Genomic DNA, 72,089 nt, shown 5'->3' with positions numbered 1-72,089 from the left:
TAAATGCATTTAATCCAGTGCACGCCCCTCAGGCATTGCAAAGGGACCCTGAGCTCCCAGCACCTGGCCCTGCTGAGGAACAGGGCACAGAACAAGGCGCTGCCCATACACTGAGTGTAAATCCCACTTGGGGAAACCATGGGAAGCAATGGTCACTTACTCATGGAAGAATAAAATCTAATTCTATGGAGCCAGCCATTTCTCAGGCTCAGGAGCTTTCCGTGGGATTTCTGAATGTCACCCCAAACATTGTAACCAGAGAGGACCATCATTTAAAAGCATGTTTTCAGCTTGTTGCGAGTGGTGATCATGCAAGTCCTTCATGCCTCCTGCTGAAAGTGCACTTCAGAAGCTTCCTAACAATTAAATGTAATGCAGCAGGACAACAGGACCTCTGGACATACACCTGATTTCTGTACTGAGAATGGGCATGTTGCTTATTGTGGATATATAATCTAATAAACTCAGCGTCTTTTCTATTCTAGAAAAAGTGTTCCTCAGCTTATTTGATCCTGTGAGCAGGTTGTGATCTTTTGTAAGCTTTTGCGAACGCTGTTAACCAAAATACGTCACAACAACTACTGGCACACTGTTATTTCTGCTGCTTCCTCATCTACTTCTCTCTATGCTGCATGACTGCTGACTCAGGTTTGACAATACCATGACAAGACCAGCTGAAGCCCTCACTCCACCCATTCACACCACCTCAACACCCATTAAAAAATGCTCTTTTTAGCTCCTTATATTTTTTATTTTTTCCCCTAGCTGCTTCTTTCAAGCTCTGACCTGGTGGCACAGCCCCATCCCCAGGGACGAGGGAATTCTGTCACCACTGCAGAATTCACTGCTTCATCAGATGACAGCCTACTTGTTAATCCAATTAAATCACATGAAAAAGTGTTCTGGCTGAGGTGAAAGGATTGGGAATAAATAATCTATCTTGCTCCAAAGTGTTATTTCTACTAAAATGCAGCACATTTCAGCATACAACAGTTTGATGAATAAGCCTTCCGTCATCGACCTATCAAGCAAATGAAACGGTCAGATGCATGCCAGGGCTGAAGATTTATGGCTCTCCAATACCCTGCCGACAGCTTTATCCGCGTGCCTGCTCCACCATTCATCCCTCCTCTCAGCACCTTCCCCATCTCCTATAGCTGGAGAGCCCTTCAGCAACTCCAGCCTCTTCAAACCCTCCCTTAGACCCGGCTCCTTTTGCACTGCCTGTTAAACTGCACAACTACAGCCCCGGGGTGGGCACGGCACGGCTTCTGCGTGCTGCGCCAAGGGCAGCTCTTCCACCCTTAGTTCAGCCTGCCTTTCCCTTCTTCTGCTACCTGCAGGTCCGTGTACCTCTCTGGCTCTGGGCTCTGAGGAGCTGGAAGGATGAACACGCAGCAAAACAAACCTTGTTTCTTCTTTTTTAAATTACGACACATGGATTGGTTTTATTTGTTTTAACTGTTTACCTTTGGGTAGAGAGTTGTGATTTACTGCTGGTGCCATCCCAATGGTATAAGCCTTTGTGTGGGTCATGGCTGTATCAGCTTGGAGTTGTCCATGTCCACATAACCTTCTCTGCTAGACATGTGGGAAGCAGGTCCTGTCAGCGTAACTGCATCCAAGGCCAGAGAGCTGTCCTGATTTAATTGTAATTGTAAACCATTTAGGTAAGCCCTTGTGCATCAAGTGGAGGTACAGCAGGACTCTCCCTGCTGAACAAGGATGCTCTGTGGTACTTTCCACCCCACAATAACTCATGAGTGAGGCTTGGGCATCACCATTCATCAGCACTTGACCTGGTGTTCACCTCACCTACAGAAATCCTTAATACAGCAGTTTTCTTTCATGTCGGTGACTCTTTCCATTCTCTCTCCAACTTTCAGAGTCATCTTCCCCTCCTGGCCTCACACCTGCAAGCTTTCTGAAAAAGCAATCGCACATGCTGCAGGTTTACCTTGATTTCCATTGCACAAGTCTAGATTTGATGCTAAAGCTTTGAGTTGTGGTTCAGATTAGGGACTCACAGCCTAAGATGCAGCTGCGCTGATCTCAAGAAGCAGGTTTCCTTGTTTTGCTAAGGATCTGAGAAGGTACAGGATGTAACCCTGAGGTAACCCTCAGGGGCCACCTGAAATACTAATCACCAGAGGGCACAACACAGGGCAAGGATCTGCTAACATTTGCTGTTCCATTTTCCAGACATATGGCTCATTCCTTTTCCTGATGGAAAATATTTCTCTTAATGCTTGATTTCTCCTTCTAGCTACCCAACACCGTCTCCTTGTCTCTATACAGGATAATAGGTATTCATTCACGGCCCCAGAGTTTGAGCCTGCGAATATATGGCATTGCTAGCAGAGGTGCATAAGATTTCATGACTTGCTTGCACAGGAGAGGAGCTCTCTGGTTTCAGGGGACGGTGTGGAGAAACGCATCAGGCTCACTAGCTGGCAGGGATCACAACTCATAAGTAGACCTGCTGGGGCTGACAGCTCCTGTCTACCAGCATGCTCCACCTCAAAAAGGCCCAAACTGCTGCACGGCCAACTTACCTATGGGCAGAGGGTGATTTTGGTGTATGTTCAACAATAAGCCACTCGTGTCATGTGCTACCAGTCCTCCAACATGGACATGGTGGCTACTGTTCTGAAGCAGATGGGTGCTGAGGTTTCCGTACACGTCCTGGGGATGGATGCCCCAGCCTTCCCAGCATTACAGCACAAGAGGAAATGGTAAACTCGATCTAGGGGCCCCTGGTTTGACTCCTGTGCCTTGAACACATTTGAACACATTGTACCAGGAGCTACAGAAAAAAATCTCTCCTAACATGGGAAGCCTTTTATTTTATTATTATAAGTTACTTTCCAGCATGGACACACAGAGTTGAAGAGGAGGGAAAAGGAAATTGCTTTCAGGATTCAGAGGGTGGGAATCCATGGCTTGCTCCAGCTGATGGGTGGGAGACACCACATGAAAACAAACACGTGGTCTTCCTCTCAGCTCCTTTGGCAGGAACAGCAAGAGCCGGATGCAAAAGAACAGGGAGCTGGTTTGACCCTTCTGTTCTGCCCAGATGGATGCCAGGGGAGAGTCTTCGAGAAGGGGGTGGGAAACAGTGCTTGGCCTGCACCAGAACACAGAGGAAGATACGTGGTGTCTGGAGTCCATGTTACCATTATTTCATCACGCAGGCATACCAGCCCACATGGATTAGTGGACAAATGCACCCCTTTCACAAGGATGTCATCTGGTCTTCCATCCTCCCTGTGATTAATCACAGACACAACAGTGATACCTGGCATAGGATTTTTTTTTTTTTTTTAATGAGAGGAACAACCATACTTAGTGCTCACAAACACACTGGCAACACATGGCTCTGTTAATAATCTTTAATTGCGCTATGCATAGCTTGAGAAACTAAAAAATAGTCAAAAGGAACACAGACCTTAAAAGTAAAAGTGAGTCACTTGATAGCTGGAAGGAAGGCTAAAAATTGTCAACATTTCAGCACCGGAATAACCCAGTTATCCCTTGAATAGTCCAGTTTAGGATAGGGTTAAAGTTAAAATTCTGGTTACAGTAACGTTAATAGTTGGGAACAGGACAAAACCCGAAGTTCCAGTTGGCAGTGGACTGCCAAAGAAATGTGTAGGCTGCAAAAAAACGTATCGCCTGACAACTTTTTAATCTGGGCCTTTGGATGTAGGTAAGCTGAGGTAAGAGTCTGGGGTACAGTTAGGGTTGGGACAGGAACAGGGAGAGGGTTGGGAGAGAAGCTCTGGTTGGCATGGGGCTGCTGAGGGGCTTCCAAAAGAAGGAGCATGCAACAAAAATGTTTCCCCCTAGCCATTATTTAAATGAAAAAGTTGTCAGGGGACTTGTCCCAGTGTTCATGCCATGCTTAGTGTTAGGGTTAAGGTATGGGTTACCTGAAAGATTGTTTCTCCAACATCTTCATCAAGACCATAGCAGGTTGTCCCTAGATGTAACTCAAGGTCAGGCTTTTGCTCTAGGAGGAAGAGAAACCCTAAAGTTTTAGTTGATGTTGCATTTCCCACAGGCTGCCAAAAGAAGTAGCAGTCTCCTAAAAGATCATTCCTTTGGCAACTGCTTGATTTGGGCTCTGGGTCCTTGGCAAAGGGTTCATCCCATGCACTGTGTTAAATGTTAGGTTTAGTGTTGGGAAAGGGACAAAGCCTAAAGCTCCAGTTAAGCATGGCACTGGTGAGGGACTTCTGAAGGAAAGTGTGGGCCACAGAAAGATTTCTCCTCTGACTGCTTTTTCATCTGGACCATTGTTCTGGGTGCCTGGCTAAGGATCAGCTGTGCTCAGGCTTTAGGGCTTGTGATGGAAGACAGACAATCATAGGATCACAGAATCACAGAATCATTAAGGTTGGAAAAGACCTCTAAGATCATCAAGTCCAACTGTCAACCCAACACCAGCATGCCCACTAAGCCATGTCCCAAAGTGCCACGTCTACATGGTTTTGAACACCTCCAGTAATGGTGACTCCACCACTTCCCTGGGCAGCCCATTCCAATGCTTGACCACTCTTTCAGTAAAGAAATTTTTCCTAATATCCAAAGTATTAGGAACACATACTAGGCAATAAAGCTTAGAGCTCCAGCTGGCACAGGTCTGCAAAGGGTTTGGAAAAGGCTGGAGTGAACAGCAAAAAACTTACCCCCCTCCTATATTTTTCATCTCAGCCGTGGCTGAGTATTCTTATCTACGGAGCAGTCCACACCTTGGCTTAGCGTTACAGCCATAGTCCTTGTAACGCTAAGGACACTTACAGGTCCTATAGCTCCAGCTGGCATGGGGTCGTCAGTGCACTGCCAAAGGAAGGGAGAGGCTGCAAAGTCCTTTCTCCCCTCACAACTTCTTTTCTTAGCCATGGCTTGGTCTCTTTGGCAAATGCTCAGCTCACACACAGGGTTTAGGGCTAGGTTTGGGTGAACGTCTAGAGTTCCATGTGGTGCAGGGCTGCCAAGGAGCTCCCTCAGAGGGAACGGAATCCTTCATTAAGATTTTGCCTTTAACAACTTTACCATTGGTGCGGCTTGTGCTACTTGGTGACAGTCCAGCCAAGGCCAGCATTTAAGGTTAAGGTTAGGAGAGAGAAAATCCTTGAACTCCAGTTGGGTTGTGGCTGAAAAGGGAGGCTGCAGAAATATTTCTCCCCTGATAGCTTCTTGGTTTCTGCTATAGCTTGTGGTCCTTGGAAAATGCCCATGCCCAGGGTTAGGGTTTGGGTTAGGAGAGGAGCAAAGCTTAGAGCTTCCATCAACCTGAGGATGCCAAAAGAAAGGACAAATGCAAAAAGACTTCTCTGGGAACTTCTTCATCTGGGCCCACAGCTTAGAGTTCTTGGTTAAGCCTCAGTCAAGTCCATTTCTCAAGGGATGTCAGTAGATATTTTTCTAAGTCAGTAGGAGTTGGATAATGCCCATTTGTTATTTTTTCCTCTTCAGTGTTCTAATCAAATCTTATTTAGAAGTTATGTAGAAGTCATTTGAACTAAAACGCCCACCCAAATCTCACAAACTTGGCTGTACCCAATGAATGGTCACAGTGCTCCAAAGGAGGGAAGTATCATTGATGAGGTAGACACCATAAATAACTCCACAGGACTGATGCTTCTTGGCTGTGTAAACCAGAAGATAGGATATTCAGGCAAATCCATCATTTTCTTAACGTGGAGAGAAGTCTACCAGAACTTGCTCATGAGCATATTCTGGTCATAACTTCTTACTTGCAAGCCTGTTGACATTTCCACTTAAGTAGCACCAAGTCCTTCCTGGGATGTGGCCAATTCAACACTGTATTGCCACACAATTGAGCTCTTCAGTGGGCAGTCATATGTGCAAGAGGTTCAGCTAAATGGGTCACAGTACGCATGCTTGGGCATGCGATCAAGAAAATGTCTAGCTTTCAGTTTTTCTCTTGTGCTCAACAGGATCGGGGGGGCTTCACTAGCCCCGAAACCTGAACAATACCTACTAATGTGTTCTTCAACCAGGGAGTGGAAGGAAGTAAAGTAATGGTATACTCTTACAACCTGGTTCTGCTGAGAAGGTGAGGGGGAGGGGCAGGGCTTACTTTGAGGCACTGCAATTCAAGTACAGCAAGAAATCAAAAAAAGCGCTTGAAGCTAAATAAATTCCTTCTGGCAGAAAGATTTGGATTAAGGAGAAATGGGGGAATAATAGGAAGGGTGAAATTATGAGGAAAGGAATCAGTGGGGAAAGAGAAGGCCAAGGACCCCTGTTAAGGGGAAAGGGCAGTGATTGGAGTGGGCATGAGATATAGAAGACCCTTCAGACCTACTTCTTACCTACATCTGCAGCAGTAAAAGGGCCAAGGAGCAAGACTCTCAAGCTAATAGTCAACAGGCCAGGAGTGTGAGTGGCCTAGCGGGATGAGAAAGGATGCTCATGTACTGGCACTCATCCCTGGGACTTATCTGAGGCAGGATGGAGGCAGAAATAGACTTGATGTCTCACATAGGTTTGCAGGTATTGAAGCCACCAGCTAATAGCCATGCCTAGGTAACAGGAAAAAATGAGATTCATAGGAAACCCTGTGGAAAAATGTTCACCATCCTCTAGGGTTTCATGGATGGCAATCACCAGGATATCACCACCTGCGCCTGCCACCAACTTGCACAACACGGATCGCTGATGGTGCAAGTGTTGCGGGTGGCCTTGCGTGTCCAGCCAACCTGTGCTCAGACAACTGCGTTCATGGAGCAACGAGACCTGGGAACAGCCTGCCATGCTGCCCAGCTGCCACATCGAGCACCCAGCAAAACTGCTCTCATGGATAAGGCAAAAGTGCCGCAGGTAGTACCCAGCAGCTATACCCATCTTTGGAGGTCAGAGAGACTAACGTAGGGATTTGTACCTTAGTTTGGTGTTTCCAGGTTTGCCCCCCTGAGCTTGGTGCTCTGGAAAGATGTTCGTATTTGGCACTAACAAAGGCTGGGACTGGCAGGGCGGCGCAGAGGTTGTCTCATAGTTTGTTTTTTCATTGAAAATACAATTTAGGGCACAGTGAGACATGCTAGTAGGTCCCATCACGTGCTTACACCTGCACACAGTTGAATGGCTTGTTGGATCAAGGCCACAAGGAAAATATTTGCTGGGATGGAAGAAGAAAAGAACAAAAAATACAAGATCAAAACAATGCACTTGGCACTAGTATCAAGAACCTGTTTTGGTGCCACAAGGATCCCAGCTCGTTCCAAAAGCGTACCTGGCTCAGGGCACAACCTGTTTCAGGTCGCGCTGCAATCTCAGCTACGTTACAGGTCTGCAAGCGCCAGGCCAAGCATCAGCGTTTAGAAGCACGGATGCAAAGCTAACGTGAACTGGAAGTTGTTTGTGCCCTCGCTCAAAAACATGACACTGAAATCCTATTCAGAATTAGTTCTGAAGAAAATCAAGCAAACTTAATAGCTCATATCAAAGTTGGCCTCACTTCAGGAAAATTTCTGTTGCCTTTGTAAACACAGCTGAGTCTCCATTTTTCTCCTTCCTATTGGCAAAGTACTTCACTTGCTAAATAAAGACATCCAAACAATTTCTCTTTATAAAATAATTTTTATGCTTTCCCTATCAGTCTATTTCAGTCAGCTGCCCCTGCTCTGTGCAGTACAGTGCAGAGCAGCATTCAGAGCATGCATAAAAATGTTTGGGGTTTTGGTTGAAATACTAACAGGAAAAACCAAAATTTTCTGTGTGTAAATGCAGGGTGAGAGAAAGCCCCTCTTTCATTGTGTCTTTCTACAAGACAATGTCCTGCTACTGTTTCCATTACAAAAATTTCATTTTTCTGGACAGAACTAATGGTACAAGTTTACTCCAGCTTAAATTCAGTATTCAGAATCTACCAAAAATCTTTTCCATGCATAGAATATTTAATTTCTCTATTTTATATGCTAAAATCACTATTGCTGAAACCCCATTGGTTATTTCTGCAACGTAAACACTTACCTTATGATTAAATGGCTTTTATTTTTGCCTTCCCTTGGAACTCCCTATAACTAATTTCCATTCATCCCCACACCCAGAGAGGAGTTCTCCTGGGCAGAAACATCTGCTCAAAGAGAACTGGAAACCAATAGCTTTTTCTGTCCAGTTGTTTCAGACTTTATGCCAATGACCAGAAATCACTGTTCAGCAGACTACCACTGACTTTAACAGGCTTTGGGGTTGAGGGCAATCCCAGTAGCAGTTACTGAAAAATACCCCACCCAGGCAGTTATCTGAAGGTATTTTGCCATCTTCTCCAGCGACGGTGCATAACGGAGCAGCAAACGTCTCCCTGCACCTCCAGCTGCAAATTGCAGCATTGCTGCACCCAGCCTGAATTTCTGCCATATATTCATCCTAAAAAGCAAGTGTTAGCTCTGAATGCAGATGGCCTAGGCCAGACTCTCCATGCACTCCAGCCTTACTCTAGTGATTTCCCATGTGTCAATCCAACCCCAGATTTTTTCTAAAGATCATCCTTAGATGATGAGAAACCCCTGTGAAACAAATTGTTATGCTGCTGGTGTAGCCTGGTCCCTATTAAAATAAAATGGGGGCTGATGATGAGAGGGCACACATGTTACTAGGTCAAGAGGGAAGAAAACTGCGTGCTTACCAGTGGTGTCATCTGAACAGCAGCACGGGCTCTGTAACAGATACATGACATTTTAAGCACGCCTGAGTCCTCCTCACATGCTGCGGGGAAAAAGCAACTCCCCTGAGACTTGGGAAGAAGGATTTAATTGCCTCCCTATGCCTCTGCTTACGAATGCGCTCCATTAATTTGGTTTTAAATGACTCTGAAGACAGCGCACAGTTACCATCTAATCTACTCAAATAAATGATTTGGTTAAAAAAAAAAAAAAAAAAAAAGGCTGTTGTCGTTTCCATCTGAGAGCGAGTGCTCCTCATTTCACCAGCGGCACAGGCAGACCTTTGTTCAACCACCGCCACGCGCACTTCCAGCGGCCGGCACAAAGGGGCGGATTGTGCCGGGCAGGGAGGGGCGGGCTGTGGAGAGCATCCCAGCGGCGTGCCGGCTCGGTGGCGGACCGCGGCCGGGACGGGGGGCAGAGAAACTGTGTCGGTCTGTTCGAGCTGCCAGCTTTCCTTACAGGAGACTGTTTTTTCCTTCTCCTCCTCCGGGCTAGACCACGTTTTGGCCCCTTGTGAATATGCCCCGCTGCCAGTCGTTACCCAGCTGCTGCAGGGCTTGTAATTCAGCTCCATGCCTCAGTCGGTGAAAGAGGTGAGAGAGAAGAGCCGCGTACAGAGGAACATTGATTTCTAAATGGCATTTTGTTTCGATGTAATACTCAATTAGAAGAGATTGAAACATCTCCCATTAGGCTTCTGGAAAAGAAACCTCCCCCAGGTTTTGATAGCAACAGGCGCAGGCAAAGGCCATTTGCATCTTGTCCCCGTGCGAGGGGCAGCCCTCACCTTCCCCAGCCGGGGAGCGGTGTGAGATGGGGGTCCAGCCCTGCCGTGGGGCTGGGATGAGCCCCTTCTCCGTGCCCTGCACAGAGAGACGGCTGTGGGCTGCCTCTCGATCCACGTGCTAGGCACATGCCACTGCCCCCATGTTTCGACAGAGAAGATGGTGAGCATCAGGATAGGAAGATAAAAGGTCTGCCTGATTTTTTGCATTATGCTCAGCTTCGAACAGGCACCAGAAAGGCTTTTTTTCCTCCACGAGAAGACAGAACGAGCCTAGAAATGAGCACTGTTTATTGGCTCCATCTGCACTCATATTGCTGGAAATAATTTTGAGTTAGAAACGTACCAAGGGCACCTTGTGCTTCTACAGAAGCAGCACCACCCACGGAGTGGTTCAAAAGGAAAACGTTTGGGTTAGCCTCCAAGTTGCACTCACTGCTTAAATAGCCTCTCTGTTAGCGTCCAAGCTTCCCCCCTGCTCCTTTTCTTTTTTTTTTTAAATGCAAATGACAAGAAAATACATAATATGCACACAACTTAAGAATTACACAACAGGAATTTTTCTCAGCAAACATATTACTGAAGCCCAGCAGATCCAGAAAGCAGGAAACTTGCTATTAACAGGGGTAAAGAGGCAGCATTTTATAACCAGCAAGTGAGGACAGGGATGGAAGAGCAGAAATACCACCAAGTTCATTTCAGTCAGCTGTGTAACTTCTGCATCATAAAAGTTCATGTTTGTACTGAAAACACAATTGCTAACTTCCTCTACTGGCATGAAGGCTTCTTCAGATCAGATCAGAGGTGCTGAAGCGAAATTAAACTGGCAGTTTAATTCTGCTACTGTACAGCGCCTGCTTTATGAACAGGCAGCATCTACATCTGGAACTGTCAATCTGAAACCTTTAATTTACTTCAGAACTGAGAGCATAAAATTTTATAAAGAAGGAAAAAAAAAGGGGGTGCAAGAATCCCACATGGCAATGCCTCACGTTACAAACATGTTATCTCCAAAATTATAATAAGAATGCCTCAATCACAATGCTGATTTTCTGATTTTCCACAAAAGTAGAATGCTCCAGAAATGAAACACAACCACCTCCTTTTTTTGGTCTTTTTCTGGCTCTTCTAGTTGCATTAGACATGCAAACTACATATATTTGCTTTTTCAAATGAACACATGGGAGACAATGCAGCAATCTTGTCCGTGGCAGGTGCTGGCTGCCTGCTTAGCACGTTTTACTAAACTTCCCAAGTCAGCCTTTCAGCTCAGCCAGAAGAGAAAACATGGTATCAAGCCCAGGTTCAGAAACCGGCTGATGCCACCTCACCAGATGTTCTGTGACACCGGAACCTCGGTGCCTGCTGTTCACAGAATCATTAAGGTTGGAAAAGACCTCTAAGGTTGTCAAGTCCAACCATCAACCCACCACCACCATGCCCACTAATCCATGTCCTGAAGAGCCATGTCTACATGTTTTTTTGAACACCTCCAGTGATGGTGACTCCACCACTTCCCTGGGCAGCCTGTGCCAATGCTTGACCACTCTCTCAGCAAAGAAATTTTTCCTGGTATCTAGTCTAAACCTCCCCGGCGCAACTTGCGGCCATTTCCTCTCGTTCTATTGCTACCTCTCCTCTCAGCCAGAGCTGGGACGATATGGAGCACCAACAACTGCCTGCTCAGGTGGAAAGCCCTGGAAGAAGTGGGTGGGCTGCCCGCAGAGACAGTTCCTCCGGTTCTTGCCATGCACGCCTCCGGTACAGACACTTGGGGCCCACGGAGCGAGAGGTGCTTCCGCAGCACCCTGAGAAGGGGCAGTTTAGCCGCAGTGTTGGTTGAAGGTTTAAAGACTTTAGAGCAGGCTGAGAGACAGAGGGATGGAGGCTGAGTTTGTAGCCTCGGGAGGAGCTGGAGTCAGGGAAGGGTGGGAGGAAGATCCCAGACTTCCCAAGGCATCTCAGACCCCAGACCGAAGAAAGAAGACACAACCATCGAAAGGAAACTGATAGAAGCACATCTGCAATTTCTGCCTTAGGCTGTATGCTTCGAGTGCTCGCCAAGTAACAAAACAAGAACTGTTTTTAGAAGCCCTTCCCAAGAGGCTGGTTACTAACTCGAACAACCCTGCGTTCGTTAGGTCACCCCCCGTCGTGCACGGAGCGGCTCCACGCACGGCTACTTTCAAGAAAGCCCCGTGCTTTTGGCAAATAGGCCCTCAAAGGGGATGCTCTCCCTTGCCTCCCTCTCCAAGAGCTTCTCTGAGACTCTCCACAGTCATCACATACCGGCCCGCTCAGGAACGCTGAACTGATTACGCGTGTTTGTACTTCCTAAACGCGCTCGCAGAATGACTTGGTTCCTGCTATCAGCACTTGAGACGACGGGGGGGTTTCTCGGCAGGACTGCAGCCCCACTCGGCGCCCAGGCAATCCCCTGAAGAGCAATCCCGAGACATCCCCGTGTCTCGGCCACACCTGGGCAAGTGGCTCTCACCTCTGGAAGGGTCAATACTGGTGACTGAAAGGTGTACAGTGCTCTCAGCTGCGCGAGTACCGTGTAGCATCCCTGACACCAGCCAGCACCCAAAATAGTTGGTGTTTATCTGCTCGCCCATCACTTGCATTAGCCCTCTCACTGCTGACTGCTGGGATCCAGTTCCAAAAGGCTCCGCTGCTGCATCTTAAATTACACATACGGTGCTCCGCCATAGGAGAAGAGCAATCAAACTGATTTATTTCTGGGTGAACAGAAAGCATCCCTGTTGTCTCAAAACAGTAATTACCGTGGCCACATTCCAACGCTAGCCTTAGTCATGGCAGAAGTTACTAGAACAGAGATTATTTGTGGAGCAAGGTATTTCTCAGCAGGTATCAGGAAGTTGGTTTTCAGCCCTAAAGCATCTACGTTAAATACCACATCTTCAATTATTTCAATTTATCTTTAATCAAAAGATGTGTAACTGCACTGCTTCCCTTTCTCTTTGCTGATAGTTGCTCCCATAGATACACAGAAAAGCAATTAATTAGTGCAAATTTTAGAACAGAAATAGCTATGCAGAGATCTGTGAAGATGCTATAAATGTCAGGAGAAAAGCAAGATAAATGTCAATGTTATTAAAAATAAATGTCTCCTTAATGCAACATTTACCTAAATGTTTGCCAGGAAAACAGTAAATAGAGAAATTAAATCCTGATGTAGCACAATTACATACAGAGCCTCAAAGGGTAAACTCCACCCCTGCACTGAAAGGCAGCCCAAGATGAAAATCTCATTCCAAGCCTTGATATCATCTGTGCTAGCCCTCTGCACAAAAGTGGATTTTATCCAACATAGAGTGACTTTGGAAACAACCCACTTCCTTTTACCAATACTGAGTTTAGTTTTCTAATGTTTCCTTCCACATCCATGACGGTGCCTTATCACAGCCCACGCCCTGACAGCGTGTCGGGATTTACACTCCCTTCTCCGTCCGTCGGGGCCTCAGTAGCTGCTCTGCAGGACCAAAGCCTCAGGCTCCCGCAGGACCTGCTGCCTTGAGCTCTAAATACGAGCCCCTGTACCGGGCAAATAATAAATGAGCATTTCTTATGTTCTCCCAGTTTATCAAATAACGGAGATGGCTCTTCCAGTGAGCGGACTTGAATATTCATCACCTCAGCAGTCGCTAGTCTGCGTGCGCATCTGCAAACATTATCAGTAATTATTTTATTTTTTCTAGCGAGCTACTGATAGAAGTGTTAAATAGCGAAAGGCCAGCAAAAGATCCCCGAGGAACCCAGCTTACACACACACCAGCTCAGAGACGATTCCCTCTGTCCATCTCCATTTGGAGATCTGTCAGTGTCAAAACCATTTTCTGTTGGACATTGTTCATTTTGTCTCTGGATCAAGATGTGAAGGAGACCTGCTCAGAAGACTACTGCATCTTTTATCAGGCAAGCTTGTAATCTTGCTAAAGTAAAATACATCAAGCTGATTTGACAAGATCCGTTTTCCTTAGGCTCAGGTAGATAGACGCTAACAAAGTGGTCCTCCCTTAATTCGTTTTTAAAGGAGTCCTATTTCAGTTGTTCCATTATTTTGCTCTGAATCAATGTCAAGCGGACAGACCTATACTTACCACCAGCACTTGATTTGCATAGCATGTCAGCAATATGCATTTTTCCACTCACTGACTAAAAAACAACATGCAGAGATCAACAAAGCTTCTCTCTAGGTCTTTTAAAATTCTCGGATACAAATTTCTTGGATTTAGTGATTCTAAAATGTTCAGAGTCAGCAGCTATCCTGCATAACCTTCTCTAGCTGCTGTCTCAATGGAAAATACTTCAATTTCATCTTCTGTGATAGAGCTACACCTTCTATTTTCTAGGCCATGCACAACTCTGTGCATTAGCACTGGCCTGAACACCCATCCTCAACAGAAAACATCAAACCCAAGCCAGTCTTCAGGTTGAACATTCAAAGCTTCCACCTGAAAAGCTCCTGGAAGCCAGTTTCAGCTCTGCACAAACTCGTCCTCTCAGCTCCGTGAGAGTAACTTCTTTTCTAGAGCGTCTTAAGCATTTCTGGCTCAGCTATAACAATTTCTCTGATGCCTGCGTGACGGACTAGGAGGGAGTAGAGAGGGCTTCACGCCAAAGCGCGCAAAACCTCTTCTAAACTAGAGTAAAATAAAATCTCTGTTCTGCTTAATTTGGGCAAGACCCTGAATCGCTTCCTAATTTGACCAGACTGATTTATTCCCCCCAAAAAGCCGTGCTGGAAGCGCCTCACCGTAGCACCAGGGTAACGCTCAGCTTCATACGCAAGAACAGTGACAGAAACCAGCAAATGTCCTTACACGCACCGGCAGCTCCTCGGCCAGGAACCTTGACACTGGTCAGACTCGCGAGCACAGGCTCGGCTAGGACTTGAACAGCAGTTGTAACCACCACCTGCGCGATTTGCCTCTGCCGCGGACAAACAGGGGCAGGCCCACGTTTCTGGAATATTCAAGCTGTTAACAAGTGGCTCCCCTACACGGGCTGAGGGTCAGGGTACACAGCTTATCCTGTTGGGGTTTTTTTTCATACACAGCCCCCCGCCCTGCTGGATCACTTCTGACAGTGTAATGCTGCACCTTGATCTTCCGTGAAGTTCTGAGCAAGCTGTAAAAGTTCATCTTCCTTGTGGAGGGCAGAAGGAGATATTTGCAGACCATAAAGATTGCATTTGCATAGCCTAGATATTATCAGCTAGTATAGAAACATTATACCTCTCCTTAATATTCCAGTAATATCTAATCCATCCTAATTTCCTGCTGTTTCTTTCAGGAGACGGCACCTCAGGACAGCTGCGGCAGGAACCGCACCCTTCAACAAGCTGGAGGCGTCGCAGGGAATGCCCCTGCACCCACGTCACGGGAGCTGTCGCGGAACGGCCCCCACGAGACGCCCCTCGGCAACCCTCCCCTTTCCCGTTGCTCCAGCTTACTCCAGCTGCTCGACGCACGGGAACAGCAATGGTCTGTAGCCAGACTCGAGGGAAGAACGTAGTGCTGCTTAAGGAGAAGTCTGCGTCGCCACAGATCCAGCTCTTCAATTCCTCTCAAGAGAAAAACCACCCCGCTCCCCCGTAACATTTTAAAAATCCTTTGCAGAATTTACTGGAACCGCTTCCAATGACGGAAACCACGCAGTCAGTACGAAAGATGAAACTGCAGCGTAACAAGCAATGAATGCCCACTTTTGTGCAGAAACGCAGAGAGGACTGCACCCTTGTGCGATCCTAGAAAGCTACAAAAGCGTTCGGAAACAACAGCTCTTTTATTTGGCCATAATATTGCCCTCGTCTTCAATCCAGTTCACCAAATAAGACAACTCCGGATCCTTAAAGATGATCTCATCGGAAAGCAGCTCCTAGGACGTTCTCTTGCACCGGAGGCTTTGACCGCCCTGATGCAGCCCGACTAGGAGCGGTGTTTGCTCAGCACATTCTGGTGGTTTCTGAGACAAAGCCAGCGCTCCCAGGGCTCAAGATAATCAAACAAATGAAGTCATGCACTCCGGATGCTCCAGAAAGAGAAATGGATTTGGGGGGGGGATGGACAGGGAACCACATTTAGCATTACCACATGGAAAAGGGGGGGGGGGGGGGGAAGTGCTCTCCTTGTAATGATTCTCTACATGAATGCACACTGGCATGACCAATAAAACAGTATTTGAAGGGATGAACCATTTAACCCCAGGAGAAGTCAGATTCACAGGCAACCTGTCTAAATATCAAGCACTACAATGGAGCATCCAGGTCTACGTGCTCTCCCCAAGGACCAAGATCTTTGGTGGCTACAGAGGGAGCCTAAAGCCAGTGGCTTCTTAATTTAGGGATCTCAATTAAGCGTCACCTTGTTACCATCCTCATCTCTTTTGAAGAAGGTACTGCTAATACCAGGTGACAACGTGTAGAAATAAAAGGTGAATCACATATTTACAACAAACCCTTCCCTTTTGGAGCCTGCTTCGGGAGCAGGCTTAGGCAGAGGAGGAGCACAGAGAAGCTCTCGGTAGTGATACTTCAAAGGCAGCCCAAGGTTGGGAAGCAGACCAGGGTTAGATATTGATAACCACAAACATTTTTGAAAGCAACCGGGGTTTTAAGAGGCCTTGGGTTTCAGAGTGCAACTCCAACCACTTAAGGGAAATAGATTTTTCATCCCGTTCTAGAAAATCCTGTACTAGTTGCTTAAAAACTGAAATCACTGTATTGACCTACCCCTGAACTCCTGTATTCATCTCTGCCTGCAAGCCCTCCAGGGAGGGATCTGGCCTCACACTGCAGCATATTTCTGGGGCTTACATTGCAATTATTATAATGGACAGCTTTCTTTACAGATTGGGGGAGAATTGGTGAAAATCCTTTCCATTCACATGTGTGTTTTCAATCATTTTTTCCTCCTTCTTATACACACATTTCTTTCCAATTCAAAAATACATCATTTCCCTGCAGATAGCACAGCTGGATGGGTACAGCTCATTACTTTCTTGGAAGCTTTTTTTTTTTCCAAATTCCTTATTTTTATTTTAACTCTTGCTTTACGCTTTCTTCCACCTGGGTATGAATTATGGGCATGGTGTCTGCTGCTGGATGGAAGTCTACTATATTCCAGTTATCCGCTGCACATTAAGTACAGCCACCACTGGATAAACTGGAAAATTCCCAAGGCAGCATTTCTGGAAAGAAAGCCCATGCCAGGTGCCATGCCAGAATTTCTCTCTGTACAAGACAGGCAGCTGTGGTCGGGCTCAGTTCACTCCTATTGCCACTGAAATGGCAGCATGAAACTTTAACAGCTAAAATAGTTTACGCTTAGGCATTCCAGCCATGGATAAAACAGTTAGCATCCCTGTTGTCAAACATCCCACCGTCTCTCACCACATTGATTTCACTTCATGCTGAGTCTAGTGGCAAAATCCCAGCGCTAATGAAGTTAATGGGAGTTTCACCATTGAATTCAAGAGGGTTGGGATTTTACACAGACTATTCAGTCATAAAATTCCTTCCGCTCACCTCTGAGCTTAAAGGCTGTGCCCGTTACACCCAGCACGGAGGATCTGGGGCTGATCCAACATCCTTTTAAGTTAATGGAAAGGCTCCCACTAACTTTAATGAGGACTGAGATAGATGGTTAGTGGATGAAAGCATTTTATTTGAGAGGAAGATATTGTTCTACAGCCATTTACATTGTCTTTTTAACCCCTCACATGCTTTTTTCCCCTACTTCTGTTATCTCCCATATTCATTTCAGTTTTTGCCAATAACAATTTTGCAAGAGTGGTGGAAAGGAGCCTCCTATCATAATCATTCAGGTTTTTACTATTCCCTCTTCCTACCATCTAATGTGAGCAGTAACTACTGAGGAAGTCTGAATATCAACAGAAGCATTCAAGAGAAAAAAAATTTATGAAGATGTAAAAATACACTAGGAAAAAAAAAAAAATCAGAGTAACCGTGGTTGAGAATATGGCACAGCCTCAGTTATGCCCGCAGCTTATAGCAACCTCTCTGCATTAAGGTAATGTCTTTTGTTGGGAGAAGACATTAGTGAGCAAACAGCTGTGACAGCAGAGTTGTGCTATTACTTTGTACAGATGCCAATCAATAGATCTGAGCTAATGCTCTTCCCTTTCTGTGTGAGTATCGGTAAGACTCATTTCTCCTCCTGATCTTTCCTGTCACCACCCATTCTTCTTGCCGCATCAAACACTCACACTTGGGTACCTCGGCTTCCTCTTGTTCTACCCCACGCTCAGTTCTTCTTCAAACACCATTCTACAGGCACCTCCTTAAGAAGGGCTCACTTACATCTCTTACTACTGCCCATTTGTCTTAAATCCCAGTCCTACAACCTGGGAGGCAGTTTCTTTTATCCTGGATGAAGCAAGACAGGAGAAAAGAGGGAGCGCTGATAGTCCCAGTAAACTAGGTCTGACCCGAGTCTCTGAGCCTGTTGGAGGACTCTGGATGTCAGCGAGAGCTGGATGACACCGAAGCCCACGTGAACATTATGCAAACCTTTACTGTGTTTCCCCACCACCACTGGCATGAAATACATCCTTTCTCAATATTTCACACCTTCATTTTTACTGCTCTCCTTAAGCCCTATTCACAGTATTATGGCATGCTTGAAAACTGAGCAGAAAGTCGCAGGGCCACGTGCAGGGCTGAAACGACAGTCACAGTTACCTGAAGCATCAGCCACGGGGTTTTAATTCTGTGCCACTGGAGGGAAACACATTTCAGTCCTGGCCTTCCTGCTGTCAAGCCCTCACATCCCCATTTGAAAATCTTTTTAGGTCCGAAGTGTATTCTCGAAGTGTATTCAAATGGAAATGAATAATCACCAATTAACAAAAGTCATTAATCCCCTGTAAGCATGCTTCTGCATGAATCTATTAATTCTCATTTCCAAGTTTTCAGAATTAAAGTATTTGATATAGTATCTGCTACCTAGTCTCTTTAATTAAACAACCTCCCACTGTTGAAGTGGGTGAAGTATTTAATCAGTCAGTAGTATGCACAGCCCTCATGGAGAAAGTTTCTGGGCCTGCCTGACACACAATAAAACACTGAACATCAGCTGAAGTTTCTCAGCTCACATTAAATCCCACTGTGGCAGAAGCAGCGAGGGAATTAATTCCCTGCCTTCTTTACGACATGTACCTTAAGAGAGAATTGCAGATTTCAGGTTTGTATTGTATATCCTCTGCACCCCTCTTCACAGACCAAAGTGCGGCTCAGATCAACAGCAAAAATAAATGATTACTAACATCGCTAATCACCTGGATGACAGCAAATCAGTGGCCTACAGGAAACAGTTTTGCAGCACCAACGCCATTTCAAGCGAAGCAACGTCCTTTCACTAGTGCGATTTGCCACTTGGCAACTCTGGCAAAGAACGAGAGTAGCAGAGGGACCCGCTGCCTCAGCAGTGCTGGAAAAGGAAGAGACTAGTTGTGTTTATGCTTCTCAGTGCTGCAAAGGATGTGGCAGCAACGGGAGCTCTAACAAGCCAGTGACAGAAAATACACAGTACCATTTGTTTTTCTAATTCCCTTTTTAATTCCCTCTATTTTTTCTGGGGTGTCTACAAAGAGTGCGTACAGAAGTAATCTTTCGCTATTTTGTGATTTGTTCTTGTTCTCATACATAGAGGACGGAAACACACCGGTCTGTCAAGAAGGTGGGCTTTCATATATCCGACACAAGCAAAAGTCTGTAGAGGTGTTTTAGTAAGCAGGCCCCGAGGTGGTGCTTTTAGTTCCATGCGTGACGGAGGAAGCTCGCACGCCAAGCACACAGATACACGGGAAGGCGACGGCAGTGAAAGCACTGGGCAGTACAGACATCGGGGGTCGTTCCACACGGGTGCCCCGCGCACACACGGGATCGCGACCCTGCTTCCGCAGCGGAGCGCAGGACTAGAGGAGAGGCAAGCAGGAGAGCAAAGCACGGAGTGAGGAGGCTCACCCTAAGGAGCTGGGGCACTTCAGTAATTCACGTTTTGGAGCCCAGAACCGAAAACTGGTGATTGCTTTGAGACTTTTAAGCTTTTGGGTCATTTTGAACAAGCTTCCCTTAAGTGTGTGCAATTCAGGCCATTCCCGAAAGTCCCAGAGGCCTGACACCATCCCCTTGATGGAATCAGATTACAAGGAAAACTTGGGTCATCCAAGAAACATCATCTAATAACAAAGTCATCTCTGGAAGTCCCAGCGGACCGCAGTGTAGGAGGCTGTGAATCACTGAAGACGTGGGAAAATGGCAGCAAGAAAAAAAGATGAGCTTGCAGCAGATAAACAGGTGTAACCTCGCTAAATCCTTCTGCAAGCAGTTGTCAGAACCTGATCCCTGCCTAGAAACTCGCTGCTCTTTTCCTTAAGTAGCCAAGCTCTGATACTAAACACCTTATAATGAATTCCAGAGTAATTACTGCAATATTAAGCTTGTGAATCCAGCCAGCTCCAGCCAGTAGAGAAGAAAGCATCACTAAGCAGCAAGGACTGCGAAGCTGAAACAGAGAACCCAAGAGGAACAAACTGCCAAACTTTAGCTAAGCTTTGCATTGTATCTCTTACACCTTCGCAAAGATGAACATCAAAACCCATGAGATCAACAAACTGAAAACAATCATTCCCTGATCTACCCTTTGAGCTCATTCACGTATTGATAAAGTTTTCATTACAATGATGCAACAAGTGACTACTGTGAAAACAACTCCTGAAACCGGGAATATGCCCGGGGACCGTCTGCTCTGTAATTCCAGAAGACTGAGAGAAAGTAGGTTTCTATACCAAGAGTTTATTTTTTAATGCTGGCTTATTACAGATGAACAAAACGTGCAAAATCCCTATGGGATGGGAATGTAAGGTCCAAGAGCACAGATACAGTAATACTGCAGTGTTCCTTGGAGACCTGAAACATTATTTGGGAGGTGAAATAAAATAAATAAAACAAGAAAGCAATAGCATCCTTTTCTTCTCCAGCCTGGGGTTTTTAAGTCCAAAAGAAGTCCAAATATTCTTTAAATTCTTAATAGTGAGAAAGTTTTGTCCATTAAAAATATATCTATGACTTAAACCACTTTCTCTAGCTAGGATAAAATAACATTAGGAAAGGGAGCTCTGGAGTCAGAAGGCTGAATTTTAATAACCAGAAAATCTGGGAGAAGCCATAGCAATTCTATAGCAGAAAACCTAGGAAGTAAGGTTCAGTTAGAGAACAGTGCAATAGCTGATACCAAAGAAAGGACAAAATCCTCTTCCATATGACATTTTCTTTGCAGATTTGACACCATCTCCACTTTTTATCCTTTTTGCAAGACTGGTAAAGTAAATATGCTTTGCCTATGATGGTTTAGAAAACACAGATATGTAATTCAGTCAGCTGCTCTGGAACAGAAGTTGAGATTCCCTCTATGCTCTAAAATTAGGCCTCTTAACATCATAAGGGTAAGTGCCTTATTACTTTCTGATATCAAACAAAAGTCAGTAAGAAATGAATTGTATTACAGTTTGATCCAAAGCCAAGTCTAGTCACTTTGATCTTTCCATTAAATTTCAGTCTGCCTTGGTATAAGCCCACGGAAAACATGCAAAGTAAATGCTGATACTCTTTGTGGTTATTGCATAATGTTGCGAGGCTCTTTGCAAATGATTTTTTCTTTCTGCGTCTCAGTCCACGGCTGCTGCCAACTAAAAACCGAAGCATTATCACAGTAACAATCAGGGTGCCAGTTAAAGGGTATGAATCTGCATGCAGTATCTGATTGTGGAAAGCAGCCATGGACACAAAGGATCAGCTAGAAGTCTGCAAAAACAGGTAAAAAATTCAGTAAACGCTATCATATTCTAACACCTAAAAGAAAAATGTTAAAAAATATACATGCAGAGGTACATGTGTGCTTACCTGTGTAGGCAGCATCACTGAGGGTCAGCGATTTTGTGTCTGTGCTTGCACAATTACACAAGAATCTTGCTGAAGTATGTTAACAAGTCTGTATATTCAACACATGTGGCTAGTGTAAACTGTAACCATTTGCTAGAAGGCGGTACAAAGACTGGCCAGTTTCCAGATTTCTTGGGCAAGAAATACGGAAGGGAGGAAGCATTGCCAAACTCCCCTATGGGCTGGAAAGGCCAAGGCTTACAGGAAGGGTGAACGACATTCAGAGAAAGAAGCATCTTCATTAACTCTTCTCATTTTTGCAGTACCTGGCTACCTGTCATCTTAGATGAGCATAAAAATCTTTAGTTGTCTAGATCACAGTTTATCATAGCTTAATTTCAAAATACTGTTTTTCCTAATTTCTGCTGAAACAGGTCCAAGATTTTGGGAAAACATCTCTGCTTTCTTTTCCAGGCCACCGAACTATGGATGTGGTTTTCACCACTGGGAAGCACAGCGGTCCAAAAGCCAGGGAAGGATTAGCTCAGAGCACCATGCTAGAAGCTCAGATCTCACTTCTACCCACGCTGCCTGGAAGGAGATGGGCCCCATCCAGAAGTCAGAATGCCCCACAAGAACTGACAGGGAACCAGCAAAAAGACCGGGTGAGTCAATACCAGTAACAAGAAAGGTGTATTTTAGTCCAGAAGTGAACGAGAATTTAAAAACACAAGAAAGGAAGCCAAGCTACTGAGGGAAGGAAAAGATTCACTGCTTTTGCCACCATTATGTTCTCCCGCTTTACAAACAGAAGCAGGCCAGCGAATGTCAGTGCTTTTCCGGCCTCGCGCTGCCCCAGCACACGCGCACCGTAAGCCTGCTGTTACAGCTGCACAGCTGTAGGAGGGGCAGCACAGCCATCGAGACCTCTGCGCTGACGAGAGGCAATTCAGAACTGACACGCGCCATACCGTGGTGCCATACCTCTTCTCATCAAGTTTTATACATCAATAGCTCCTGATCCAACCCGTATCCATGTGCATCTGGAATAGCAACACTGCTCTACACAGGGCCTCATACTGCTGTTCCACTGGCGATGGGCCAATCCTTTTATTTTCTGGATGCTGATGGCAGGCAACATGTTCATCTGGTTATGACAGTGGACAACCAGGTTGCCTGGCTGGCATGTGTATGACTACACAAGTGCAGCTATTTTTCTAATTCAATGGGAGAGGCTGGTGTGAGGACAAGCAGGCTCTAATTGTTTTTTGCCCCCCAATATCAGACTTGGAGTAAATTTGAACAAATATCAGGGCTGCAAAACAGATCGCAGAAGCCAAAGGGCTATGCCTCCCCAAGCGATCAGGGTGGTGGGGAAGGTGGAAAAGTAGAGGACTTTTAATGCGATCATGGGCACAACTGCAGTTGTTCAAACACTGTCTCTCCCTTCAGAGAGCACTGAGCTCATTGAGGATTAGTCACCCATGTGCAGCCTAGAGCAAGTCTGCACACATCTTCAAATGTAATCAAACTTTCTTCCCAGCCATCACCCTGCTACGGAAAGGCGTGCACTGATTCTGAAAGGATAAGTGAGTTAGTTTTGGAACAAACCAAATTTGAAGAAATCTTTTACATGGAGGGAAAGTAAACACATGCTCACACACATCTATCTGGGACAGCGGGGCTTTCTTAGATGTCTTCATTTCCTGCTGCAGGAGCAGAGGCCGACCGCTTATTCAATGCCACTGCTCTTTACACTCAGTCTCTGCACCTCGAGAGAAAAAGCAAGAACTGCTTCAGACAGAAAACCAAGTCCCTCCGGCACGGCCCTGCCGGACCCAGTCCCTTAGCAAACGCCTTGTGCAATCGTTTTGGACTTCCCACCTGCTCCCTGGTGCCAAGACACGTATCATTGCGTTTGTGTGGGTGAGCGCGCTCCTACTAGCGTTATCTGTCACCAGTCCTGTTATGATGCTTCATTTCCATGGCTCCTTGGTGTATGCTCTTTGTCTGCTTTCCGTCATCGTTGTACAGTACACAGCAATTATTGTGGCTGCCGTCTTCAGTTTGAGCTGTTCCTTCCTTTTGTACATGGGCTGGGGTGTGGGGGTTTTTATTTTTTTAATTAAAGGGCTTTGTTTACAGTATCAGGTTTGTGAATGCAGATTTATAGCAGATCCCATAATTATAACAGTCCTAATAAACAGTAGGAACTGTCACTTACAGCTACAATACAGTGTTGTATGACAGCATAACATCTCCACTATGTCAGCCTAACTATGCATCGATGCACTTCAAGCAAATCAGATCTCACAGAAATTGCAATTCTCTTGAAGGAATCCTTGGTATTTTCTCTCTTCAATGCTGGAAAATATCATCCAGTAGGTGAGGGAAAAAAACCTCAAGCAAGCAGGAAAGAAGGACTGGGCATTAAATTGCTTTTTTCACACACAAAAAAAAGCACATATAGTTGCACTCCTCCAGCCCTAAAATATCAGCATAACAGATATTTCACTGCCCCTATTTTGATGAGCACGCTGTGCAACATTTGGGGTAAATATGCAGAAATCCTGACCATGTCGTCATTCTCCCTTCCCTGTTTTAGAGTTTCAGCTGCGTAACCTGTTTGAGCACCAAGCCTTCAACAGCGAGAACACATGCAGTGAAGCCCTAAAGTCAAGCTGCTGATTTAGGCTGGGATTACATTGTCCAACAAACCACCTCTGCGAATGGTAAGAACAGGTTTGCTCAAGCAATAGAGTCGCTTGCCCGCCTGCCCCTCGCTGTGCCCACGGCACAAGCACAGCTCCACCGGGGGAAGCGAGCCCGCTTCTCTGCGACCCGGGCGGCTAAGGGAGAAGCGTGGAGTGCAGCAATCCTTTCCTGCCCGTTAGGTGGGCTCTAAATATTAAAGGTTGAAAACGGGGGGAGAGTAGAGACAACTGAAGAAAGGAGGAAGGAGCTGAAAAAGTGGAGAAGTTATAGGGCACAAGAGATAAAACGGAGGAAGAGAGGAGAAAAGGCGGAGTAGGAGACCAAGTGCAACCAAGGGCAGGACGGCAGTGCAGAAGAACAAAGCACAGGACAGGCAGCATTCCTGGAAACTCAACCAGCTTGAATGGAAGCCATGCCTGACCTATGCAACTGCACTAGAAAACACACAAAATAAATTCACCCATCTGAGCCATCAAAGTAAAATTGCTGCAGTTAACAGAAAAATAACAAAGAATTCAAGGTAGATGACTGCATGGTGCCCTATCCTCACAGGTTCAGAACTATGTTTAGTATGCACAGCTCAGGTTTGGATATGTTTCTGAAGGTGGTTGGGTTTGTTTTTCAAAAATTTTATGAGTACTGCAGAATTCACGTTCTGCTAATGCTGAGGGAAGCAGTCTCCTCCTTCCATTGGAAACTAAAGTAATTCCTGGCACTGCATTCTATAATGAGCTTCTCCATTCTTACAGTTTCAAAATGATTCATAAGCATTTACAAAGCGATCTGATTTAAACCAGAGCTGTAACCTGTTCCCTTTTTTTGTTTCTTTTCTAAACAACGGCCAGAGTTCATTCCGCTAGCACAAAGTGCTTCCAAGAACTAGCATAAAGTAGGAAAGCACCTTCAGCTCTTATTTCCCCCACCACAGGATCATGCAATTCATCAAGAAGGGTATTATTTCCCATTAAGGCAACACTGGATGGAAACACTGTTGTTCCAAATGGTCCACAAAGTTTCAGAGCTGTGGCCAAGCAGACTTTCCAGGAAATAACAGGCCTGCCAAAGACAGATGTATGTGCATTTTTGAGGAAAAGGTGGAGAAAAAAACGGAAAAGAAAGGGGCAAGTTAAAAAAAAGAGACAAATCTGATGTTAATTCAGGGAGGCAAGTCTCAAAGACCACTCTTAACAAACATGATACATTGCCATCAAGGGGCCCATGGTTGGTAATCTAACACTCAACACATGGCAAAGCACTGAGTTGAGGCTGCTAACTTTTGAAACATGCTCAGATTTCTCATTTTTGCAGAAGAGGTTACACCAAAGAGCATCAGAAGGCTGCCAACATAGGTGTGCTATATACCGCATCAGAAATGCCAGCTAAAAAGTAATGACATAATTTCTCTTAAACCATCCCGAATTTCATAGCAGAATGATTTCAGAGACAAACCAGGGAAGTGGCACATCTGACCGAAGTTACCTGTTAGCACGAGAAACAACTCTGTGCCTTAACAACACAGAACATCAAACACTGGCAATGTCAGCACCCACTGCTGAATTAGTAAGGGCAAAGGACAAAAATAACTGGATTAAGAGTCCTTTATGGCACCCATCAATTACTGACAAACACACATTCATGTTGAATGCTTGCTCTTCTCTTCACCTTGAAGAGCTCTGGGCTTAGCCCTAGCCAGCTGCACGAGAGCCTTGACTGTCTTACGGAAATCTCTTCTAACATAATCACAGTTGCTCTGCCTTCACAGGAGATGGGTTATGCCAGCACAAAGCCAGGCCAATGTCAGTGCAAAACCAAGTAACGTGGAGCAGTATCCCACTTTTCACTGGGATATGAGCCTGGAAGGATTTTCACTAGGAAAGCTGCCACAAACACCAGTACCCTTCACTTTTTTTATGGCCTTTCCCTCCTGCACTGCTAATTCCTGGAATTTACTTCTGAATAAACAGATATACACCAAAAAAGGGTTAAGGTTCACTTTTACAAATTAGCTGTGCATATTCAAATGAAGAGAGACATCCTAATTCTCCAAAGAGAGACCATCAGATACTTGCTTCTTGATCCCAGGAGCCTGTTCTCTCTGCTTGTCTGCTGGTGCCCTTACCCGTGATTCTTTACGGCTGTATTATCATCATCATCTATGGACTTAGTATTCCCAACATACCAGCCACCCACAATTGAAGGGCTTCTTTGCATTACAAATTATAATTGCACTGAATGCACTACTGGTTCTGTGACATAAAAAGGAACACACACACACACAAAAAAATCATCAAGCTTATTTTAACTTGACAGAGTTGAACCCAGGTGAAAAGCTAAGTCAGTAACCCACGGAACCCACTAATTAATTACCATATAGATGTACGTATCCAATCTAATAGAGATCAAAATTAAAAAAAAAATGTAACCCATTATTCACCACCACTGTTTCAATTACAGCTGGGAGAATAATTCCAGTTAACATATTCTCTATGGCCTGGCTTACACCCAAAGAGATGCTTCTCAGGAAGAAGCTCAGAAGCAAAATTTGGCTTGAAAACTGGAGCAAGACACCTCTTTTGAAGTCTTCCCTCAAAAACCAAACAACAAAAAAAAACCATCACCCACAAAAAAGTCCCCAAAAATCACAGTTCTCCACTTCTGAAGATTGCTACTATTTTCTAGAGCAGGACATTAAGATTAACAATTTTATCCATCTATTCCTTCATTAAGCGGGACCAAGTCAGCATTAGTTTGTTAACCTTTGTAATACTTCAGGCACTTGTGCCATATGATATCAAGCTAAATTCCAAACTAAATTTACTTAAGATAATAGAAAAGAACATTTCTTACCTGTTCCTTTTTCCTCATAACTGTGGACTCCCACTGCTGAAGATAATCTGTCAAGTTAAAAAGTCGTCTTTTTTCTTTTTTTTTTTTTTTTAACCTCCCACTTCTAAAACATTTAATATTACCCACATATGAAAGAAAATGCAAGGAAAAACTTGTCTAATCTGTCAGTAGTTACATGCCACTTCTGTTAGTCAGCTTCCGCATAAGCTTGAGTAGATATTTCCAATAACAAACAGGGGAGACAATCTGTTTTATAACAAGAAAAGAAACACCAAGAATATGTCAGAAAAACTTGCATTTCAAAATACAAAAGTAGCATAGGGTTCCAGAGGCATGCAAAGGACCAGAGAACATCATAGTTTTAAGTATATTACATATAGGTTATATTTCACGTTAAGTCAATTTATGTCAAAAAACATTCTGTGTATTGGATTTTCAAAACTATATCTGACAGTATAGAGATGAATATCCATCTAAAATAGAGAAGACAGTAAGTTATTGCTTTTGCAAGACACCAGCACAAGAACATACATATAATAGGCATTGTTATCATATACTGAAGTTGGTGCACACTTGGATTGCAATGGCAGTATACCTTCTAGAATAGTATTGCACAACTGATTTGCTTGTTATTTAAAAGCCTATTCCACCTAAGAGCAACTAGTGAGCCAACAGCAGCATTTACTTGCATCCTCATTTTACTCTGAAACCTTTCATTCACGTAGTCCAGGTGATCTATAACACTATTGAGGACTGTGCACCCTGTACTCTTGCTGGTTCACACTTTTCCACTTCTTAAAAAAAGGCACTCAATTTTGGATGTACTGAAGACAGAGGACAGAAATATTCACAGTTCCTAGTGCATTTTTTAAGAGCTGAGTGTTACTTTAGCAATACACCTTTCACAGCTTATCGGTATGTTAACAAGTTTCCATTTAAAAATGAGTCATCCCACCCCACTGGAGTAAGAAAACAGAACTCATCAGATTCAGATTCTGGAGATTGCACGGGTTTCATTTACCTCTGAATTAAACTAGTTTAGGACCAAGAAGGAACGAAAGCCCTTACAGTTATTTGGTAGCTTTTGCCAAGTAAATTGCCAGACCTAACCCAAAAGAAGTGTGATCCCTTTTCTATTTTTTTGTTTATAGCTTAGGCAAAATCTGACTCATTTTTTATAAGTAAAATTGTATAGTGGTATTTGAAGGTACTTAATTTCGTGTTATAACAAAAGTTATCGCTCCAAGTGTGGAAGATCTCTATTTCCCCTTAGTGAAATCATTAAACCAGGCAGCAAACTTCACAGTACAGAAAAGCTACAATAAAGGCTTGGAAGAACAGCTCTAAACTTTAAGGATTTCATATAAATTTATGAGACAAAAATATCTGAACAGAGAACACTAAACAGAATCATTCAACAGTGGGACTTTACAGGCCATTCATATAGTCCATATTCACATTAATTACCCAACTGCACGTCTTTATTGCCTTTTCTCTCCCCAAAAGCAAAGACTAAGAAAACCCTTTGCTTTTATCACAGATCCATCTGAGTTTACCTGGCATACTCTCAGTTCACTCTTAGATTAATCCTTTAATAATTTGTCCCCACCCAATACGTGACCACCCTCAATGCTAAATCAGGTCAGCCATGGCTACCTGGTACCCAGCTGTGCAGTATTTTGCTGACAGATGCTCCACACCAGCTGAACACTGCACAGCTATATTAAGTGTTTCTGCTGTACTTCCCTGTAAGACTCTCAAGGCTGACACTCGGCACCACGACATGGGTTCAATGCTTCTTCCAATTTGGATCTGGCTAGCAGCTGCCTGGTTTGGGACCTGTGCAGAAGCTTGAGTGCATTTATCCACAAACCAGTGTAAACTTCGAAGGTCTCCAACATTTTTGTCCAATTACGGCCACCAGTAAGAGTAGCGTGGCAATGCAGGCACTTGTGCAAAGAGCAGCAGCTCCCCGTTGGCGTGGGGCTATACACCACTCTGGAGTGGCTGGTGTAACACTTGCCTCCCCGCCCCTTGGAAAATGTCTCATACATGCATACTTCTGTAAGACTGAACTTTTATGTCATAAGACATAAAAGCTGGGACCAAGGACTACACTGTAGACATTTATGAAGAACAGCTACCATAGCATCCTTTAAATAAAACATCCTCAGAAGAGGAGTGCTACAGAACAGATGGGCTATGATGTCTAAGTTCAGAAGTGACAGGGTTCTGACTGTCTTTCTGTGCCTGCTCAAGGTAGGGCTATTTAGTGACACCACAAACGGTCAAGATAACTGGAAAACATAGCTCATCAACAAGCTCCCGGAGCTAAAAGAGAAAACGTGGATCTCAAATTCCTGCCACTGCATGGGAAGTACAGCAACTGCTATGGATTCAGACAACTCATTCACATTCTTATATAAACACCAGCAAGGCAAGAAAACATTAACAGCTGTACAGGAATAATACTTAAAAGTACAACTTATGCACCTATATGAACAAGGTATGATTGGAAAAGCCAGGCTGAATACTATAAAGAAAAATCACCATTTCTACTCCACCAGAAATTATTTGAGCCTTTAATGAAAACTGTAGGTCAAGAAACTTGGTCACCACAATTCCTCTCATCTTAAAAAAACCCCACACAGCCCCAACCCCAAGCTTTGACAAAGAACTTAAGTAGTCAAAAAATAAGGGTAAGGTTTTGTCAAACAATAGAACGATACATATAAAATAGGAAAATAAAAATAAAATCCGTGTCTATTACCCCTTTATTAAGCAGTTAGTACTGAAGATTGTTAATGCTTAGGCCCAATCCAGCAAATGAGGTCAAAAAGGCAGCAAAACTTGCAGAAACTTACTTCAATTAGTAAACACGGGATCCACCAAAGAACTATTAATGAGCTTGTTGAATGGAGAGCATGTTGATTAAATACAGCATGGGCAAAAACAAGATGAGGCTTGTTTAAAAAAAATAATAACCTAAGCTAGTAATTCACACTGCTGGGTTGTAAGTTAACTAAATGCTTCCAAAACAAAATATTTTAACAATTCACACCTCAATACACAGAAGTTGTTTACAAAGGATGAAGGTAACAAAAAAAAAAAAAGACAAATCCATTAAAATACAGAGCATATGGTAAAAGCTTCACTTAGACGTCTATTTGATTTAGTTCTAAGCTATCGACACTAGAAAGGGGTAAGGAACTAACAGAGCTTGTAAAAAGGGACTATAAAAAAAAAAAGGGGGGGAAAAAAAAGGATCGCAAGAGGCATACAAAGGCTCCTGGAACAGGAAACATGGGGAACATTTCAGAGAAATGAACAAGGGGCATGAAAGAGTAATTATAGTAATCAGTCTACTGAAAAGGAAAACCATTCCCATGTATCATTTTTCCAAATACTACAAAGAGTCAATGAGACTGAAAAGCAATTCACTCAAACCTGAAAATCCTCATACAACACATAGTTGGCTTTCTTAATGCCATTGCCATACTTGGTACATGCTCAGATTCACCTAAGGAAAGAACTAGGTATCAGAAGGCAAAAACCTACATTCTCTGCAGAAATCACTTAAGAAGTTTAAGAAGCAGCCCACTGTGGAGTCCTTCTGTAGGTAGATTGTTAATTCCTAAGGAAAGCTTCTATATTCTTAGAAGAGAATCATGGGTAGGTGCTCTTCAGGATAATGCATGACCATACTGGATTGCTCTGAATCACTTGCTTTTCTTCATCAATTGGACCAAGCAGAAGTGTCACTGCCCAATTTTTAGTTAATGCACATACAGAAAAATACAGTTGTTAATTCAAATACAGTCATCAAATGTTCAAAAAAGATTTCAAGAGTGGTGGGAAAATAGTATGTGTGTAGAAGTTCAAAAACTGTGCTTGCCTCTGTGGTCCCAGCAAGACTGCAATTCATTTGCAGACATACCAGTGCAGTCTCCTGGCAGTGGTATGATTCACACCAAAGCAAGTCAGACAGCGCTGGTGTCCACTTAACCTACACTGGAGTTATACACAGAGGTAGCTGTACTACCACTGGCTGAAATACAGGTAAGGAACATGTTTTAATAGCAAAAAGATACCAGGAAACAGCTCCATCTTGCAGTTTTCATTAAAGCTGTGAACGAACTTGCTTATCACAGAAACAAGTAACACAGGGCTCATTAGACACTGCCTCATATCAAACTGTCCTTTGCAGTCACAGAGGTTTTCATTTTAGACTACACAAATTCTAAGGCAAACTCATTAGTCACCCTATTTCACCTTCCTAAAGCAACACCAGGACTACCACCCAAGGATAAATCCAGTACTCCATCATGACATAATACCTTTTTTATTACAATATCCAAAAAACCGAGTATGCAGGATTTTGAGATCTCACAATCCCTTCTTCAATCTAAGGAATGTGCCATCTAAAGACTGTATATTTAAACCATAAAGGAGTTTAAATGTAAAGAAAAGAGAAAAATGCATTTTCTTCATAAACATTCTGTGTGTCTCTTCCTACCAACCACGCCATCCTCTGTAAAACCCGAAGATTTCTTTCTGTAAAGCAAATATATATATAGTGTTGGTAGCCCGCCCCGCCCCAAGATCAGTTTTTATTAATCTTCTGTATTAGTGTCAACAATCAGCTACAGATACATATTACTTTGAGAATTAAATACATAATTGTTTAATTCAAACAAGCAGAAGGGCAAGAGGAAAAAGCATTATGTGGATGGCACATTTGGTTGTAGATTACCAAAACATTCAGCCTTTACAATTTAATGATTCTTTCTCTAGTAATCAACTTTCAAATAAAATTTCTCTTTGTTGCAATTACAGACCAAAATACACTAGATAGTTTTCTTTTACTACAATCTTACCATAGTAGTTTAAGAAGTACTATTACAAAATGCTTTTAATTAGTGTACTCTTTACAAAGAGTCAGAGAGGCAATGTAATAGCAGAGTACAGTGTAAAGAGTGCTTCTAGGAACTAGGAGTTTTTGTAATATACTACTCGGTAAGCGATATAGCTACAGAACTCACAGCCACAACTGTTATGTCTACTCTCTCTCACTTAAGTAGCTGCAGCTTCAGTGCATTCAAACTGTGCCCGATGTCTCTGAACGGAGAGTTCTGCCTGTGTGAGCAATCTGAAGAGATTAACACTGGTTTGAATTGAAAACGCCCCTCCTTGATCTGAGCTAACTATGTAAACGTACACAGGAGAGGGGAGTTTTGAACTCATCCGGGAAGGTGAGTGCTCGCTACGGCCACCCAAGGGAAACTCTCAACCTGAAGAGAGGTGGTCGGAGATTAACAGAACTGGAACACAAAAAGAGGAAAACAAAAAAAGGACAAACAGCAACCAACAGAGCAAACACTTTAGAAAGAGCCTATTCCTTAAGCCTGCTTCAGATATTGCTCTGCTCTATAAAAGTGAATTTAGGACCTAAGGCTTGTAAGTTATAAGAGGCCCAGGTGGCCAAGTCCATCTTCAACGTCACTGAAGTGCTTTCACAAGATATAACTTTTCCCCGTGTTCACTGGTGAAGATGGGAGCCTTTTTGTAGTGTTCCACCAACTCATCCATAGTATTAAAGCGACGCTGCCCAATACAATAGACATTGTCCACGAGCTGCACCTTGAAATGTTTGTTCTTCCCCGACGCCTTTAGAGATACTGAGAAGTCACTGGGCTGTTGAGAAGAATTAAAAAAGACAAAAAAAAAAAAAAAAGAATTACATAAAAGTGAACAAAATGAAGGTGTAATTTTGTGGCTTCAGGAACAAACTGTGTCATATAGTTGATGGTAATTTATGCTAGTCTTTGTTCCACAGCTCGGTGATTTAGCTACTTAAGAAACCCAATAGTCTATTATTCAATAAATAATTGCCATCATTATTAACATGCACAGTTAAGTCAGTTAAGTGAAAGCTCCCCAGATGCACAGTCTGAAGTCACCAATTACATGACTAAATTGCAAATATTATCTTAGTTACTCAATCTAGAAGCATGAGAATGCCAAAGAGAAGGAAAAAGCTTCCATCATGTATGGCTTCCTTGCTAGAGAGTCCTGGAGAAAGCAATTATTGCATATATCTTGTGTGAGATGAAAAAAAATTACCTGTATCTCTTTTTTTAGAGCCGTGACCACTAGAGGGCCGTTCTTGCTTTGCATTGCAAAAGACAAAAAACACATTCACCTTTTATCTTCACTACCACATGTACGGGGAATAAATTTTCCTACTGAGTATACCATTCTTGTAAAAAAAAAAAAAGATAAAGCTATAGAATAAACACACAGTACAAACCTCACCATCAAACCACCACCCACAAAAGACAAAATTTAAGCACTAATTACATTATTCAGGACAGAACACTTTCACATGATAAATCTCTTCATCTTGGCAATCGGTTGCTTTAACGAAGCAAGCGCTGTCATCCAAACAGCCGGGATGGGACCATTCCGCTTCCTGCGCCACATGCCGCCGTAGGAGGGTAGAAGGGACACGCTGTCCCTCGCTTCCAGCTGAACTCCATCTCTAGCCATCGACTGCTGCTGGCTGGCCATAGAGATGGGAGTAGGGGCTTAGCCCCATGAGAGGTGGCTGGAGGCGGGTGTTGCCAGCCAGCAGGAAAAAATAATAAAAAATAAAAAGCATACACCGGAGTTTGTAGCAAGCACTTAATGGAGGTAAGTAACGCATGATGAGACTCTGGAGGTACTGCTGCAGGGTCTCTGCCCACTGAAGGCATGCATGGCTTCAGGCAGAAGCTGTTGCAGGCACATGCCAGACTTCAGACACAGCCTTCCTGCGGTCCCTCAGTCCTCCCCACCACCACGCTGCTGCTCCGGTGCTTCGGTCAGGCCAGCGCTGCAAACCTGAACTCGTCCAGGCTGAAGAAAACCCCCACAGGACTACCTGGGTCACAGCATCGCCTTACGAACAACCCCGAGCACAGCTGTGGCACAGCAGAGGATGGAGCAGGGCGGAGCGGGAGCCCTCGGATGTTACTGCTGTTACCAGACTTTGGTCCATGAAACCACAGCCTCTGGAGTCCTCTACACTGCGTTTGGGGGGTCAGATACACACTGAGTACTGTACAGATATACACTGTACCCAAGTAAGCTGAAGGACAGCATTTTCTCAGGCACGCTGTCTTTCTTCCTGCAATGATGTGGGTCTCTGCCCCATGCATCCCCCACGTTCTGCCTATCCCAAAATGTCATCCCTTGCATCTCCTCCTCACCTGTTTTAGTACCGATTCCTTCTCTGCCTTCCCTTCTGACCTCATCTGCCCTGCCCAGAGCAAAGGAAGCTCCTGCCATGCCTGTTGATCAGACTCTGGCCCAACTCCCCAGGCTCACACCTCGGCTTTGGGCAGCAGTTCTTCCCCTCTTGCACTGCTCAAGCCAGCAGCCATCTCCCCACATCTCTGGACTAACCCTCTTCTACTTTGAGCCACTGCATTCCAGATCCACAAGCATCACTCATTCAAAAATTATTTTACAGAACACCCACAGGAGAATTACTTCTTCCACCTATAACCTGGTGTCACCAGGCCTTGGCTGGGTCAGAGCAGGCTCCACCAGGAAGGCTACCTCAGGCATCAAGCAGCTCCAAAGCCTCTGGCTCAAAATACACACAACACCCCCGGTGACTGCCAAGAGGAGAGGACTGGGGCGGGTGGGGGAAAGGGGTGGAAAGAAATGTGCATAAAAGTGTATCTTTGGGGTTTCTAATGCTTCACTCAAGATAGGTTATGTGCCCTGTCATCCATCCCTAGTTGCAAGTTTGAAAATTTCTATTTTAAGACAGATAGCTCCGATATTAAACCCCTGCCGTCAGGAGCATTGCAAACAAGGCTGCACAGAGCTCACGCCAAGACTGACCTATTTTCAACACCTACCCTACTGGGTTAAAGCTAACCCGGTTGTACCAACACTGCGCTGTGGTTAAGACCCTGAATGCAGTGTGGGCAAACCCTCCGGCTGCTATAACCACGCAGGCCTAGGACCTGTTTTCAATGGACGTGTCCATAGTCCTAAGCAGCAGCCATTAAACGGTAACAAAGCACAGACCGGCACAAATGAAGCTCTGCAGAAGCTCTGGGATCCTGGGCTCATGGAGGAGAAATTTAGGGCACGGGCTCTGGGCAGTGTGCTGACCGCTGTGCTCTAAACACAGGCTACCAGGCAGGTCCAAAGGGTCTCTTCAAGGACAGCGTTGAGGAACACTTATGGACTAGCTGCTTAAGATTCAAAAAACAAGATCAAGTCTTGCTGACTAAGTTCTGCTGCTTCCATGGGCGATGCCTACACCAAACAAAAACCAGTAACCAAAGGGCCCTCGTTTAAAATAGAAGAACTTACAAATGGGAAGTTCATAATCTGAACCAAATGCATTTTTTTGTTTTAGGAACAGGAAAAGATGTTATGACAAAGGTTTAAAAATAAGTGAAATAATCACTTTGCACTCAAGAAAGTTTTCATGTTTTCCTGACAAAGCCCAGTTGTTTTCAGCATGTCAAAATTATGAGTTTTCAAAGCTCCTTGCATCTGCCAAGAATCATTATTTTTAGACGAGAAAGGATGTGCTAATGACACACAGAGAGGTGCTGGAACAGGTCTTAGACCTCTGATCTACTGTCTCATGTCCCAGGCACTTGCCAGACTTAGGTCTTCGTGAGGTGATCTACACAATACATTTAATAATTAAAATGGCAGGAAAAGTATAACTTTAACGAATGAACGTTCTCCTGAACTATTGTACATTTCTCCCAGCCACAGAGCTGCTAATTAGATTGATGAATAAATAGAAGACATTATTATTGCTTATTTTCTCCACAACGTGTTACAAAGGTTATTCTTCTTGTGATTAATTTAAAAAGGAAATATATATAGCAGAAAGGCTGATCTAACTCTTTTGACAGCCATCATCCGGTGCAAAGAGATGGAAGAGCTCAAACAGCTGTTGCAAAAATCCTGAAACCCTTTATTGGCCTCAGCACAGTAACTTCTACAGGATTCAAGAACAAACAGCAAAAGCTACTGGACTTGCATTTGTTTTTATTTTGGTTCTTTCCCAGTCTAATAAGCTTGCAAAAGGGTTAAAAAAGACTATTTAAAAAATAATCTCTAGATAAACTACTGCTCTTAACATTACCATTTCAAAGTATGCTGGTTTGATGCAGGTTGAATTGGTTCCCTGCTGTCCTCCTTGTATTTGCTCCAAGTCTGTTTATTTTATCTACTGTTTAAGCTGTTTTGTTTCAACTGCTGGGGCCAATTTTTCTCCCTTCTCCTTCTTAAATTAATTGCTACATTTGGATAATTGCACACTAACTTTTCCAGGAATAAAAGCCTCACATACACCAAATAAAGGCATATCAGAAGCGAGCTTTAACGCCTGAAATCTATAGAGCAGTTGATTCTGCAGCAGAATTACAGAGCATAGCTTCGTGGCAGGGAACCTGTGAATAAATCTGTACCGTCATAATTAGGAAGACCTAAACCTGAAGTTAAATCAATTGCTGAAACATAAAATTGAAGATTAGCTGTTATGCATCTGCAGCTCTTCAGTCCAGGTGTAGTAGTACTTTGAGGTGTTTGAGATTCCTTTATTTTAACCCCTGCTTATGAATAAGATGACCACAAACCAGCTGGTGCCTACAGCATGTGGAAGACAACATGTAGGAAAACGTTCCTTTAATTTTACTTCTTTGGTCAGGAACTTTTCTGTCTTTTCAAAGAAAATTGAATACTTTATCATGAAGACAAGTTACAAAGTGATATAAGGGAAAACAAGTGAAACTGGGAACAAAGGTTCCCTCTTTATAATTTCCATTTGAGAATCAAACAAGACAATTTTATCATAAAGGGTAACATTGGGAAAATAACTCCCTCTGAAAGCCTTTTACTGATGCTGTAACTTACTTTTTTCCTTTCAATCCAGTTCCACTTGGCAATGCCCCTCCTCTGTGGAAGATATTCTCATGCACTCATTTTTGAGACTATCCTAGACCCTTTGAGCTCCCATCTGTGAGTCTCACCTGGAGTTCCCCAACTCCTTCCACTTCCATACCCAGGTTTTCCCTCACGCCTCCTCCTACTCAGTCACCCAGCCAAAAAAAGTAAGTCATAGCTCAAAGGTCTAAGGCTAGGCTGGACAGAACCATCTGGGAGGGTTAAAAATTCCTTTCTCTACCCCTTCCACCTCCTTTAGATATAAACAAATACACTACTTCTCTATGTAATGTTCACCATGTTCCAAAATCAGTGTTACACAGGTCAGAAACATGAATTGGCTCCATCGATCTTCAGATACAGCTCTAATAAGATTTCTATTCTTCCATTTAAAATAAACCACTAGGATATTTCCTTAAGCCTGTTTTTAAAGATAAGCCTTCTCCTCCTCTCTGCTGTACTCATCAATCACAACATGTCACGGAACATGACAAATGCTTCAGGTTTTGAACAGTTGCCACATTTCATTGCTTCTATCCAACACTTTCAGGATTAAAACCCCAGGAAAATATGGGACACCCTGAACGCTACAGAATTAGCACCTCAAAAAGCATACAAACTCTCAACCTGCGCCTCCTCCCTCTGCTGTCACTATTGCTGGACAAAGAGCACAGAAGCTAAATGTAATCTCAGAGGACTGACACAAATCCAGCCGCACCTACAATTGTCAGTATCGTCTCAATACCATACCCCACAACCCCATTTAGGATCAGTTACTATAATTTGATAGCTGTGACACTATTGGCAGAAGGTAGCCGTTACTTCCTAATGAACAATTGCTCCCGAAATTGGCCAAAAAATTGCATAGCTCATTCATGCAAATAAACAGAACTGGTCTGAGAAAAACAACATCTCTGCTTCAGTGGACAACATCATAGGGCTATGAAGCAGTGGTGTTTGTCTAACCACCAGTTTTGCACCCACTCGCAGCAGTGTGCAAGGGGACTGCGAGTCCTGACAGGAGCTCCCTTTGAAGTCTAAGGGTGTCTGCAGCTGAGGATCTCCTCAGAAGCTAGGGCTGCGGCACGGCCGCCCTCCCTTCTCACTGGCCACAACCTATTACTGCTTCCTGTTAGCTACAGCACTAGCAAGCACACTTATTTCCCGGGGTGAATCTGAACAAAAAACCTTCTTCCTTCCAAATTTGCTTCTATCCCCAGCGGAATCTCAGATCTTGAAAGCATGACGATCACCTACCCAACCCAGGCCAACGGTGTCAGCCAAGACTTGTTTCTCTTGTGTTAGGTACTACACAGAGAGAACAAAAATCTGACCGCTAAAGAGTGTGCAATTCAAAAAGGGTAAGAAGTAGCTGTATCGAGACCGCATAGATCAAGTCTGCATTATTTGTTCAGGAGAGCTACCTAAACGAGACAACAAACTTTATCAGCTGAACAGCCTGCAACAGAAAGAGCAAATCAAGCATTTGATTTCTATTTCTATACCTATTTCTAACTAGGTATGTTCCACTTCAATCTCCTCCTTTACATCTCCAAAACTAAGGTGACTTTACCTAGGTGTAACAGAGTTGGCAAAAATGTTATCAGTAGGTAACTGTGCCTGTTACATAAACTATGGGCTTAAATGGTTCAAACAAGTTTATAGTTCTAATAATAGCATTTCGTAATTAATGAAGATAATCAGGCTCCTAGCTACCTGACAGAGTTCATCTCAGGATATTCTCCACTATGGCAGCATCCCTTAGATCTAAGTGTAACAGAGGAGAATATTTTTGGCTAAAGGAATCGAGCTGAGACACAAACACCTGGAAATTTAGATCTAGAGAAACACTGTAATACCTTGCAACTACTAGAATTTGAAATTGAAAAAACATGAGAGTCTTATCAAATGAATACAGAGTAATACAAGCCTTCATCTATCCAAGCAGAGCTTTTCATAGATCAGTTAACAAAAGCAAAACTCAAAGAAATCCAAGGAAAACTTTTATACAGATGACTTTTTGTAACTATGGTGATGGAATTCTCTAGAAAATGCTAAAACAGGTCAAAAATCAGGCATGAGATTAGCAGGATGACTCACTGTTTTATCTATGGGCCTTTTTAGGAAGGAATAACCCCTGTATCCGTAGCTTTAATAGGCAGGTTCATAACACGATGTAATGGGAAGCGCTGGTCTGGTGGAAAGAAGAGCAAACCGGAGAGCTCTAATTGTGCAGACACTCCTGGTGACTTTTAGCCACAGTGTGAACGGCCTCTGTAGTCATGCATGTGAAATATGGCAACAGTCAAGAATTTAAGGGTTACTTCTAAAACTCTTTCATTGTTCCGTACATAATAAGCTTGAAATAGATCTTTTATGATCTTTTTCCCAATGCTATCAAGTATGCCTATTTGGTTATTATATCACTCCTAGCACTTCAGAAAAAAAAAAACAAAACACCACAAACTAGCAAGCCCCAATGCTTTTATAATTCACTTACATAAACAGATTATATGATGGTATGATATATAAACACTGGGGAAGACTAAAGTTTGAGAATAAAATATTTCTTTAAATCTAATAAAAGCTGAAACTCTCAAGTAGTACTAAAACAAAGGAGGCATTTATATGCATAACTACAGTTTTTCTCATTGCTCAAAAAAACCCAAAAAATACAGGATCTGCAAAATCAGAAAAATAAAAAAAAAATTAGCACATTTTCTGTGTGTGCGTGTGTGCAAAAAGCTTGCTATAATGTGAATTGAATAAATTTTCTGGGGTTACAGTGAGTGTTAGATGCTGGAAACAACCTGAAGACCACATTCTGAATGAATCTTTTTGTGCTCCACAAGCAACAATTTCCTCAGCAACAGTGCAGGCAGCAAATTTGAAATCGCTTTGAATACAAGTGTGTTTACTGTTATGATGTCACATTAAATTAAAAGGTTACTGTGTCCTTTCAAGGAAATTCGTTTGCTCTGGAGGTAGACTCTTATGAGCAAAGAAATGAGCCGTAGCACAGTGGTCACTGTGACAGGGTGTGCGCTGAGAAATGGCTGCGTGTTTTTGTATTTCAAGTAATGTATTAATTTTCAAACTGTCCTTCTGGCACTTTCACGAAAGACAGAAGAAAATTGATAGCTGCTGTCTCAGGATAACCCAAAATGCGGCACCCAAATCTGAAAGTAAGCTTCTACCTGCTGGACAGACACACCAAGGGTACGCTGTATCCAGTATACCTGCCTGCCACTCTCAGACAGGACGGTACCTTGAAGAGACAGCTGAACTACTGTAGTTTAGGGATTACCATAATCCTCTAGTGGATTTCTAGATTTTAGAAGACTCTATGTCCCACCACAGCCTTTTCTTTTGTTGACTAAACAAACCTGATTCCTCTCAGCCTCTGTAAGTCAGTCATGTTTTCTAAATTTCTGTTTTTCTTCCCATTCTCCTCTGGTTTATTTGCATTTGCCTTCATTTAGTGATTACAGTTAACTAAGAGCAAAAATAGGAACCCAATGAACAGAGCTCCAAAGAAAGGGTAGTTTGACAGCTATCGTGTCTTCTGCAGAGCAAATTCATCAAGGAAAGATGCCTGAAATTTAATCAGATAATACTGTATCCAGAACAAAGTATTCCGGACTAGTACAGAATTATATTTTGTCAATAAAGTTACATAAGATGTAAAAATTTCAGGGGATAGTGAGAATCTTAACTTCAATAATAACAATAAACTAGTAAAGTTTTCAAAAAATTAGAATGTAAAGTTTGATTTGGATTTAGAAAATCCTACAGAATTAACAATTTCCTTGTCTTTCAGCTGTTGTTCTGCTGTCACTAGAAGCCTCTGTTCACCTCCCTCGCCAAGAGCCAACACGCCAGCCAAACCCAAATTTTAGTATCATTATATTAAAAATGCAGGCTCTGTTAATTCACAAGATGGGTTCTGTTCATCTAGAAAGCTCCTCTTTTAGTTTGTTAAGGAGTTGTGCTGGAAAGAAATTTTACTCTAAAGGCATAGAGTACACACTACCTAATGCATCTGTCGCAATACTACCACAGATTTTTACTTCATTCTGGGACCTCTTCTAAGCAACTGAAATTGTAACTTAGGAAGAACAGAATCAGCAAATGAAAATCTGAAACATGCTTCCACAAAAAAAAAAAAAAGTCTCAAGAGCTAAAAGGATCTTTACTTCCAGATTTGAGCTCAAGCTTAATTCTCCCCCTTACTTAAAGCAAATTGTTTTCCAGCATACAGTCATGCCAACACCTATTACCGACTAGTTACTAATATCATTTACATGAAGAATAGTATATGGGAACAGTTTTTCCCGAGTTTACAGACAATTATGATAAGGAGTATCACATGTCCTAACCAGAAGTGATATATGCAATCAATACAGCCTTCTGAAGACAGCAGTTAGAGTGAAGAAATCTTTTAAAAAACTTATTATGGCTTAAACTATATGCAGTTGACACTGCTTTAGTTTTTATTCGCAACCTACATTATAAACCAGGATAGCCCACAATACAGGCACAGTGAAACCTGATTCAAATATGGCAGAGACAGATGTCCATAGCTGTAAGGTATACTTATTTTAGTGGTACTGTATGCTCAAATTAGAAGACTGAGCTAATGTAACTATATTAATTTTGAATTTTTAGACGTGAAGCAACAAAATACTTGGACACATCTACTAAACAACAATTTGTCTTCATGGAATGGCCCTACAATTGAAAAAATAATTGCAGAAAAGCCCTAATCACAAATTCAGATTTGCATCTTTTTTTTTTTTTTTTGGTAGCTTTTGAAAGATGTATTAGGGAATTATTAAAATCTGTCACCTTTAAAAAAAATCATAGTCAAGGGATAATTAGATTTTGAGTGCTTTTAACTATGAATTCTCTGGTCTCAGCATACATGAAAGGTCTTTCACTGCAATTTTAAATTTGAACTTTTAGAGTTACAATGATGCCTAATCAGCATTACTCATATCCTTCTGATGTCATCGAGGCTCAATTTACAAAGCGTATGAGCTGCTGACTTGACCCTCTCTGTTGTGTATCAATCTTAACAATTAGATACAGTAACTTTACCTTATTACAACCTAAATAATTTAAGTAGAGCAGAAATACATTAAAATGGGATTTTAACCAATAGCTCGAAGAACCTATGCTATTATTCAATTAAAGGCAGAACAAAACTGACCAATGCAAAGACCCCATTTGAAATTAGCTTTAAAAATCAAATTAACAACCAAATTAGCAATTCACAAGTATTGCTTTATCTTATAGTGCTGTAAATTTGAAGATTGCATATGAGGAACACATGAAAAGTCAAGCTGAAGCCTGAAATATTTATTTGCTTGTCCACTAATTAAGAAACTCTGGATAATAGAGATGACAGCTATTAAATTTCAGTGTAAATGTCACTGCATTTCAGTAACAGACCGATTCTCACATGCAGTAAGCATATCAGTGGGTAACGCTGAAGCACGGCTTGCTTCTTTAAGGGTGAAAAGCTCTTTACTACAGATAGGAAGCTATTAACTGTCATGCTTGCTAACCCAAGCGTTGGGTATTACAAAGCCTGCCGGGCTGAGTACCACTTACCGAAGATTCACTATCTCTAACAAGGAAGTCTCCTTCCACTCCCCTTTCGTTCAGGGCACATTCTGCTTGGTGTCGAGTAACATTCCCGTAATACCACTCTCTTCCAGCAAACCGTCCGGTAGAAGATGGTCCCGTGTAGCTTATCTGAGGTGGATGGGAAGTGTTAATGGTAGGACCATCGCTAATGATTACTACATAGTTTTTAGGAACAAGACCAATTTGCCCTCTGGAATTTTTACATTTCCACCATTCTGGGTCATTCTCTGGCTTTTCAATGACTTCCATCGTTTCCCCTTTTTCAAAATTGAGCTCTTCTTCTGTGACGGAGCTGAATGGATACAGTGTCTGAACAACGTGGAGTACTTTGGTGCCCTGGCCGTTACTCATGGAAGCGCCTTTCCTTAAGCTGAGAAAGCTGGGTGAATCTGCAGTTGCCTCCTCAACCTCCTCTACCACATAGTTCGAAGGAAACCAGCCAATCTGTCCATTGTAGCTACCTCTCCACCAGCCGTCGCTGCACTTCTCCATGACAATCACTCGGGATCCTTTAACCAGGGACAGTTCATCCTCCCTCTCCGCAACATAGGCAAATTTCACGTAGGCTGGAATGTTAAGATCGTAAATCCGGTCGGCACTGCTGCCGTTGGATGGGTATTCTGCATCTGTGCTAGGAGTGGGGGAGGCGTCTCGCGCACTCGTCTTTCTCTTGGTTTTTCCCAAACCTGTTAAAGAGAGAAATGTGAAGTGGTCACTCGGAATGCTTGTCCCCAGACTGCGAACGCTGGATTTGGTGACACTCTCGTCCGTCACTTTAACAACACTGCTAAATGGTGTTCTCTTCTGTAACACTACAGAGTCAGGAAACAGTAACACCTTTAAGAGATTATCTTTAACATCCAGCTGATGCACCATCAGGTAAGGAGCAATTTGCACTATAAATGGCTCTCTTTCCCTTCCCAGAAGTACCAGAGTTTTAACACACTTAAAAACAGTGGTTTCTTCACTACAAGAACAGCTAATCACTGGAACAGTTGCACAGCTTGCTGTTACGTCTCTTAAAAATCCAGCCAAATGGTCGTGCCTTTTAATTTAGTCATGACTTTAATTTGGCTCAAGCAAAACTTGAAAGAAAAATCTACGAAAATAAACCAGCACAGCAATAAAAGCTTAAGTTTCTCTGCAGATTACGTTTTACTCTCTTCATTCTTCAGTCAGTCCCCAGGCAGCTACAGCTGCAACTCCTTCCAACTGCAAGCCCCCTTTTGAAATCCACATCTCTTACATCTGCATTTCATCACGTACTACAAAAGCGTAAACCTGATGGTGAGAAAGACCATTTGCATATGTTCCCCTATAATCTGTAAATTCTGATGTACTGTCGTGGCTTTAATTATAGCATGAAATACAAAGTACAGAAGAAACAATAATAATATTAAAAACACAATTTTTTTTTTTCTCCTTAATTAGAGGAGCCATGCTAATGTCTGTTTAATTACTGAAGAAAAACTGCACAACACGCTTGGCATACTTTTCAAACTTTTGCAGCAAGGACTGCTTAAGCTTATGTATTAACAGAAAGATAAAGTGAACAAGTAGCCCTCTCTTGTGAAATCAATTTAGATAAGTTCTGAAGAGAAAACAAAAGATGAAGTCTCAGTACAGCACAAACCAAGCAACACCCAAAATGTCATGCAGGGGACAGAAAGCAAAAACCAACACAGAAATAGCAGCTTTTGTACTTTCCTCCATGCTCCTAGAGCCTTGCCGGCAGAAGAGAGATTCACTTGAGACACAATGAGTACATGCTGATTATGGTAGATTGAATGGGAAAAAAAATAAATAGGACTTCGCTTTTATTTCTTCAATTAATCTGACAGAATGAGATGCATGATATTTCATTTTTAACAATTCAGGATTATTTAATCTGGCCACTCCACTGCTGAAAAGTGTATTCATTTTTTTAGTATATATACACACACACATACATACGTGCATATACAATGAATATCTTCAGCAAAGCTGTTTGTTCAGTGCAAAACTACCTGGTTTATTTCTCGGGGTTAGCTGTACAGCACAGACAAACAGAACACATGCGATGATGCAGGGATTGCCAACTAGAAGGGTTAAATACATTAATTAATACAGTCTTAAGGTCTCAGAAGATGGCAGAAAATGTGTTTCCTGACCTTCCCCAGCAGCTCCTTGCTTCCTGCCGGAGCCTGCTTACATCCTAACGTCATTCTAACTACATCACTTCAGCAGAGAGCCAGGGGCTGCACCTTCAGGCAAAATGAGGGAGAGCAGCTTATTGTACGAGGGGAGACAATTGCAGGAAAACAGTGTCCAAGCAAGCGCTAATCAGAAGCTGGCCATGCCAAGACTGGAAATTTTCATCAGTGTAGACATCGTTTTCAACGAAAAGACAAGGATGTATCAGAACTAAGACGCATTAAATTAAGGCGATATAAACAAACACAACTTAAGGGTCGTTCTGTTAGGAAAAGGGGGAAATTACTCATTATAACTTCATGGAAAACAAGCAACTGTATTTCGACAGAGTCGCTCTACATAAAGCCCTACAGTGAGATTGAACCTTCCACAATAAAAGCTCAGGTTTTGATGTGCTTTGTAATGGAGTTATGTAGCATCACTTCTTGGAATTTTGGAATTACAGCAGAAGAACTAATACAACAAAAAAACCCAGCAGATGATGAAGTAGTTGGCCAGAAGAAAACTAGTTGAAAACCAAAGCACAGAGATAACTGATATATGGCGATGTTGTGTGATAAGAGAATGCCATAAACTGAAGTATCTAGAGAAAAAGCTGTTGATAAATAGGTGAAAGAAGCAGATTTCTCAAAAAAAAAAAAAAAAAAAATCCTGAAGTCTGATAAAGGTGACTAAACACTTAGCAAAAGGTTATCATCCAAGCACTTTCACTTGGAGTTTTGTAAGTTGCATATTTTTCCACAAACCTTCCAATGCTGCATCTGACATTTTCAATGTTCCTTTCTATCCTTCCCTTTCAACACAAAACATAACAACATGAGGCGGGGTGGGGAGGTGGAATCAGAAACTTCACTTTTTTTTCTTTATCAATAAAGGCAGTTGGAGCTCTTCAGTTTAAGCTTAACGCTTACTGTAACCAAACTTTTTAAGGCTCATTGAATGGCAATGATTTGCCTTTTGTAATAGCAGCGATGTGCAACAAAGATTGTGTTTCCACCCGGTTTGACCAAGTTAACTAACTACGCAAAGACCCGTCTGCAGCCAAGCGCAGTGAAGGGCATGCACAACATTATCTAACACTCATTTTTTCTGTGAGGTTACAACATTCATAACCACGTCTATGGCGCAGAAGAGGAAACAAGTTGTTCCATGAGCAGAACGAAGGAAATCTGTTCCTGTTTTTCTCCTTACACCTCCTGCCACACTACTCCTTGTCTGCCTTCCCCATCTCCTAACAGGATCCACAGTAAGCCCCATTACCGTATGGCTGCCTTCGCATCCCCAGGTCCTTCTCATACCTCCAGCCCCCCACTGCAATCTCCAAGGAGCCCTCAAAGTATACTCCATCCCCCCTCCCTACCTTCGCTGGGCTGGGCAGCCAAGCACGGTGTCAGGTGCCCTGCTGCCTTTCAGCCCTGCCTGGACTGATCAAAGAGCTGGGATTGCTCTGGCTTCTCCTCTAGTGAGGGACACCAACAATGACCCTCCCAGGCACTGAGTTGGAGAAAACTTGTTAGTTCATCTCTGCCAGTCTGTCAAGTTTGCTTAAAATTGGCTGAATTATCAAGGGTGGACAGATGGACGGACGATGACAGCTGACTGTGACAGCATGACTAGTGTAAGCTTCATTTCCTTAGGAAACAAGTCTAAAAATATATTTTTCTAGGACGGCTGGTCATAGCTAAACAAGAATAAAGTTAGGATGATCATAAACTTTGTATACATCTATGACAAAAATCACAACTCCATTAAAAACGTACAATTTACACGAGTCATCTCTGGAAGAGTAAACACTGCCATTACTTGCTACTAACAGAAATGTTCACTTATTACTATTTGTAAGGGTATCTTATGCCTGAATGGAATGAAACCCATGTAAGGAATTTCATGGAAATGAAATGGAAGTTCCTTACATGGAAAAACATTCAAGCACTTTGGGAGCCACATTTGGACGAGTCAAATATACTTGTGATTGCAGTCATAATTTTGGCATTTTTGTTGACTTTGTTTTAATGAAAACTTACCTACTAGTGAAATACAACTGTATTTTCCCATTCTGACTCATTGGTTACAGTTCACCTGAAGCCATAATCCTTTGTAATACAACTAGTTTTCGTAAGGAGAAACCTAAAGCAATGGATCAGCTTTCAAGTGAGGGGAAAAGAGTGGGAGCAAAAGCATTACAAAGCAGCAGAAAGCCTTTTTTATGTTATGGCATCTCATAGGAAATAACATTGTTCACACTTTACAGTTGACCCACGCTAAACTAGGTCATTCTCATTCTTACTAACAAGTTGCCAAGTGAGGTGAGTAGGTTTAATTTTTAGGTGGATGTATTACTGAGAGAAAAAAAAACCTGGTTGGCGTAATTTCCAGAGAAGGGATCCACTGCAAATACTCCTCCTCTCTGCAGTGAAAGGAACGCTTTGGCCCCAAGCTTAGTCCTAGGGAGACTCAGAAACGTGCCTCCCACATTACTTCATGCCCTCTTCCTTTCCTCACTCAGTTGCAGATCTAAATAGCTTGTTTTGCAAGCAGCAGGACGAAGGAAGACCAGTTTCCTATGAATTTGCTTCCTGTCTCTCAAGTCTCCATTGTGCAAGCCTCAGCTTTGCACCCTTTCGTTACCAGCTTGTCCCAAAGACCACCTTCCCATTGCACCCGTAGGTCCTCCAGCTCGCATCTCCAATGCCCTCTCCCCGCAGCACTTCCAGCCGTCCCACCTCATGCTCCTGAAGCTCCTCCAGGAAATGTCTTGAGCTCCCCCCAGCCCCAACCCTCACACTGGTGGAGTTTCCTTCTGGTCACTCCCCTTTGGCCTGACGCTGCGGTATGCTCGTTGCCCTACCCTTACCTATGTCTTCTACCACGCTGGCCATGCTCCCAGCCCAAAGTCTGGCCGCCTGGCAGACAGCACAGATGCCTCGACTGCCCAGCTTTCTCCTGATAAAACCAGAAGAAGGATTTCTCTCTCCTCCTGCCTTCAGGGAAGGCATGAAAACAAGGCTGCATAGCTACAATTTTCATGTAAATTGGTGCTTAGGATAAATAAGTTTAGTTATCTTTAAAACCTTATCCTAATACATACTTCATCAAATACATACACAAAACTTGTATAGAAAGGGATTTTTTTGCCACTAGTAAAGATTAATATTCCATTTGCTAATTATGGGTTATATTACATACTACCTTTACTAGAAAAAGCCCCTTTACAGAACAGATATCTTTTCCTAATTTTAGGAAGACTTATTTGATGAGTCTTTTCATGCTCCTGTGAGCTGGTGTCCTTGCCTGAAAATGGTGAGTGACCACATTTTGTATTTTAACTGCTTTTGCTCATCCCCAGACATGAAAGAACAGATTCACTGACGTGGCTGTATAATGCATCTCCACAGGCTTATCGGTACTCACATTCATTTTATTAAGTTCTATTTAAGAATAACATGCACAAAATACTGAAGATATTTGCAGTCAAATTGCCTAGCATGCCCCTCCCAAGATCATTCCCTAAATTTATTACATCTCGTATCTAGCTTAATTTTAAATAGACTAAATACAGTTGCATTTCTTTTCCAAAGGAATTTTAAGTTTACTTAATACCTCTGATGACTACTTCTCCATTCTTCCATCCTCTATATAAAAAAAGGTCAGTCAGTCAATACCCAAATCCAATTTCTGAAAAAAAATAGTTGGCAGGTGAAACTAGTGTCAACTGCATTCATAGAATCATAGAATGGTTTGGGTTGGAAGGAGCCTGTAAAGGCCATCTAGTCCAATCCCCCCTGCAGTGAGCAGGGACGTATTCAACTAGAGCAGGTTGTTCAGAGCCCCATCCAACCTGACCTGGAATGTTGGATGGTAGATGCCAGGGGCAACCTGGGCTAGTGTTTCACCACCCTTCTTGTGAAAAATTTCTTCCTTATACCGAGTCTAAATCTACCCTTATTTCTATTCTCCCAACGTATCTTTCCTAAAACTTTCCCTGATTTTAATACATAAATCATGAGCAAAAATATTTTCTGTAGCTTACCTGTACATCAAATCAAATTCACAGTTAGTAAGTAACCTTTAAACTATAAAAAACACTGCAACAACCAACAACAGAAGTGTCTCAATAAAACCGAGTTCTTGGAAACTACTTCCTCTTTAAGGGACTAGATTTCTACTTAATGGTGTCCTTCAAATACCCTGTATCACTTTTGGAGTAGCTAGTTTTAAATCTAAAAATACAGCTGGAAATATAACAACAAATGTTTCTGAGTAACACTGTTACCTTCCCTCTCGCCCTGTCAATTAGAAAAATCAAGTTTTTACATATTTTATTGCTATGTTTACATATCTTAATTGATTCTTTTTCATAACAAGTCAGAACTGATTTTTGTATCATGTATTCAACCTTTTATGTTTGAAATTAGTTTTCCACTAGTTATTATATATTATTACAAAGCTGTAAATCAGCAAAAAATTAACTCAAGTATGGTAAGGGTCATCAAATAGATATCTTGAATTAATAGTACATCAAACACTGCCATCTACTTTCTTTTATAGTCTCTTCACAACTACAACAAGCTTTTTCTCAATTAAAAACCTAAATTATGCTGTATGACCAAGTCAAAACACAGGAACTAATACTAAAGCTGAATTAAAAGCCCACTTATGTACAGTCAAAACCAAAGACGGGTAAAAAATGGTATATTTCATTATTGTCTCTCTAAACTAAATTTTTAGTGTTTTTACTTTGTAAACCCTCCAGAAAGAGGAACATGATGCTCTGCCCACATGGAAAGGCAGGCAGGGCTAGTGAGGATCCTTGCCTTCCCACCTCCCGGCTCCCCACCAGCCCTCAAGTTGCCCAAACCTGCCACGACTTCCCTGAAGAGACTTGCTCTGTAATCAGGTTAGTACCCAAAAATCAAGCCGGGATGTACAGCTCTGTCAAAAGCTGACTAACTGGCGTGATTTTAGTGAGATGAATGCAACGCCGGGTTGATTTCGACAGGTCAGCAGGAGCCTCGCGGTGCCCCTCGGCCCCACCGGCCGCAGCGCCGGGGTCGTGGTTTGCGGGGCTCCTCCTTGCACGCGAGAGCACCCTTGCCCAGCTTCCCAGTCTGCGCTCGACGGCAACACCTTTCAGCACGATGCTCAGCTTCAGCCCTTGCATTGGCCGCTATTTGGGATCAAACTGACCAATATATAAAAACAAAAGGTACTGAAAAGAGGAGGAAAAAAGAGGGAAAATTCTGTGAGACAATTCCTTCAGCTTTTGCCTTACATCTTACCCACGCTGCCACAACTTTCATGTGGGCTGTCCAAGCATGGGTTTAAACATAACATGAATGAGTATTTGAAAAATTTATTTATGGGAAAAAATATAAAAAGGATCTTTTCATTGGCATTATAAATTACCTAGTAACTGAAATTTCTTTACATTACTGGCCATTCTTCTCTGAAATAAAAAAAAAAAGAGCAGTTACTTGTAAAATTTTTCATACAAATTTTAATGCATCTCAATTTGTGTACCCTCCTTCTAGACTACAATGCTTTAAACGGTACTACTTGCTTTATGGTTAAAAAAAAAAGATCATAAAAGCTGCCACAAAGAGCGTAAGTACAGTACATTTTTAATGAAAATATTTTCATTAAAAATCAGATTTTAAAAATGTTTTTCTTCTTTAAAAATAACCCCATTATAATTCAAATTGAAACAAAGCACTCCAGAGCTGAAAAATTTTACATTATTATAATCTATTAAGACAACTGCCATTAAACAGCTGAAACATTCAAGCAAAACCAGTTTGAGGTTGAATTTAAGAAAATCAAACAAATTACCTAGGAGAACACCCAGTGTAAATACCTAGAGCAAGAGCTTGTTCAAATACTTAATAATAGCCATCCCTGAAACAGTTACAAAAAATATTTTAAAAATAATTTCTGTTAAGTTTTGTGACATAAAAAAGTTAAGAAATCAATTTCAGCTGAGATAGAAATGTCTTAGTTCCCCCAAACATAAAACCAATTTTACACAACAGCTCTCCTAGTTCTAAAATCTTCAAAGACAAGGTGACCAGAAATTCTCATTAGATTTACTAATCATGTATTTTGTATTAGATGCATCAGAAACAAGCAAGTTTATCAAAATCCATTTTTATTTAGAGGTAACATTTATTTAACATGTTAGCCAATTTTTATTTAAGATACCTAAAATAATGATTTTTCTTGTGCATTTTAATAGAATTGCAATTCTATCTGACTTCACACGTATGCAGTTAAAAAAGATCCTTTTCTGTTTACCAGTAAGTTATTCATCTCCTAATACCAAGGCTTAGAATTATACTGCAGATTAATGCATACAGTTATTAAGTATGCAAAGTATGCAGTGTATTTTTCAAAACAAACAAAAAAAATACATTAAGAAAGAAGTAATTATCTTTTAAGGAAAATCCTTAAGAAAAAACATAAACTGATGTAAATTAAGTAATTCATTCACTCAATACAGAGATAGACACATAACTTCTTGACAGCTGGAATGTCCAGATCAGACATTCATTATCTTTGTGTTATTATTTTTATAATTTTAAATTAACTTGTCTTTGCTTCTTTATTAAAAAGGAATTCAGCACACTGAAGTTTCTTCTGCTACGTAGAAAGAAAAACCAAACTTTTTTGTCCATTTTCAGTCTGCAACCTCCCACCCCTTCTCCCCCTCCACCTACACGTCCAGTTTCCAACCAAACACGCAAAGGCCAAGATCCATATGGGACAGAGTATTTTAGAAGAAACATCTCCATCAATAGCACTCTTTAAACAATGCTGCTATAAATTGCAGAAATCTTCAATTGCATTTGTGCTACAGAAACAAAGCCTTACAGCTCTATTAAGGACTTTTTGTATCTTCTTTAAGGAGCTCAATATAAAAACATGCTGCACTAGAACAAACCAGAAAATGGAAACTCTTCTTTAAATGTCAGAGTGAAATTCTGACATTTCAACAACGAGGCTGCTTTATCACTCACTATGGTTTTTTTTCAAACACAGGAAAAAGTAATGTCAAAGTTTCCCATACATCAAACACTATTTGGTATGGAGGCTTCCATAAAGAAATCACTCAGCAACTGTATTAAAAACAACTACTGCACTAATTCTCGTAATTTAGACTCTGTTAAACATGCCTATCTGTTATCAAGAAAGGTACATTCAAATTCCAGTATCAGATAATGAGTTTCCTGTACCCAGAGCATTTCAGAGCAAGAGGTTAAAATGAAAGATGCACTACAGGGATTTATGTGGACAGAGTTTTCCAACGGCGTCAAACACACAATCCGAACGCAAAAAATCCAGTACCAGACACTACTTGGAAAAAAAACACAACATATGCTATTTTCACTGCCTCAGAAGAGGAGACATAATTAGCAGATTGCTTAAAGGATTTTATTCTATGAAAAAAATGAAACATCAAAAGAGTTGAGGGTTCAGACACAAACTTTTAAGGCTAAGAGAGCAAAAGGCTCTGCCTCCATAGCTGGAACAGGGTGTAGGAAGAGCCACCGGCAATGGGGTGACTCTAATAGGGAATGATGAAACTACCCTGGGACCTAATTTTTGGGCTTGCTCTAAGGCCAAACATGATTACATCTTGAAACATAAGTGGCTTAGAGAGGGGCAAAACCAAGGGTCCTCGAAGGCGACAGTCGAGGGAAGTAACACCACCAAAGACACCAGTACACGCAGCCATGCTGAGTTAAGCAATCCTTTTATCTTCTCAGAACATAATTATGTCTAAAATAAAGGCTCGTTCTGCAATCTGTAAATGTCAAATTGTACCTCCAAGCACACACACGCAGTCTGCATGGGGAGGGGGGAAAAGTACCTCGTACATGAGACTTATAATACAATACAAAGAACAAATTTATTCACTCAACATGGACTGAAACCAGCAAGATTTCTTTACAGTTTCAGCCGTGCAACATTTCACTGCAACCAGCATATTTAAAAAATCTGCTGAAAGCGAGGACACGTCATTGTTTCTTTCTATTATATGTTTGTTTCAAACTCCTGAAGTAGCAAATCCTTTAAATAATCCACCCCGAAAAATAATTCACGTAAGACAAACTTTCAGCAGAATACAATACATGCAGCCGTCAACTGAAAAAAAGAGCAAACTTCGGCTCCCATCACCAGCTAGCACTGGAGCTCAGGGGCACGGCAACAAGCTGCAGGTTGTGCTTTCACGGCTGCTTTTGGCTTTTCACCTCGGATAAAGGGCCTGATGCATACATCCGGCAGTGAAAGCCTTTTATCAAGCAGTAAAAGAAGTATTACTCTATAACTTGAGTTCTCCAGAATAGTTACCAATTTTCTTTGCTTTCAAGTCTTTTTGTTGCAGGTAACAAAAAAAGCATGAAGTTTGTGTTTTAGTTTGTTTTGGTTGTGGGTGGTTTTTTTGTTTGTTTGTTTTGTTTTGTTTTTTAATTTTCATTAGTCTGCTCTGGAATTTCAGATTTTTTTTTTTTTTCCTTCTTAAGCACATGTTCCTTTAGAAATTATAACACAGTATTTTTTAGAAAGTCTGATTTTAGTTCCACAAACCAGAGACTTCAATTCCTTTAATGCTACTTTCACTGGACATAGTTGATACGCATAGTGTTACTTAAATTTTTACAGGCATACAATAGGTCTGTAACCATAAATTTGTACATTTGTTTTGCATTTTGGGTAACTATTTTAACATGCACAATAGTAACACTAATTCAAAAGGAATATATTCTTCTGCCATTATGTATATATCAAATTAACAGCGAGACAGCAGACCCTATCATGTCAGCAATATCTTCTGGTATCATTTTCCATATGCAGAGCTACTGCTACTAAGTATGTCTCTAGATCTTCAAAGATCATCAGTGAACTGAAAATAGATGCTTAAGCCACGTCTAGGTTTTAATGATGATCATGAGGCAGATATGTTTCCAGAAAGTAGCAAAGCATTTGAATTCCTTATTATACAAGTCACCTGCTACCACCCCAAGTGGTACCAGCACTGCAGTCTCCTAACTCCACATGCTCTAGGTAGGAAAGGAAGAAAATTCTTCCCTGCGTTTTGAAATCATTGTGAGCACCTCCCATTTCTCCTTTCTCAGCACCTAATGACAGTAATCCATGCAACCAGACTGATCTGTTATTACTGTGAAGATGGGAGAAATGCAATTGTTCCAGCTTTTTTTTTTTTAATTCAAACCACCAAAGACACCACACCTAAACAGAGTCCCCATCAGCTTCTCTCACTACCACAAAACCATGTTCTTCAGTTTCATAACCGGTGAAGGATCACCACTGTTGCCACACTGCCTCACAAAAAAACATGCTTACTTTGAGTAATGCAACTAAAAAGCAGGCTGTAGTGCAGCAGAGAAAGTGCTTTTGCTAAATAAATTCAACCATGGAATATGCTATTTTAACACATAGGCTCTAGGAAACTGAGCAAGAATTTGTGTTGTATATAAAAACTTCAACTGCTTCCTCTCCATAAAGATGAGCTTAAATGCCTGTATATGGACTGCTTAAAAGTGCCAATACAGATGACTTACCCTCATCCAGTCTTCCAAGAGACATGACAGACGGACAGTACCATCACGCCCACACTTACTGACAAGCTAGAAAGCTTCAAAGCAGCATAAAGTGACACAGAAAAAATACTCTTATTTGTGTTGAATTTAGCAGTAAAATCCCCTTGTAGGAATTCAACTAGAGACGTTAGGCTAAATGAAAGACTTCCCATCGTTCCCTCTTAGAAGTCTTACATATGATAAATAATATGGCAAGTAGCTCCATAACTGTAGAAAGTTCTTAAGGTTGGTTGGTTACTTTTTTTTAATCAAATTTACTAAATGCCTGCTCTTGAGTAGAAAGACTAGCATTTCTTATAGGTCTGTGACAAGGAAGTCCAACAACATCAGGAACTCAAAGTTCTGAAGAGATTAAAATAACTTCTGTTTGTCTTACAAGGCAGTTCTGTTTTTATTAACATGAGCTCTATAAGGCTTAAGAGGCTGTGCTATACAACCATGTACTTATAAACTTGTACTATGTTTATTCTTATTTCCACCATTCTTTCATTCTGTAATAAATTTTACACCCACACAGTGTCCAGAAAAATACTAAAATTGAAAAAACTAATTAAGAACTAACAGAAATATTTTCAAACTAGTGCTTGGTCATATTACCCATTTAATGTGTTTTCTGTGATCCTGCAGCTAATACAGCTAAGGCAGTTCACTGATAAACACAAGTTCATCAAGCAAAGAGTACAGAAGACTCAATTTATAGCTACGACTGTGCCAGAAATACTGTGTATGCTTCTCATGATTACACTTTTAAAAACTAGTGCTGAAGAACTGGAAAAAGTTCAGTTAAAAACCACAACAATTAGAGTCACATAAGTAACTTTCACCAGTGAAAGGCTTAAGTAGTAAACAGTATTAGTTATCTGATATTATCCGTATTAGTTATAATGAAATTATCAAATTTCAGTACTCAAGACAAGATTAAGAAGTGATTTGATGAATGTCAAAATACCACCTTGTACAATTAAATTTACCAGACGTACCACATCAGAACTACCGAGGTGGGCCACTAAGATATTCTTAAAAAGAAAAAAAAATCCTCAAAACCAAAACAAAAAATAAAGACCACTAACCCACGCACTAGCAGTTAGGGTATGATGACTTATTTGGAGAATGAGATTTCATGAACATTTTATGCAGAAATATGATGCTAAGAGTTTAAATTTGAGTTGAAATATTTGTATCTAAAAAGGAAGTACACCAAACCTCTTAATCAACAGTGTTTTCCAATGTTAAAGAAAACACTGCATTAAAAGATGACTTATTCCACATTTTTGCTTGTTACTAAACAGGGACTGTCTAAAGAAAAAAGAGCTAACTTCCCCAGCAATTTCCAGAAAGGCACAATGAAGGCGGCACTAAGTAGCTCTCAAACGGGAAAACGTGAAGTTATAAATGTGAAGAAGCCCTTTGCGTATAAACAAAACAAACAAACAAATAAATAAAAATAAGCAGGGGAGAAAGGGAGAGATGTAAAACTGTTGATTCCTGGAAGCAACAGTTTATATAGCACTCGGGAACTGGTGCACAGATCTACAGGTTGACCCAAGTATCCACTGTGGAGGCTGACGAACACAGGAAATACTCCTGGACACTCACAACACTGCTGAAATAACGTACCAGGGATACTGAGGCAAGTAAGGACTGGTTTCTGTACTTTACATCTCATCTGGCAATTCTTACTTTCCACGTGAAAATCTGGCAGACTGAGTGAATTAAACCTAAAAAGTTACTGAAGTGTTTTGCTGACTTACTACTTAATGTTTAATAAAGAAGTCATGCAAAGTCTCTCGTGCAACTCAAACAGCTCTGTGAAACGTTTGAGATTACTGTTATTTGCCATCATTGCCAACACTCATCTCCAGTGTTTCTATTGTTCCTATGCATTTTGCAAACACATTTCCTCTATTCTTGGTGTCCAAATCTCTCTTTTAACACCTTTTAATAAACCTTTCTTCTGCAAGGCATCTGTTCAAAAAGACACACCAGCAACCACGTGGAAATGTCTTCAAGGTTTCTCATGTGGTTGTTCACAAAGGGAGCAAGACCAGACACTTTTAAGAAATCCCTAATATGCAGTGCTAGTTGTGAAGCAAAAGCAGTAACGTTCAGAAAATCATGGATTCCCATGAAAATGGCACCCTGCTGCTGGATCACACGCATCAGTCGCCCGTGGCATGCTGCTGCCTGGGGAGTTGCGCTGTTGCCAGGAAAATAACTTGCAAAGGGATGGAAAAAATGCAGAAGTTTTATTTTGCTTACACAAACAACTGACTTCTTAATTATTTTTGCTTCCTTCAGATAAGGTTTCTGTTTGACACGACAGAGATGAGCCAGCAAGTGTAGAGATCATCTTTGCTGCAGAAGGGGAAACCTGTGGAGCCATGCTCAAGAGGCAGCTCTGCGAATGGTGCTGGCACTCCGTCCAAATGGGTATGGGAATTCCTTCCCACCCCCAGCGCGTGGGAGGAATTATATTACAGAAAATTACACTTTGGAAGATGCATGCTGGAGGTCTCTTACTTAGTACAACTTAATCAAAACGTATAAAAAAATGCCCTCCCCACAAAAGAAATACTGTAGAAGGAAACTGTATTAAACTTAATTATAATGAATGAAGATGAAATTTTAATCATAGGCCTGGAAGCTGGCTTTTGCCTTAAGAATAGTAATAATTACCAGATTTCATTCAATATGAGCAAACAGAAGACAGTAATTTGAAATGGCTAAATTGCCGTTAACTTTTTACTCTCAGTATCACCCAGTCAAGACAAAAAGGGGAATGAGAAGACCAACCATTTAGAATACTTAATAGGTGGCCTATATGCTACATTTCCATAATTAAAACTGAGCCGTTGTAGCTACGTATCCATTAGAGTTCACTCAAGAAAGCGATTTAAGAACACAGAAGTAACATATAACAAACAGAAAAATGATAAAAACAGACAGCCATCAGCAGAAAAACTACAAGCCTTGAAATGTATCCAAGTCACTTAATGAAAGCTACAAGTTTTGGAAAAATCCCCTGATGACAGAACTAAAAGAAGATACTATGTGAACGGAGTAAGCCCTTAGAAGGGGAAAGAAAAAGTAAATGGTGCAGAAAAGGCTATTGTTTTGTAAAAAGATGTAGGATGATCCAAAAGTATCACTTCAGAAATTACTGGAGGTCATCTGAGATTTGAAGTGAGCTGGTTTGAAGTCTGCAAGTAACTGATCTAGTATCTAATGAACATATGCTAAACAAGTATTAATCAGTATTTTAATATGCACCCAATACATTTAAAAGAGTTGGCTCTGAACACATTTTATTTGCTGATGTTCTTTTCCAAAAATGCTGAAATACAATGGAAATTCCAGAAGCCTTAAGACACTGCTGCAAACAGGCTGATGTTTCAAACCATCAAGCTGCATGTTCTAAGTACTCACATGCCCATTAAACTTCTACCAACCTCAAGCCAAACAACGCTACACCTCATGGGGTTCTATTAATAAAGTATTCAAGGGCTGAGATTCAATTAATGACAATCAACAGAGTTCTGGGAAAATTAGTTTTCAGCATCAAACAGGCATGACTTCATTCTCTGATGAGATTAAAAGTTTTCCTGATAAAGGCAATTTCATAAACATAGTAAACTTTCGTGGTGTATTTGGCTTTTACGTACGAGACACCACTGTATTAACTGGTGCCATAAACTTTCATTAGAAGACAGACTACATGGATTAAGAACTATTTAGATGATACATCTTCAACAGCCAACTATGGGGACTATTTATTAAACAGTAATAGCTCTTATGGGGTCTGCCACAATTTGTACTATGGCTGGCACTTTTCATATTTATTGAATATCTGGGAAGGAAGTATAAATCAAGCACTGGTAATTGCTGTGGATAAGCAGAAGAGTGGCAGATAGCTACGGGCAATCACACAGACAACATACTACATCATTTGTGCAATAACAATGCTTTCAGATTAAATATGCTCAAACACAAGGAAATGTAATTGATTAAGAAAGAGGCAGGGAAAAGTGCAACCGTTTGCTGGAGAGCCGCAAGTATAAAAGGTGGGTCCAGGAACCCACCTCAGAGGGTCCCTCTCCTTAAAGCCTGGTAGCCTTGTCACTGGAAGCAGCTAAGAGGCTGCTGTTTCTCTCCTGAGATTTCACAAGACTTATGAGTAATTATTGAGTGATTTTTTTTTTTTTTTTTTAAAGTTCAGTACCTGATATTTTGGTAATAGCTTTAAGATCAAAGTTGGAAACAGATTTGGTTTAAGGACTAATACTAATGACTGCCATTCCCATCTGTGATGGGTTAGCGGGTATTTTAATGTGAATTTTCTTGTGATCTTAGGAGAGGCATGTTTGCTGAGACATTAGACATATTTCTATGGAGAGAACTTAAGAACTTGTTTCACTGGGCTCAGCAAAACTTTCAAAAGCTGTTTCACTAGATCAAGCATCAGCCTTGCAATTTGCAAGCCTTTGTTTAAAAAAATAAGTGCATTCTTAATGGTCACCCAGAACAAAGGATCCTCTGAGGAAGGACACATGCTCTCCTTGTTCTGAATGGGAAATTACTGTACAGCAAGACAAGCAAGGCTTAAAGACTATAGTTGAGTTGAGGACTCCAATTCAGGAAAGGTAAAAAGAAAATTGTACAGCACAGACAAAAGTTTCATTATGCTAAGCAGTGCACAGCCCTTAAACTATAAAAAAAGAATACTCTAAGCACCAACTTTTTTTCAGGGGTGTTGAGAATATCCTGAACCAATCTATGGGTTAGGTATGGCTTAGGCAGTTTCTTATTGTCACAGGATGTATAAGCACAAAAGAGCACGAGAGGTGCTTTGCACTCTGTATGCTTAGCAAGTACACGTGGTCACTGCAAAAGCAAAAGCTAGCCTCCGCCACATGGTATTTTCTGCCTCGGCTGAACAAACAATGCCCAGAAAAAGCTATTCAAAAAGGTACAGGGGAATCAGTAGATTGCAGTAACGGTCCTTCAGAACTCAAAAACCCGTGCACGTGCATGCAAAGGGCTGAGGTGTGGAAGATGCGACACTAGCGAAGGGTCAGCCATGAAACCGCCGAGGTTTGTTCTCACAGAGTTTCATCAGTAGCCACCATAGTGAAGTGAAGCACAGCACCCTACAGCACACAGCTTTGTTAAGATCAAAGAGGTAAACATGCATATATGCTAGGACACATCTCTATTCCTTCACGTAAATGCATTTCTGTTGGATATGAAGAAAAATGTGTTTATTTACATTAGGTAAATACTGTCCATATTTTACACAAACACTTGAGATATTATCACAACAGAAATGCAATGCTTTCACAAAGGAGCTTTTAGACAATATATATTTTAACCAACATAAATCCATAAAAAAGGAGCTTAAAGTCACAACTGGGATTTTGATTTTAACTAATTGATGTTAGAGCTTATTCTTCATACAAATCTTTGAAAAGGCATAAGCACAGTTGCTGGCAGTGTAATGAGTATATTGCAAGAGCAGCTGCAGAAAGGCCTACGGTTTTAAATATCACCGTGGTAAATTTTGTGACAACCTTGTTTGCCTGCTGCCTGTCCTGTAGCCCTCAATTTCCATGTATTTTATGGCGGCTCAGCAATGGAGGACACAGCAACAAAGAAGTGACTGAGAAACCTAACCTGTTAAGACATAACACTGGCACAGGACACCTGCAATAAACCTACATAAGCTATTGCCATATTATTTTTAAGTGTACCTTTTTGCTTTCTAAGAAGTCCAATCCTAAATTCTAATTTTTCTGTTGAAAAGTCAGTATTTGCTACCGCAAACTGCAACAGAGTAAGTTTCCCCTATGTAAGACTTCACAAAATACAGGCAAAAAAACAAAACACAAGCAAAAAATAACCTCAAAACACCTCCAGGTGCGTATCTGTTTCTGTTTTTTTCATCACATCCTAAAATGCCACTAGTAGGGGTTTTTTTTTGGCCTCTATGTAAAATGATCGCTTATTACTATGTTTAAGCTTTTCTAGGCATATGCAAAGCCATTTTTCAGTAATTTAATCAGTCATTTTTAATGACTCAAAATCATTCAAAAATATAGGAAAAAAAATCGTTTCACCTGACTGCCAAATACATTTCTTCAAACACTCAAAGTTTTTCAAAGGTATATTATTTTATATGAATGTTACGCTGTTGTGAAGAATTTATGTGCAAGTATAAAACAGAGTACGTATTAAGGACTTGGAAGCAAAAGGAACATCTCAGACCACAGAAACTTAACCTCTGACATTGCATACAGATACTTCGTATAATCCCAGTGATTTAGCTTTGCTATGATAGCTATGCTGAACAATCCAGTTTATATCTTTCTGAGTGAGAGGACCTGGCATGAGAGGAGAGGATTCAGCAGTTGGTATCTCAATGAAAACACAGTTCTTCAGCCACTAAAAATACACCACCTCTGCCAAACTGCAACCAAAATAAAATCTTATTCTCCTGAATGCGAGAGGAGAAAACCTGTTACAGATTTTTCCACATGATTTCCCCACATACCCCCATCTCCCTCCTTCCCTCAATCATCCACCATGCCACCTTAAACTACGGATTAAGAAACTCCAAACAAGGACGTTAAAAAAAAATATTCACATGCACAATATATTCCCCTTCTGAAATCCAACAAGTTTATTAAATTTCTTCCAAAATACAAAATGACTTACCTAATGTGTCTTTTAGATTTTTAACCAGAGAACCTTTCTTCAAGCTGTTCTTTCGCTCCACGTAATTTGATGGCACATATCCCGTTTTGTTGGCCGCGTTTCTTACCCTCCACCATGTCTTGGAATCATCTAATAGCCAAAGACGCTCATTTTTCTTGATGTCAAGTTCTTGGTCCTGCTGTGCAGTGTAATCCCACTTTGCAATAACAATAACTTCTTCTGTCATCTTTCATGGAGTCCTTCTGCAACAAAATATTAGAACATGCTCATCAGTAAATTATATCATGTAATTCTTACTCAATTTTTTCTTTAAGTTCTTCTAAAATAAGCAAGAAAACGGTAGGGAAAAATGAGAAAGCCATACAGAGAAAAACCTCATAGACTGCAACCCCTCTTTTAAAAATAAGTCATCACACTGAGCTTTCTTGCTTTTTCTGCCACTAAAATATGACACGTAAATTCTAGTCATAATGTATTACATTTGTTTCCTCTGAATGTATATAAAATATTATTCAGATATACATTAACAAAAGCTAGTTTATAAAACCCATTTAGTTTTTGCATATAGCATTATAAAACTATCCCACACCTGGCATTCAAAGTTCTAATTTGAGGAAAAAAAAAATAGCAGCATTCCAAAAATATTTTTTCCTTCCGCCCTAGTTCCTTAACCTCATACTAACATATTATTTATAAGTTTTTCTGCATTTAAACAAAGTTATCCATCTTTTTTTTTTTTTTGGGTAGGAAATTAAAAATCCTTCAAGAAGTAATGTAACTCAGCAGGGAAATCTGCCATCAAGAAGAGGATACCGTCTTTAGTAAGCCTTTGTTCACAATGTTTTGTACAAGGCAGCACAAGACTGCATTTTAGGAGAAGCCTTTGCTCCTGGGAAGATCCCAGCTCACCACAGTCCTGTGCCAGGCATGAGTCAGCGGGGTGAAGAGTACCCACTGCGCTTCCCTTGATTGCATTTCATTACTTCCCTATCTGAAACTTAGCCAGATTTCTGTTAAGACTGAAGGAGTTGTCCTTTTTTACTTACCTGTAACAAGAACAATCTTTTCCAAAGCTATTTGTCAGCTTCATCAAGGCAGCTGCGTGCCTCCACATTTTCCTACGCATCCCAGTAATTACTGAGAACAACGTGAGGGAGCACAATAGCGTGCAAGGAAGATTGAAGTCCCATGCCAGCACCAGTGACATTCAAACATATCATAATGCCAACCAAACCATGTTGATTTTATCCTCTAAATTCTTTGTAGAAATTTCTGAGAAGTTAGCTAAATTTTTCTAATCACTGCTGGGTTTTTTGGGGTGCTGGGGGAGGAGAAGCAGAGGAAGACGGGAGAGAATGGGAGGTGAGAATATATTTGAAAAATCAATGTAGCAGTTTTGTGGTTTTTTTTTTTTTAAGTAAAAGTTGTAGATTTCCTTTAATGTTCAAATTAGTAGAAACGGGTCCAAGAGTACTTCAAACTTAATGTCCAAGGATCTTTTTAACATGATTTGATTTTGTTGCCTAGTTCTTAGCAGCTCACAACCCTATGAACTCTGATACCTAATATTTTATGTGACAGAAGGGTAATTAGAAAAAGCCCCAACCCTCACTCAGAAATTCTGTTCAGCATGTGAGTTACATCACCTATATTCAGAAAGGGTTCCTTCTGCAGTCTGTAAACACATGCACACCCACTTTATCCCTTCAGCTACAGTACAAGCTGTGAAAACTACATGCTAGACAGCCCAGCAATCTACTTTTTCGAAGAAAAAGTGTTTTCCTTATTTAAAGTTAACCTATAATCATAGTCCAATAATGGACTCTATTATAATTTAATAGCCTTCTCTTATTGTCATTTTGTTTCCAGGAGAGCATCTTGCAGGGTCGAGCTATGATTGCTGAACTATTTGACAGCAAAGCTCTGGAAAGCACCAGCACCGTCACCCCTGAAAATCTGAAGCCAAAATCAACAGTTCTCATTTCCCAATTAGAAAACACTAAGAAACACACAACAATTAAAACAATTAAAACATTATTCAAATGTGAGTTTGCGTAACTGAGATCCCCAAGATGAATTCAAAAAGAAGTTACGATGTTTTGAACAACTGAGAAGAAACACAACCCTCACAGTTCAAACAGGCTGTGACTTATGCAGGTGGAACTGATGATTTTACAAGAAATAACTCACTATACCGTTCAACAACTTTTTCATTCCCTAAAATAATAATCCCGTCTGACAATGGCATAGGACAGCCTGGGATTTGGACCGCAGTCTCCAATAAACTGCCCTGGTTTTTGACTCACATAAAATGGACAGATAGCCTACAGGTCGATAAGCTGATGTAGCCACAGGGGGACTGCAGTCAAGCATGTTCAGGAGGCTGGTGTTGTCAATATAATTCTCTCTCCAATTTAGATCAGTTTATTTGATCTCTGCAATTGTAAAATGGTCAATTCTTACTATTCCTGGGGGCATGGAGAACATGAAGAAATAGGACACTATCAACGCAGCTGGCTGGTGTTGCCACCACACAGGCTCTACTTCTAAAAAAGGTTATTTTCACAACACAGGCAAGTTAAAATTATCTATCAATATTACAGTATATTAACATTTACATTAGGAATAATATTTGACTAGTGACTGATGAAAAACTATTAAACCCTTCCTATTCCTCTGAAGAAAGAAAAAAAAAGGATTTGCCCCTGTTGTAAGAGTCACCAAGTGTTTCCCCAATGTGTTGGGCAAGGACGGAAGCACAGGAAGAGACCACACATCCGGGCTGACGACATCAACTATACAGTCCTCTGAAATTCACTCAGGACAGGGAGCCCCAGGTTACCGGATTTCTACAACTGTAGTTATTGCTGACGCGTAATGCTGCCACTCTGCCCGAGAAACAATGTCATTTCACAAGCAGAGCCCTTGCATGATGTAATGTGGGCAGAGGGTAGGGAAGCCAAACTTCTCAAGTGGCACAGTCACGCAAGAACCCAAGTCAATGAAGTACTCCAGGTTTTGCTGAATGCTTAATGGCACAAGCATTCCTACCCCAGTGGGGACAGGATTTATGATGAGTCAAAATACATCATATAATTGCAGCTAAATATTTATCTCTTCAAAGCTGTATGCATGTGTGTGGAGGAGCTTGTTGTGCTGGGAGGGTTGCTTTTTGAGTTGGGGGGGGGAGGCAGGGGGTGTGTTTGGTTGGGTTTGGGTTTTGGGGTTTTTTTTGGTTGGGGGGGGGGGGGGTTGTTCGTTTTAAATGTGGGGAACTAGTATTAAAGTACTAAAAATTACTTTATTCTGGATACATCACTAGACTGTGATAGCAAAACTGCTATCATGGACTTCCAGAGGGCAGACTTTGGCCTGTTCAGGTCACTGACTGAGAGAGTCCCTTGGGAGACAGTCCTGAAGGGCAAAGGGGTCCAGGAAGGTTGGACAGTCTTCAAGAAGGAAACCTTAAAGGCGCAGGAGCAGGCGATCCCCATGTGCCGTAAGAAGAGCTGGCGGGGAAGGCGACCGGCCTGGCTGAACAGGGAGATTTTGCTGGGACTCAGGGAAAAGAGGAGAGTTTATCACCTCTGGAAGAAGCGGCAGGCAACTCACGAAGAGTACAAGGATCTCGTCAGGTCAAGCAGGGACAGAATTAGAAAGGCAAAAGCCCAGCTAGAGCTCAGTCTGGCCACAGTCGCAAAGGATAATAAAAAATGTTTTTACAAATATATTAACAACAAAAAGAGAGGCAAGGAGAATCTCCATCCCCTACTGGATATGGCGGGGAACATTGTCTCCAAGGACAAGGACACGGCTGAAGTACTTAATGCCTTCTTTGCCTCAGTCTTTAATAGCCAGTCCAGGTATCCACAGGGTATTCAGCCCCCTGAGCTGGAAGACGGGGATGGAGAGCACAATATACTCCTCATAATCCAGCAGGAAGCAGTCAAGGACCTGCTAAACTACCTGGACACCCACAAGTCCATGGGGCCTGATGAGATCCACCCGAGAGTACTGAGAGAGCTGGCGGAGGAGCTTGCCAAGCCACTCTCCATCATTTATCAGCAGTCCTGGTTAACAGGGGAGGTCCCAGAAGACTGGAGGCTTGCCAGTGTGACTGGCATCTACAAGAACGGCCGGAAGGAGGATCCTGGGAACTACAGGCCTGTCAGCCTGACCTCTGTACCAGGGAAGATTATGGAGCGGTTTGTCTTGAGAGTGCTCACAGGGCATGTGCAGGACAACCAAGGGATCAGGCCCAGCCAGCATGGGTTCATGAAAGGCAGGTCCTGCTTGACCAACTTGATCTCCTTCTATGACCAGGTGACCTGCCTAGTGGATGAGGGAAAGACTGTGGACATTGTCTACGTGGACTTTAGTAAAGCCTTTGACAGCGTCTCCCACAGCATTCTCCTGGAGAAACTGGCGGCTCGTGGCTTAGACAGGTTTACTCTTCGCTGGGTGAGGAACTGGCTGGATGGCCGAGCCCAGAGAGTTGTGGTGAACGGCGTTAAATCCGGCTGGCGGCCGGTCACAAGCAGTGTTCCCCAGGGCTTGGTTCTGGGGACGGTCTTGTTCAATATCTTTATTGATGATCTGGATGAGGGGATTGAGTGCTCCCTCAGTAAGTTTGCAGATGACACCAAGTTGGGTGGGAGTGTTGATCTGCTGGAGGGAAGGAGGGCTCTGCAGAGGGATCTGGACAGGCTGGATCGATGGGCAGAGGTCAACTGTATGAGGTTTAATAAGGCCAAGTGCAGGGTCCTGCACTTGGGTCACAACAACCCCATGCAACACTACAAGCTTGGGGAGGAATGGCTGGAGAGCTGCCCAGCGGAAAGGGACCTGGGGGTGCTGGTAGACAGCCAGCTGAACATGAGCTGGCAGTGTGCCCAGGCGGCCAAGAAGGCCAACAGCATCCTGGCCTGTATCAGAAATAGTGTGGCCAGCAGGAGTAGGGAAGTGATTGTGCCCCTGTACGCGGCACTGGTGAGGCCACACCTTGAATCCTGTGTTCAGTTTTGGGCCCCTCACTACAAGAAGGATGTTGAGGTGCTGGAGCGTGTCCAGAGAAGGGCAACGAAGATGGTGAGGGGTCTGGAGCACAAGTCTTATGAGGAGCAGCTGAGGGAACTGGGGTTGTTTAGTCTGGAGAAGAGGAGGCTGAGAGGAGACCTTATCGCTCTCTACAACTACCTGAAAGGGGGTTGTGGCGACGAGGGTGTTGGTCTCTTCTCCCAAGTAACTAGTTATAGGACAAGAGGAAATGGCCTCAAGTTGCGCCGGGGGAAGTTTAGATTGGATATTAGGAAAAATTTCTTCACTGAGAGGGTGGTCAGGCATTGGAACAGGCTGCCCAGGGAGGTGGTGGAGTCGCCATCTCTGGAAGTGTTCAAAAAACGTGTGGATGTGGCGCTTCAGGACATGGTTTAGGGGACATGGTGGCGCTGGATTAATGGTTGGACTTGATGGTCTTGAAGGTCCTTTCCAACTTAGTGATTCTGTGAACTAGTATTAAAGTACTAAAAATTACTTTATTCTGGATACATCACTAGACTGGCTCCACCAAGGACAAAAAGGTTCTTTCTGTGACATTTGCAGAGCTAAGATCACCTTGTGTGTGAATAAGGACACACCTGTTCCCCAGAAGGGGGCTGCAGAATTAATAGCTTTAAAACATTTTTGCAAAACAGCTGTGTGCCAAACAAAAGATTAGAAGCAAACGACATAACTAGATTTGGGGGAAAATGTAAGGAAAAAACAATAACACAACCTTACAAAGCATTTGGGTGCCCCATAAAAACTTGCCATGCACTCAAAACATGAAGTGTCTTTAGTATACTGCTTATAGACTGCACAACAAAAACTACCAGAGTCCCCACAGGTTCTAATGTTGTCACAAGACTCCTTCACATCAAGAAAACGAAAATCTGTTACTAAGAATGTACAACCTTCTGGTATGTTCCTCTATAAAAACGCTCAAAAATCCTAGCCCTGAAGTACAGTCGTCTCACACCCAATAGGATAACACCCCCCATTTTAAAAAGCACCAGTGAAAAGCTTTGAGATACCTACACAAGGAACTGTAAGTTTATGAAATGCAACACAGCCATTTCTCAGTACAAGATTGTTTCACTTAAAGCGTACCTATGGCCCTGTTTTTTGGTTTACTGTATCAAGCAGTCATTTGCTTTAGTTTTATGGCAATCCAGTTTCCAACTGCAGTTACTAGAACAAAAACAACAAGACCAATAACACAGACACCACACTAAACAAGCAAAAAAACAAACCTCCACAACACAGGCCTTCAAAAGGTAGTTCTTAGATTAACTATTTGACCAATGCACACTTCCAACCCCATTTAAGCCAGCATTTCCTTCATTACTAGCAGTGGTAGTAAACTAATTTATTTTACCAATATGGTATTTGATGAAATGTTACAACTAATTAGTTTAGATTGAGCTCAAGTATTTTCAGACACTTGTTTCTCCCCTCCAATTTAAGTTTTGTTAGGAGAGGAGTCCTGTCTTCAGTGGCAGCTGCCCTGCTTGCAGACGCACAGGTGAAAATGTTCCAACACCAAATACACACATGGGAGAGAGGGAAAAACTGAGAAATCTCCCAGGCTAGGAGGGCAGTGAACAAAAACCCAGCCAAGGTAAAGTCAGTCATAAGAAGACTGTACTGAATGCCTGCTCAGACAGGTGAGGAACGTTAGCTAACCCTAAGGTAGAACAAAGGCAGACATCAGGAGAATGTCTAGTACCATAGCTCCTGTATAGGCTTTATCAGAAGAAAGTCCAGAAAGGAAAAGCTTATGTCAAATAAACTATCAACGATACAATAATTTATCAATGGCAGAAAAAAACCCAAAAAACCACTTGTGCCATTTTGAACCAATGCTGAAAACTGAACCATGCAAACAACATTCAAGATTACAGAAACTTAAATGTAGAGGGACTTAAGAGAATTTGCTCCCACAAACTTTTACATCTGTTAGGGACTTTTCATGTGAAATATTTGCTCAGTTGATGTTATATTAAATAGCAAACTATATATAATTGTCACACAGACCTAATTTCCTTTTACCAGGCCCAGATTATTCCCCCCCCTTGTGTGTTTCTCCCACAATGAGAAAGTAAGAAAGGACCCATTCCAGCATCCCACCTGAACTGGAATCTTCTCCTGTAGACTGATAGAAGTTAGCGCTCCCACTAGTTTAACACCCTGGCCCAGTGGGCAGAAAAGCAGCATCTCTTCTTGCCTTCAGGAGGAAGGCTCAGGGTTACGCGAGGGATACGTTAGGATAGTGCAAACAGGAGGTATGGTTGAGCTTTAAAGACGCATTGAGAAAAGAAGCAGTTGCTCTCCCCGTTTGCAATTTATTTTGCAAAAAAGAAAAACATGGCTGAAAATGACTGACAGTAATGCTTGAAATTTAATCCCTCACCAAGGGAAAAAGCAAAAATTCTATTAATAGCAAGTGACAATTGATATAACAGACTGTTCTGGAATTGGATGTCCTCCTAAGACACACTGAAAGAAATGTACTAAATTGATATGGAGGCTTTTACATGACACTGATGTGCATAAAACACATAATTGCTATACAGTATTACATAAGACATAATTACTATACAATATTTAGTTAATTGTCTTGAGAGAATGAAAAGATAACTAATGACATCTCACAATTTCCCTCTAAGATTTGAAGGCTGAGCTAAATCTCCTTCTCCTGCCCCCAAACTCTGAAAATCGAAATGGGTTTTGAACCCTACAGCACATGTTGCTGATGGGCCTGCTCTCTGGTGTCCACTTGGTTAATCTTTCATAAGCTACAGCAAATAGGCAGTATTTGGTCCTCTGAGGTAACACAGCTGCAGAAAAAAAAAAAAAAGTCTCTTTCCATCAAGGCCTCCTTCATAGTAATCGGATGTGCTTACTGTATTCTGTAATTAATAAAATAACTTGTATTAGATCATTTCATCTGAAGTACACTAAGTACTCTAAGTCTAGAGCTTTCTTACTTATGAAGATGCAATCTTTGGTTATCCTGCCTACTGTTTCAGGAGGTTTGAAGCTTTGTTTTCACTTACAGCTGTTTTCTTTGGTGCAAGTGTGGTTAGGTTTTTTATTTTTTAAATAAGCCTGGATGAATAGTTTTGACATAGAAGAATTTCAAAAAAGTGCATCTCTACATTTGAGGTTGTTTCACTTGGGGATCAGTAAAGCACCAAACTTAAAGACATCACTCAGAAGACATTAAAAAGAACAGAAATATGAATTCAAATGATAACTTGTGAAAAAGGATGAGCCTGTGGGACATACTTTTAGCTATTTCCAGTAGAACACAGCATTTTTGACACTTAAATTATGTATGTTTGAAAAAACAGTACAATATCATCTCCTCCGTGCAAAGGCCAAAGTTAACTTAAACCAAGCAAAACACTGTATTTCTGATGATTGCTACAAGAAAATCTCAAAATGCAGAGGTATAAGAGGAGTAAACAAGCCGTCCCAAATTATGGCAAATCATTGCCTTTTGTTAAAACCAGTGAAACCCATTCCATGCTTTGTTAGATGGGCTATTTGCTGGTGCTCAGACAAGTGGAGATGAATCACATAAAGGCCATCTTGTCTAACTGCTTCTGCAGTTTTAACACTTTAATACTGCATATAATGTGTGTCAACCCACCCCAAGGGGCACATTTCTTTGGAAACAGGTCACTGCACCAAAAAATATTGCAAGAATACTCCCTCCCTCTTTTAAAAAAAGTTAACTAAATAGCTGTAGCAACCAAACACTCATCATCTGGCTACGCAGTTCTGAGGTGTCAAACCGATACCTGAGCAGAAAAAAACCCCACATATCTGGGCTGCCTAAAATTGCTCACTGTTTTAACAGAAGCTTGACAATTAATTTGGGGTATTTCGCTATTGGGTCTCATTAGGATGCATTGACTACTGAACTAAAAGTGATAGCTGAGTAAGTATAAGTGGTTTTTATCTAATTTACTTTGATGTTCAAACTGAAGACACAGTCACAATCAATAGAAGCCACTGTCGGCACTTTAGGAGGGTCAGTTTTCCAAAGCTGAAAGCAAGGATGAGTGGAAGCTGTAAAGAATAAAATGTGAACAAAGACATAAATGCATCCACTGCGAAGGAGGAATGTTTCATAACGTACATTTCCTAACCTACCCTCACAATTTAGCATTTATGAAAGAAGGTTTCACATAATTTATGAAAATTATATGGTTAAAAGAATACCCTATTTAAAAAAGTGAGGTAAAAAGCTCTAGAGGTTTTCTGTGTCCCCCGTCCCTGGTCCTTTCTTTGAAACAGGAAAAACTGATAGCAACAAGCTCGAGTCAGGAAATGCAAACTGAAGGTATCAAAAGAAGTGCCGTTCAGCTCATTTAGAACTATAAGAAGTTATTAAACTGTGTCTGGAATAAATTAAATATTAGCAACAGAATAAGTACAGAATTAGACAGAACATTAAGTTTCCTGCATGTGATGGAAGGAAAAAAAGTTTAAGTTTTCTTCACTATGGGATTATTTTACAGTGACAAACATTTTCTTCTCTGTCATTAACTAGGGTATAAAAATAATAAGAAAAATTAAACACTTCAAATGCACCCCAAGATAGCAGAACCATCCACAAAACTTTTACGGTTTTAACACCAACTCTGAGGAAAATTTGGAGCAATGAAGAAGTTCTGGAAAGTTACAGTTGTGCCACTAATTTGAAAGCATAAATTGGACATCCTTTATAACAGCACCAAGCAGTCAGATGAACTCTAATCCTAAAGAAAAATAAAGGAGAGAGACAAAGGACCCCCCAAAAAACCCATACAGCACACCAGCATTAAAGATGTGCAATTAGTACTTATTAGAAGGGTTTTAAGGAAGACAGGCATGAACAAACTACTTTTTCTGTACATTTTTCACTTCATTTGAGCTCCTGATTTAGGTCTACCCACCCACCCAAGCCTGCACCCATGCTGGACAGATTAACCACCAGGGCCAGGCAGGCCCAGACTGAGGAGCGATTTCAAAGGCAAGCTCAGCAGACACCATGAGCCTTTCTGGGGCGTCCCAAGACATTTGTTCTTAGGTGCAGAAGTAGTCGGTTTTCTCATGAGTCACTTGGAACAAAGTGGAACAAAATGGTTTTTCCAAAATTTATGGAACAAAACCAAACAAACAGTAATTATAGATAGAACTGCGAGGGCGATACAGCCCAGTGGAATGGTTAATGACATCGGAGATGCCGTGGCCCGTGTGCCGCAGGAGGGACTGCCCTGCCACAGCCCACTTCCACAGGCGCCACAAGCGTGCTGTTTTTCAGATGATGCTTCTTGCTAAATAAGCGGGCTGTATATCTTCAAAAAAGTGAAGGATCAGTGTTAATTAACCACTAATTTAGAACTGCACTAGCTAAGTAACTTCATCTTGATGCTGCCCAACAGCCTGCCCCCGCACACCTCACACCCTCTTCCCTCTGTACCGTCTGCCATTGTTTCAGGGCACAATGTGGCGAGGTTTGGGGTTTCGTTTCTTCAGCCGGATGCCTGACAGCTTGTAAGCAATGTTTGCTTTCCTCGGCCCCACAATGTATCTGATATCCCAATCTCTAATACAACTGCAGCTACACTCAGGCGCCTCGTATCTTGCGTTGCAGAACAACTGCAAACAGGAAACCTCAAGACTAGTTTAGTGGTAACGAATTTCTATGTAGCTCCAATACAGCACAAAAGTTAAGCTTGTTTTTTGTCTTGTAAGTGGCTTCGATGTCTTTTTAAAAACACACACAGAGAAATAAAGGAGAATACAAATTAGAAACACCCAGAAGTACATCCTTCCTGCTAAGGAGTCAGTACAGCACCGTACCATTCAACAAAAAGGAAATCTCACTTTATACATGTTTATATAATAACGTATAAAAGGATGTTTGTAAAAAAAAAATT

The 72,089-nt window shown here is 41.8% G+C and overlaps 1 protein-coding gene across 1 annotated transcript; it reads right to left on the bottom strand.

Annotated features, from left to right (window-relative positions):
• Positions 1 to 32,457: 32,457 nt before the first annotated feature.
• NCK2 (NCK adaptor protein 2) lies at positions 32,458 to 61,342 on the bottom strand (the record flags this gene model as incomplete). Its single annotated transcript, XM_081997617.1, has 3 exons — positions 32,458 to 32,668; positions 42,557 to 43,278; positions 61,117 to 61,342. The coding sequence occupies 3 exons, from the start codon at positions 61,340 to 61,342 to the stop codon at positions 32,474 to 32,476; spliced, it is 1,143 nt and encodes a 380-aa protein (XP_081853743.1). The 3' UTR covers positions 32,458 to 32,473.
• Positions 61,343 to 72,089: the final 10,747 nt, after the last annotated feature.

The sequence above is a fragment of the Phaethon aethereus genome, assembly GCF_964289735.1.
Source record: "Phaethon aethereus genome assembly, chromosome: 1".
NCBI classification, from domain to species: domain Eukaryota; kingdom Metazoa; phylum Chordata; class Aves; order Phaethontiformes; family Phaethontidae; genus Phaethon; species Phaethon aethereus.
Note: the sequence above shows the minus strand (reverse complement) of the source record. Positions and strands in the feature narration are given on the sequence as shown.